Genomic DNA, 52,390 nt, shown 5'->3' with positions numbered 1-52,390 from the left:
AGCTAGAGATGTCAATCATCAGCACATGATACATTGCTCATTTAGTGAGATGTTAGAGGGGACGGGAAGGCCCAGATGGTTTTGTCCAGACATGCCGGTTTACACACCCAATACAGAGATTTTATTTTATAAGTATAGTGGGGGTGGACTATTAGCACTGTGCTTATGGTTGTAGCTTGATGTCAAATTTTACAGGATCTTACCTATGACCCACTATAGTTTGTGTGTGTCTTGAGGAGCTGGGGAGAATGTCACTTTTTTATGCTTTTGATTTTTAGGTTTTATTGCTAGTGCATTTATAGAAAAACTGAGTAAATGTTTGCTTCTTAAACACATTTTTGCAGTGTTAATTTGGGCAAAATTTTCTTAGATCTGGCTGTGATCTAAATTCCAAGAACTCAAGAGAATCCAGATCATGTCAGCTTGTGTGAGAAAAGTGCCTAACATGGTAGGGCCTATTAGTACTACTGTAAAATACATGTTAATATGTAAGAGGAGAATTTTCACCTTTATCTAAACTTCATGGGTAATACAACTTTGTTAAACTACAGAAAGCTGAGATCATATTCTAGTGAACAAGACCCCCCAGCTGGCAAGGAGTTAGCCACTTGATTTTTTGGGACCTGGAGCACCAGCAGTCTCACATAACAGCAGTCAAACAAAAATTCATGACAAATTGATTAATCTCATTCCAAAATTTTTTTTGTGGAGAAAGGAAGGACGATCCAAGTGGAAGAGAGCTGTGTCATATCAGAAAGGTAGTACCCCCTTTCCCCCCCCCCCCCCAGACACAGATTAAGTACTGAAGGAATACTCGCTCTCTTTCAACATCTCAAGTACAATGAACACTAAAAGGATCGAGGGACTAAGCAAACATAGCAAAAATCTCAAAATTTGTGTTTTTCAAATTCTGTATTGTATTTGCACATGAATACGATGTTCTAGTATCAAACTTACATTTGTCTACGTGATTTATCACTAACTCATTTTGTGTCACTAGGCAAATGGTCTGTTTCAGGATAGCTAGTGTTAGTTTGGATTTTTTGTTGTTGTTAAAGAGACATCTTTGAGATTTAACAAACTTATTAAGCATGTTCAATCCATATATAAAAAGGGTTGGTTTATTGTAGTTCAAATACATAAACTAAACAATCCCAACATTTCAAAATTAAACTTTAGAAACACAAGTTTAACATTCATAACAGGAGTATAGTTTACAAGAATTACCCAGAAGGGAAATTCATGGTCTAATCCAGAAGTCAGTAAAGATCACTTTATGGTAAATAAAAATATGTTTATACAACCGTCCTGTTCTGGGAACCATTGTTATTTACTGTGTTTCCAATTTTGAGCAAAAAATCATCAGACAAATCTTCACTTGGGCAAAAGAAACCTGATTTTGCCTGTACTTCAAAGTGGGTGGGGAGAGGGGGGAGAAATAAAGCAGACGCGTGAACAAATTCAGAATGGTGTTTAATTTGGTCTCTGTGGGCCTAATTCTTCACTCACATCACTGTCACTCTATAGACTTAATAGACTTAATTCTGATTTACAAGGGTGAAAGCAAATAGAGAATCAGACCCTTTGTTTTCAGATTTAAGAATTTTTTTTTTTTTACTGTTGCCTTCAGCACTCAATAGTTTAACTTGAGACAGTGTTTTGTCTGTTAAAACAGCTGAATTTGGGTAACCATTAGGAGGAAATTTGTGGTACTTGTGTAGTTTAGTTCAAACCACAAATGTCAATCATTCTTAAGACTTGCATATATAACACTGCTGAAAAGAATGCCTCCAAATATCACTGACATCCACACCTCATATACAGATATTCCATTGTTCTGAGATCTAAAATTACTAGAGACAGCCTGCATGGTTGGGATTTTTGTCAGTCATGCCACACAAATAAAAGCATAAATATCTTAAGTGTTCTCTTTGCACAGAGACCATTTTATGTTCACAAATGCTGCTGCTTCTTCTGCTCCTCAGGTCGTTTTCAATAGGTTCACAGTAATGTAGATGTAAAAACCGGACAGATGGCTCATGCAAGCTTTTGAATTAACAGACACCCCATTGTGAGAATATTTTATAATTATTTTGTTGTTCGTCTTGTAGGCTCTGAAGCTGTGGGAGGTGGAGGGGGACCTCGACGGTCCAGGTCATCTACATAGGATACGATGAGCTTGCGCCTCTCCTCTGGCACACAGTCAAGTACCAGATAACGCTTGTCATTCTGTAAAATCTTTTCTACATCTTTCAGGTGCTGGTCGGATTCTTGGATCAACTTTTTGGATCTGAAATGAAGTATAACAGTTACCATCTGGGCAGCTGTCTGGGAGCCTACATAAAATGCATTGGGAATCTTAGTCCAGTTACTGGTGATAAATGTCCAAATTACAAAAACTACCCGCACCATTAGAACCTCTCTCGACAGTGTCAGTAGATAGGCCAAGCGCTGAAAGGGCATAGAGACTGAGCTATCCTCTCACCTATACAGATGCCCCATCAGGTCAGGGGTGAGGCACATTGGCAGGAATGCGTGTGTAAAAAATCTTGCACTGCCACTGCCTGTGCTGTATCTGTTCTGTGGATAAACAGAAGACTTCAGTCTTAATGGCCGCCAGAACCATTTATCAGCATTAAATGAACCACAAAAAATGTAAAAATAAGAAAAAAATAATCACAATTGAAATTAAGCACTCAAGAAGTAGCAAACTATTAAAACATGGACGTTAAACTCCCAGTTGCAGCCCAGTTTGATTGATGCATCTGGCTACCGCATCAATTTCAGACTGCAATTCAGCCCACTGAGAACAGCAGCAACTGACATAGAGCTCCAATACTTTATACACAGCACTAGCTGCAAAGGGAAACAAGAATCTGATTAGGATCTAATAAAACTAGTCAGCACCCTTCTACCTCGAGCTCTTTTGCTTCTGGAATGGGAATCTGCCTAGGACCGTAACAATTTGCAGTAGGCTCCAGACCAGACTAACTTCAACAATTAACTTACTTGTAAAGCTAATACTCAAAGCCCACTGAAGTCAATGGGAGATTTGTTTTTATTTTAATGGGGGTAGGGTTTCACCCTCTGTCTTGTCTCCAAACTCTCACTAACATCACTGGATATTAAGCAGAGTATTCAGCCCTAATTTTTAGGCCTGAACCAAGGATCCTAATTAAACGGTAATTTGGCTTCACTACAGAATGAGCTGAATCGCTTGACAATGTATTCAAAATACCCAAAACAGTGCTCTCAAGCAAAACAAAAATCCAAAAAGCCCCTGCTATAGAACAGTTGCCAACACTTGATAGTAATCAGTGCAGAAGCCAACATACAGTGATGGACCTCTCACTACTACGCAACTTCATAGGCAGCCTAGTAATCTTCAATTTTTGCACTAAAGCTCCTCAGACACTGGTCTATAAATGTTAAATGGGAGGAGAAAGTGAAATTCAGTTCATCAACACACTTAAGGTACAGTAAAGAAAAGTCTTTGCTCTTCTAACACTATGACACACACCTGTACGTTATAAATTTGGTCTCTTTCAATAGCGTCCTGAAGTCAGCTTTGGCAGTAATGTATTTGTCTCTGATGTACTCTTCAAACTCCCTTTGTTTTTTCTGCATGAAGAAAAAGAGCAATACCATAGAAAATGTGACAGATTATAAAGTACTTCATATTAATTTACAGTGTGTAAGAAATAATTTTATTATAATTAGTTTAAAGATCACTACAGAAAAGTGTTTACGATTTTAAAAAAAGCAAATATCTGATTAACACAGTGATATAGTTATATTTACGTGAAAGGGAATCCATTTCAACAAGCATTCACTTGCTTTTGCTTTGGATATCGTGGGAAGGCTAGCAGCAATGGAGCAAGACTATTTCTTACCCTGTCACTGGAAGAGAACTTAATGCACCTGGGATCTTCTTTAATGATTTTTTTCACTTCTTTCCATGTTGATGTTAAAGTAATCTTTCAAAAGAGGCAAAAACAGTTCAATATTGCAAATTATATTTAGAGTCTAAGCATACAGTACATATGATCACTTTCCCGAGAGCCCTGAAATCCTCATGCATAAGGGGGCAAATTAAGGACATAGTCACAATTTTCCTTTTTGAACTCTTGTTTTCTGTAAGCTGGTGGATTTTAAGAGGAAAAAGTCCTCACAAAATTATGTCAGTTTCTTATAGTTTAAATTCAAACAGTTCTTCCTAATGCATATTTGAATAATTTCAACAGCATGTTTGTATGCGTAAAAACAGCTATGTATAGAAGCCCCAGCTCAAAGTGAGATATTCATCATTTTAATTTCAGTCTACCATATACGAAGTGATTAGAATATTAGATACTCGTCTAACCAATATTTAATAAGACTGCCTCCAAAGACTTGAAGAAAGTTATGATGAAGCCAGAATGAGATAAAAGGGAGGCAGGAAGTCACAAAACAACAAAAAGAAAGGAGAGAGAGAGGTGTAAATAGTATCGGTATGGAACTGAAAGTTAAGAATGAATTTTGCAGTTAAGATAAAAAAGACAAGGTGAAGGATAGCATCCCAGAGGCTTGCCCACCGCTATTCATTAAGACAAGTTATTGGGTAGGTAGGAACAAAGACAGAAGATTAAAATGCCCAAGATACTAAGGGACTGTGTCATAATAGAAGGTGTCAAATAATGCAACATTGCAGAGATGTGGAAAAGCCAATGGAAAATGAATGACGATCACTGACTACAGAGACGAAACCAGGTTCAAGAGTGTGAAAAAAGACTGAATGTGAAAATGGACCACAACATTCAAGGTGGTTACTGTGGTATAACTGGTTAGGTGAGAAAAAGATTATTCTTTCCAGCATTCCCTTTTTTAGGGAAGTAAGGAAAGTTGGTGTGGGAGAAAAAGCCTAGGGAAGAATTATTATTGAGAACTTTAATTACAGAAGGTAAAGCTAGAGGATGCAAGTCAGTCATAGAGTTTAAGGCCACAAGGGACCACTAGATCATCTAGTCTGACCTCTAATACATTGTGACTGACCAGTGCACAAGGACCCCACAATAGCAAAGAAATAATTAAATGAGATATTATCCAGATAATCCTGGCATGGATCCTGTATCCACACACTGCAGAAGAAAGCAAAACCCCCTCAAGGTCACTGCTAGTGTGACCTGGGGGGAAATTCCTTCCCAACCCCACACATGATGACCAGTTAGACCCTGAGCACGTGAGCAAGAACCAACCAGCCAAGCACCTGAGAGACAGAATGCTTGGTGCCACCTCAGAGCCCTGGCCCATCCTGTCCAATATTCCATCTCCAGCCGTGATCATTCCTGCTGCTTCAGCGAAAGGAGATTAAAAACCCCTCCCAGAACACACTGGGGGACAAAAAAATCCCTTCTGGACCCTTGCCAGTGGCCAGCTGAAACCCTGAAACATGAGCTTTGGGAACATACCAATGTATCATCACGAGCAACCCTGTTATACAACTGCACTCATAAATTTCTCCAGCTCTCTCTCAAAACTTATTACCGTATATACTCATTCATAAGACAAATTTTTTTTTTTAGTAAAAAAGGGAAGTAGCAGAGAAGGGGGTCGGCTTATGAACAGATATAGAGAGGGAGAGGTGGGACACAGCCCCTCCCCCCAACATCGGGAGCAAGGAGAAGCAGCACAGCCAGAATGGTAGAGGCAGGGCAAGAGTCTCTCTGCTTCTGGCCATGCTACTCTCCCCCCAGCCTCCGAAGCAGCTGCAGCTCTGGGGCTGGCAGGCTGCAGCCATGCCGCTCGGCCCCACCCCCCAGAGCAGGCTGTGGCCGCACCACCCGGTCCGCCAGAGCATGCTGCAGCCATGCAATCCAGCCCATCTCACTGGAATGTGCTGCGGCCATGCCGCCTGGTCTGGCGCGTTGGCTTATAAACAACCCAACTTATGATCGAGTATATACGGTAAGTTGTTTGTCCCTACCACTCCTATTGGGAGGCTGTTCCAGAACCTCACCGTTTGGATTGTCAAAAACCTTCTAATTTCCAGCCTGAATTTGTTCACAGCCAGTTTATATCCATGTGTTCTTGTGTCAACATTGTCCTTTAGCTTTAACAGCTCTTCACTCTCCTTGGTATTTATCCCCCTAATGTATTTACAGAGAACAATCATATCCCCCCCTCAGCCTTCTTTTTGCAAGACTAAATAAGCCAAGCTCTGCCAATTTCCTCAGACAGGCCCTCCATTCCCTTGATCATCCTAGCAGCACTTCTCTGCACCTGTTCTAGTTGAAATTAATCTTTCTTGAACATGGGTGACCAAATAAGGTCTGACCAGGGCCTTGTATAATGGCATTAATACTTCGCTATCTTCAAATGCCTGGCCCAATACACCCTAGGATCGCATTTGCCTTTTTCAAAGCCACATCATATGTGTCTCTCATAGTCTGTGATCGACCCACACACCATGTTTCTCCTCCTCTGTCACTTCCAAATAATCAGCCCCCAGCTTGTAGTAGAAACTCTTATTATTAGACCTTGCACTTTGTACTACTGAATTTCATCCCATTTGTCACTCTAGTTTTCAAAGTCATCCAGATTTTCCTGTACAATATTCCAGCCATCCTCTGTTTCAGCAATTGACTCCCAACTTTGTATCATTGGCAAGTTTCATTAGCACTCCTACTTCCTGTGCCAAGGTCATTAATAAAAATATTGAATAAAACCAGTCCCAAGACCGATCCTTGAGGAACTCCACTGGAAGTTTTCCTCCAATCTGATCATTCACCTTACAGCACAATTCGTTGCCGCCGCCTTCTTTTAGCCAAATTCCTTATTCATCTTACAATACTTGTACTGATCTGCATCTTCCCTAATTTAACTAATCATTTCCCATGAGGTATGGTGCCAAATGCTTTACTGAAGTCCATGTATATCAGATCAGATGCGCTTCCCTTATCTACAAAATCAGTTATTCTCTCAGAAGAAGGAAATCTAGTTAGGCTGGTATGCTGTACCTTTGGTAAACCAATATTGCATTACATCCCAGTTACCATTTACCTCTATAAATTTAATTACTCTTCTCTTCACAATTTGCTCTAAAACCTTGTATACTACGGAGGTCAGACTAACAGGCCTGTAATTGCCCAGATTCCTTTCTTTCCTTTTTTAAAATACACTATTCTCCAGTATTATGGTACTTCCCCCCGCCCCCAGGGATTTATTACAAATTCTTGCTACTTGACTAGCAATCTCATGGTGCCCCCAATTTGAGGGCATTACGCTCTTATCAGAGAGAAGCACCATATCAGATAGAAACGCTTTGAAGTTTTTCTTCCACCTCATAAGTGGTCATTTCCATTTCTAGACACTCGTTTTCATCAGCTATACTGGGCATTCATGCACAAGTCTCTTACCGCTGAAGTTTCATCCAGAAGTTGCCGAAAATGCTCCCTCTTCTTTTTGGTAAGTGCTTCAATGTGTTCATTAAAAAGCTTCTCTTTCTCTTCTCTTTCTAGCAGAGAGCCAGATTCCCACCGATGATCTTTTCGGAGTGTCCTCCGAGTATCGGACCATGACACATCTGAAGATCTCACCTGATACAAAAATTTACATTTTACAAAAACTATGTTCTTTCTCTGTTTTATTATCAGACAATGCTTCAAACGCTTAGCTTATACTTCATCAACAACTTTTATCTGAATTAAAACTGCATTTGGTAAGAGGGGTAAGAGACAATGACAGCTTTCATGCAATTAGCTACTGTCAAATGCCAACCTCATGCTGCAGAGTCTCACTGTGCATCAGTTCAGATGGAGATAGATACATCCTATCTGGACTGCTCTGCCATTCTGTATAGAAAAATCAGGATCCTCCACTCTGAATAATGTACTGTATTAACCATATATGATCTAGAAGAGCAGCCTCTGAGATGCATCATAATCAATTCCTACCAGCCACTGGGCACTTTAATTAGTGCAATGTTTACTCTCTGGAACCAGAAACAACCTCCAAGGAGCTCCTGCCAAATCTATATTACCTGCATTATGTCACTAGCAAAGATATTGGGTCAACAGAAACCTAATTTATATATTTGCCCCCCCCCAAAAAAAACAGGACTGGAATCTGTGCTCAACCACCACCCACCTTTCAGGTATGCGCACATCTTAGATCAGCAGGCAAGAGGTTCCCCTCACATACCACGAGATTCTCATCTCACCAAGCCTGCCCTCTTAGGAAGTGCTGTTTCAAGGGTTGGATCAACTAGTGCAATAAAGTGCTCTCTAACTGAAGTGAAAAGCGCTGGGTCAGATGCTATGTTGGGGGCATGAGTTGGGCAGACAAACGAGGTGAGGAAAATGTTCTTGAATCAATAAATCTCCATTTCCAACATATGCATTAGAGTTTCTAGTACAAAGTATTTACAATTTTAATTGCCTTTTTTGGTAATATTGTAAGAATGCACTTGTTGGATGAAACCTCAGACACCAACTGTAAGGCTGAAGCATTTTTTCCCAGCAAGACAAAAATCCTGAAAAAATAAATGCATCGTGGAAACAGAAGTTTAACCACTACAAGTGCTAATGTGCTACTGTGTAATCAGGGAACTTATTTCTATATTAGTGTAACAATTAGATGAACTGTTCTGGCAAAGAAAGTCCTACAGTAATCAAATGAGAGAGAGAAATGTTCAAGCCTCACCATATCAGATAGAAGCGCTTTGAAATTCTGGATAGCCTCTTCTCGTTTGTGCTGTTCACGTTCTCTATCGATTTCCTTGGTCTGCTCAGAACGAGCTTTCTGAACCTCCCTTTCTCGTTCACGCAAACTTGCCTCAATGCGAGCCTGCCTTTCCAACTCCTTTTCCTTTTCAGAGTCTAAATTCTGAATCAGAAGCAAGCATAATATTTCCCCATTAACAACATATAAAGAGGTAGCATCTTTCATATTTTGATTAGCCAGTCAAACAATTTAAAGGTTTAACAGTTAATGGAAACAAGAGGATGAGTATCATTAAACAGACCATCATTTATGAAATAGGTAAAAATGAAATACACCACTTCTGAACTACCAAGGTTTGTCTGCACTTAGGGCATTTTTGAAAGAATTCCTTCTGTTGCTAACACTGACTTACCGGCAACGTTAGCAATGTTGAGAGCCATCGTGTAGACAGGGTGCTGGCTGGCAACACTAAAAACTATTCTTGCTAAAGATTTTATCTTGTGAACTTAAAGTGGAGGAAAAGCTCAACAGCAGTATTAAAAATGCTGTGCTTTAAAATGTCAAAGACAATTCAACCATTTGTATGTGGCTATTGTAACAGCCTTAAAGAGACATGCCTCAACCCATACCACGGAGGAGAAATCAAACCTCAAAATGATTGTCTGAATGATGAGGCTATTCAGTTCAAGTATGACAGATAAATCTTGTGTCCATCCCACCTATTTGGGACAGATGTTCCCCTCCTCCATTCAAGCACATGAAAGCAAAGGAGTGAGCTGAACTGTATACTGCTTTTCAGCCCCCCAAAATATCATCTTGTAAAAATAAATATTTAAAACTAATACAACTGAAAGAGAGGGGAAAGTGATGTTGTCTGATGGACTGTGCACTGGACTGCTGTGACACCTTGAACAAGTCACTTCACCTTTTTGCTCTTTATGTAAAATGGAGGAATCCTTCCTTTATAAAAAGTGTTTTGAGATCTACGTATTAAAACCTCTATATAATAACTAAGTGCTATTAAGTGACCATTGCAGGTTTGGATCTTCACTGGATGGGAGTTGGGGAAGGAAACAGATCAGAGAGCAGCCACTCTACGAAGCATGCTCCCCCCCTGTAGCGACAAACTCAACTGCAAACTGCTGTGGAAATTAATGCTAGTTAGACTATTTTTAAACTTTTCATTCATGGCATTAGCTCCTTGAATAGGCAGGTAGGAACATGAAACAGAAGTGGAAGAAGCGATGGAGGCACTGCATATGAGACAACTGGAGTTCAGTTGAAAGGAAACCACATGAAAGAAGGAAACCTCTGCTGGTCTGGTTGCATTCCATGTGTATCACTACAAAAGTGACAGCATTACAAGTCTCTCAAACTGCTTAAATATATTAACAACAGTGTAGATAACAGTGAAACTATTACACACATACCTTAGCTATTTTTTCAATGTATTGTTTAAAAAGGTCTTCCCTCTGTGAAGAGCTATCCACTGCTTTGTAACGGGGATCAGTCTCTACTTTGTCCTTCACTTTGCTCCAGCGAGACTGACTGTCCAAGTGGTGATTAGACAGTAGTTCAAAGAAGTCCATTTTAATCTATATTTTAGATAGAAGAAAAACAATTAATGAGTAACAGGATTCCTCAATGTTTGCTAATAGAAAGAGGCAGACTTACCTCAACGAAGCGAACTATATGAATTTTACATACTAGAACATCAAAATCTCTAAAAGTATATTGAATTTTAGGGTTAATTATCTCTAAAATCCACTTCCACTTTGGGTATAATTTTTGTGAAATATATTAAAACTGAAACACTAGGAAGACTATCAAAGTCTAAGATGAGCTGTATATCAAAGAAATATTCATCCGCACACTTAGTTTTCTTGCTCTACTCTAATTTAAGCTTTCTTGTTGAACTTTTAAAATATAATCCCTCCAACTTCTGTACTGCACAAACCAGTATTTCAGGGCATCCATCATATAGAAGCTAGTTAGATTTTAAGCAGAGCCCTAATTAGGTAGCACAAATACCCATGGGTTCATGCCTCAAGTATACAGTGGATGGAGGTATATACTGTATCTGCGATTAACCAACAAACAGTACAAAGACCTCCTGTTTAAGATCAATAGTGGGATTTCTTACATTTCATTAAACCTTTTTTAACTGAACAAAGATATACAGAACTTATGTATATAATGATTAAGTCTATAGTCTTAAGAAGACAGATATATTCAAAAGTGGTGCCCAAATGCTGTAATTCAGCAGTTAAATTTAAAATAAATTATTCAAGCATAAACAAATATTTGTAGCTACTTATTTAAAAAAATGGAAATGGCATGTTACATATAATAAACCCCTCAACACTGTACATAGCTAGAACATTATGGAGGACTAATACATCTGGTCCGATGCTAACTTTGGACCTCAGGACAGAAGAACCAAACTAGCGATACAACATCGCATCAGCAGTTGCAAGGGCAGCTACCGTACAGTTAGTAAAGATTTTTATCCCTGGGGTGGATGTTCCTCCATGTCCCTTTTGGGATTTTAGGATTTTTTCTTTAATTCCGACCACTTCAAACCCTCAAGGCCCTGGCATTCAAGCCACCATCTTTCTCAATCAAGAGAACAAGCCGTTCCTTGAGAGGCCAGTTGACATCACTTGTTGAAGGGCTAGAGCCCACTGAATAGCTCAAAGCACTCTCTACCCAGGGTTAAGCATGCTGCCTTCACAGCACTACCAACCCCTGGTGGCATAGGAACAAGACCATAAGTAGTTCCTTTGCTGCAGTATAATACTACTACCTAGCTTGGGCCGGCTTGGCTATATATTTTGAATTCCCCCAAAAGTCTCAGCTCCCACATACAGAGGTTAACAATGGGAGCTGAAGACTAATGTAAGGCTATCAAAGTGTGTGCCTTATCAGCTAACTGAAACCTTCTAGGTCTCTTAAAATGACATATATAGTTATTACCACATATTAGGGTAAAATGAAGATCAGAGCCAATATTCTGCAGGCTTCCCCACTGATGAACTTGGCTCTTGACAGTGTTTTTATTGCTTAAGTTTGTAAGAAACTTTATGGACTTTTCCTGTGCTGTCTCAAGACAGGAGACAAGTACAACAGAGATTAGGAAACAACTCCTTAGTGTTACAGTGAAGAAGTTTGGAACTCTTCACCTACAGTACTGTAACTCTACCTTAGGGTGTTGAACAAGATGCAAAGCAAAACCTTTTACTTATTTTATAAAATGCTGTATATTGTTCCAGAATTGATCTTAAATAAAACATGCAAGCAGTATCAAGATACGAAGCTTTCTAAGCCATGAGCATTAGGAACTTACATTTAAAACGTAAAACAAGGTGTTTTAAGATGTTACTACAGAAATCTATAAAAGTAAGGGTATCTTATTGGTCAAAGTGTAAACAGGAACACTCTTTTGTAATATATATCTACACAGAGACAGAGACAGTATTTCTGCTTCCTTTTTACACTGGTCACTGGCTATTCATTAATCCATCCTGAGAGCCTGGTGAGAGTCCACAATATGCAGTGGTTCCTCTTACATGGAGAAAGAAGACTAAAACACTGCACAACCAAAGCACAACTGCAAATAGTAATACACTGGCACTAGCTCCAGCTCAAGAATCAAAACAACATTTTTCCATGTTACTACAGAAACAGTTAGCTGTCTTCCCTCCTCTCCTTCTTTAAAGCCAGCATGATCTCACAACCTAGTACTTTTTCTTAAGCCAGGAACAGACATGGTCTTAGCTGACTGTTACTTTACTACTGGCCTGTTCAGTAGTAAATGTGATCATGTAGCCAGTAGCTTTCTTCCTCAGAAAGTGCAATGCCATTTTCAGTCTTAACACAGAGGACAGTATAAGACTGTTTCAGCACCCAAAAACATCCTTGGTTATATGCACATGGCACAAGGCAGTGCACTAAGACAGGCCGCCTCAAGTCAATAGGTGGGGCAGGATATTAACAAGCCATTAATTAAAACAATAACCTGACAAAATGTTGTCATCTTGCTATGTAAGGGCTTAAGATATTGCCAACTTAAGTGTCCTGAACTGAGAAAGAACAGAGCGCAATGCCTAAACTAGAGCAGAATGGCAGGTAGGAAGCTATTAAGGGTTAGAGGGAACAAAGTTAATGCACTAACCTTATAATCTTGGCAAAGTGAGTATACATATGGCTGAGACTTCAGCTTAGACTGAGTTTGTTGGCCTTTTATGCTACTTTTCTTGCAATGTCTATTTTGAGGAGAGGCCAGAGGAAGACAGGAAGTGTTCTGGGTCAGTATGACGACAGCTTGCAGAAAAGCTTCCATGTTACCAGCCCATATTACACTTGATTCCTTCAAGTATCAGAGGGGTAGCCGTGTTAGTCTGGTTCTGTAAAAGCAGCAAAGAATACTGTGGCACCTTATAGACTAACAGACGTTTTGCAGCATGAGCTTTCGTGGGTGAATACCCACTTCTTCGGATGCAAGTGGGTATTCACCCACGAAAGCTCATGCTGCAAAACGTCTGTTAGTCTATAAGGTGCCACAGGATTCTTTGCTGCTTTTGATTCCTTCAATAAGCAGTTGTGCTTCTTCACCATGAAAATTCACACACTGAGCCAAACCTCACTCACTTGAATAGTACCTATGGAGTTCCACTTACTCATATGAGTAAAGGTGGGCCAGATTTGACTCATTACAGTGATAAAAAGGACTATATGACCATCTGAAAGAGAGGCTCCCATGGCACTGTTTAGTATAATAAATCTCAACTGAGGAAATCAAAACAATATTTCAAACTCTTACTTTAAAGATTTCTGTGAAGAGCTTACCTTCTTTATAGAAAATCTTTGGATTTTTAATACTGGCTGAGAAAGCTTCACTTTACAATTTAGCTGCCTTATTTTATTTTATTTTACATTTTTTTTTAAAAGCAAACAAAAATAAGGCTGAAAATACTGCAGGTGTATTTAGATTTTTTTTTTTTTTTCAGTCAACACATTCTGGGCACAACTCTCATCACTTCACAAGGAAAAAGCTAAAAAAATGTAAAGTACCGGAACTGCGGGAGGCTAAAGTCACCACACAGAGATACCAATTCTTTCCTCACTAGGGAATCCCATAATACTTTGCGTGTCAGTGATTGACAGCTGTCAGACTGAACTGATTGACAGGCCGCACAGCACATAACTGTAAAGTCTATCCACTTGTTATAAAACAGAATACATAAAATGGTTACAAAAGGCTTTTGGAGAAAGAACATTAGTTTCAAGTACAAAAAGAAATACAGTCTTTCTTCTTTTAACTTGTCTAATTCAGAATAATCATGCAATATTAAAACTAAAAGCATTTACATCTCTTTAAACTTTCAACTAGACTATTGCTATGGTGCAAAAACAGTGTTTTAAAATTCCACATTTGTGGTTCAAATACAGTATGTAAAAGTTTAGGTATAGTTTTCAATTAGATTTCATTCCTTTTCTCTGAAAGCATAATCATTTATTGAAAACATCAGCAATAGAATAAATGTAATTTAAAAACCAATAATGCATTTAATTAGAAGAATCAGATTCTTGACTTTGGAAATATTTATCCAAAATTGCTATTTCAATTATTAAAGTATTCCAATTCTTGTATGCCACAGCATTTTATCTTCTACAAGTATCATGCTACTCTCTCACCACTGCTTCCTAATAAGTGGAATTTACACTAGCTCTGTTTTACACAATAAATGTTGGAGATTTTAAATGTCAAAAATGATTAGGCTTCAGAGGTTATTTTTCTCCATTCACACAACACACAGGGACATTTAGGAAAGTGGCTGCATATTCTGATAGTAACACTATTGATGCCACCTCCGTAGCAGTCTGTTTTCCCAGTGGTGAGCGCTTGCTCCTGAGTATTGACATCACAACCAAATGACATTTGGAATTCATTAATCTTTAATAGTCGACCTTTAATTCTGATAAGCAGTAATTTATACTTAAGGTATGTTTACTGAAAGATTAGAAAGTCACTAAAGTGCTACCTTTTAGGTAGAAAAGGAGATAAAGCAGCTTTTTAAAATTTAAATGGACTAGTCTACAAAGAATTCTGAAATCTTATTGCCACCACTGAGAGAAGAGGAAGGTAATGGCCAGTTCTGGATTTTCTACCCAAAGAGGACAAGCATCCTTTTCATCCTCCAGGATGTCACCTTTTTTAAAAAAAAAGACAAGTATCATTCCAGTTAAAAACAGCATGATGTGGCTTGTGGGTTTATTTATTTAATTTATTTTAAATATAATGAATTATCAGTGTATTTGCATTGCCTAGAAGTTGATATACCTGAAAAATTAATATGATTAATTTAAAAGGCCATAAAACAAGGAGTAGTCAAATATTTGTATTTTAAAAGCTGTAAGGCTAGGGAACAAAAATCTTAGTGAAAGAACACTGGAAACCAAATACTGGCTTTGTCCCATCCCATTCAAGCGACCACCACTCATGCCACTGGAACTAAAACCACCTTACCTTCTCACCTCTGGTCTTCGAATCTTCTTTCTCCTTCTTTCTTGCCGCTGTGACAAACTCGTTAAACAAGGCCTCTCGATCTTTCATCTTTTCAATTGCCTTGAATCTCGAGTCTTTAGCATGCTTGGCTGCAAATTCACTAAAAGTAGCTCTGTAACAAAATGGCAAGTGAACTGATTTGTTCGAGCTATCTTTGCTGTGAAGTAGGTTCAGCAGAAAAAGCATCTCTTCTGCTAGATCACGTGCCAAAATACAATTAAAAAAAAAAAAACCCTCTCTTCTCACTATGCAGATAATTGATCAATAAACTACAGAGAGGAGTTGGGTTAAGCAGACACAAAGAAGAATATTGCTCAAGACTTATACTTAAATTATCCATGCAAGTGTGCAGGTTTAGGGAAAAAAGATTACAATGCAACCAAAGAAAATAAATGTGCTTAATTCAACTGTCTAGAACACCTTAACTTCTTGGGATTAACACTGTAGTGCAGCCTATCCAGATATTTCACGACTGTGCGATCTAAAATTTACATGCACTCACTTGCAGCCAAACTGTGCTAAGAGTGACACTGGGAAATTCAACATTTGGTGTTAGTCAATGTAGAACACTGGATAAATTAATTTTCCTGCAATGAACATTATATAGTTTAACCTTATGACACAAGGAGTTGGGATATTTTTAACATTGAGCAGGTGCAGTAGTGCAGGGCTTTCCACCCATTATCTGTGTAGCATTCTCTTTACAGTTCTCTCACCTTCAGGGCCAGATTCCAATCTCAGATGTGCAGTAAATATAGTACTGCCACTTACCTCGAAAAAAAACACTACTGTGCTTTTTCCAAGATCTGATGCAAATCTGGCCCCAAGAATACGTGAGACACTTATAATCATACGAATGTGTTCATCACAGCATGGAAATAATTAGACTTGGAAAATCCCGCCTACTGTTGCTGTAGGGTAAATTAAAAAAAGAAGAAAATTTGATAGCTTGTTCAAAAAGATTAGAAAGTGAATGTACAGCTATACTGAAGAACACGAGCTGTATAAAAAAAGTGGTATACAAACTTGAGCATGTTAGACTGGGATAGATTATTTTTTTAAAGTAATTGACACACATGGAAGTGCAGCAATGCCTTAGACAAACAACTGACACTAGAAGATGAAGGATAGGGTAAAACAAAATATGAAGTCCCTCATCTGGAGATTATATTCTTCTCTCCCATTTTTATATTTTTTCTGTGCGAAAACAGCTTTTGTCTTGGTATACATAAACACTCAGAGAGAGAAGAGTTTTAGTTTTTCTTGGATTGCAAAGTACTAAAGTCAATCCTTCTGAAGGACATATTTAGCACACCCATTCATGTATTTTAAATACTCAAACTCCCACAGCTGCCAAAAAGTGTAATCTTCCTGACAACTTCTCTTACTGGATGTCTAAAAACACTGCTGATTGATGATTGTTTTTACAGATGTAAAGTCAATTATGCTGGTTAGCCTAAAGCCTGCACATGCTGGCTTCCAGCACATTTCAATGTATGTCGCTGAATCCATGAAGTTGAAGTGAATCAAATGAACCGTTGTTTTAACATAAAAGAATTCCTGTCTGATCCAGGTTAGAAGTGACACTGAAATACATCTAATGTAAAATATAATGCTTATAAGCTATTAAGTGACATAAGGATGGTTATGAGTTGTTTGGGCGAGAACTATGAACATGAACAATTCAGGCATCTTGGAACCATAATCTAGAATATCTAGTACCCATGCTAAAAACACCAAAACACTTACTGTGATTGATACCCCTGGATGGCATAGACTCATTGTGATTTTTATACTGCAGAATTAGTATTTTCTGTAATACTGTGTAGGATATCTACACATCCACAAATACACGATATACACTTTTTCATTGAAGGTAAAAAAACAAACAAACAAACCCAAACACGTACACAGTGATTTTCTGTTACAAGGAAAACTTCTCACAGGCCAGTACGATCCGCAAAGGCTACAAGTGCTGCATGAGAACACTCATTGGGGGGAAAAAAAAAAAAAATAAAGAGCCCTTTCTCACCATCCAGCCATGTACTGGGGATTTTTTCACATTCTGAACCAGTGAATTATAATATATCAAACCCCCCAAATTCCAGCACTCTGTTGGTTAGGGAGCCTATAATCATGCAGAAGAAAATAATACATTTCAACAGGCCCAAGATTTTCTTAGAGTTCATTTCCCCCTTCTTTTACAGTTTTGAAAGGAGCAAAAGGGGGGTTAAATTACCCACTGAAAAATAAAGTGTATTTTGACCTGGCAAAAGCTTTCACATGTGAATGTGAAATAAGCCACCTACCTTGGATTAAACTTTGCTTCTTCCATCATTTTCTTGAAATCCTCCTTGGCCTGCATTATTTTGTTTTTCTTTTCCTTACGCTCTTCTTCTGCTCTGGTCTTCACATACTGGTCAAATACCTAGAGAAATACCAATAAGACATAAGATGTACAAATTTGGAGTCATATTATCCCCTATGAGGGAAAGGCAGGTGAAGAGAAAGAAAACTTCATGTGTTTCAACTTGCAGAGTTTTCCCAACTAGTCTGTGGAAGGGTATGCCTGCTTTGGCCTAGCAAACGTGTGAATCTGACCTCATATTAGTGAAGAAATCTCACACTCACGGGTGGTCTCTGTATGACCCCCTGGGGCCCGGGCCCAACATTTAGTTCTCCAATTGCAGAACAATTCCAAATGAAGCCATTTTACCATACCTTCCCAGTTCTGCTAGTAGCTGTACCCTGGCAGTACTCAAATATCCAAAATAACCAATACCATTTCCCTTTCATTCATTCTTATATATTTATACACACACCCCATTATTTTGGAAGGAATTACTAATCCACCCTTGTTAGATACCTCTTTACAAGAGAACAGAACTTCTCCTTTCCCCTAACAACTGATACACTTCATATTAGCATGGGCATCTTGCATAATCCTGAATACTTACACTAAGGGATTAAATTACCATTATAACAGAGACCATCCATTTATGCAACACTCACATATTTGCATATCAACAGTAATGTAGAGATTGGAATAACTTCTGTAATACACTCAGAATCCATTCCCACTGCATGTATGGGAAGTGGTGTAATACAGTAGTATTTGTCGTCATATGAACATTTCCTCCCATAACTTGTTTGTTAACCTGAGACTTACTTGGAGGATTTAAATATACTAATACAAAAATAAAGTTGAAACATTTCTGGGTAATATGTTAAGAAAAAGGGGCTTATTCCTCTCCTAAGCTTTTCAATTTTTTTCACTTTTCTTCCTTCATCTGGAGAAAGGATTCCTGAACTGAGTCTGCCTTTATAATAAAGCCTGTGCTTGAATTTTTCAATGCTCAGATTTTTAATGTGTTCGTTATTCATTCTATTAATATTTTGGTGTGACAATGAAGATGCTCTCTGCTGCACCTGTTTTTTGGCAGCCTCCTGGCTATCTATCTATCTATATAATTGCAGCAAGAAATGAATCTTATCACCAGAGAAGTAACAGCTCCTGCTCTCTTTGTTGAAAATAAAGCATAAAACAAACAAACAAAAAACCATTTGCAATACAGGTCCCCAAAGGACTATACTTCCACTCAAAGATTATTTTTAATGATATGTATGTCTTGAAGTTAATTAACCTTTTCTATTACCTGTTTCCTTTCTTTAGGATTGAGAAGCAAGTACCGAGGATCGAAAACTATCTTGTGCAGCTCCTTCTCCCAGGTTGAAAAGGCAGAAACCTTTAAAAAGTAAAAAATAGACTGGATTTTGCCTGGTAATTAAGTTCCCCCAAAGATACAAAGGTTGTGTATTTTGCTTGAAATCTACAGGACATCTGTTAAAAAGACGACATAACTGAAATCCATCCTGAAGTTTTCATCACTAATAGATGACAAGCGGTGGGAGGTTAGCATGGCAAATTTCCACACTAATTGGCTCTGAAAACGTCTACATAATTACACAGAAGTAACACACATCTAATTACTCATTAAAATAACCACTACTGTGTGGCATTTAAAAATCACTACATCAGAAGAGAACCTTCAAGCTTTGCATTTTGATTTCCCATGACTGCTCTGTTCCTTTGCTAAATGTTCTGAGTTTTTAAATTGAAAGTTTCTCATACACAAATGGATCTTTGTATTGAAAAAATGCCTATCCTGTAAGCTGATCTCAACTGAGCTTTTTTGGAATAACCCTAAAATGGCACTGCTGTGGATCAAAACAAAAGATGTACAGGCATCACTTCAAATTTGGAACCTCTTTTCTTTTGCATATAAACATTGCTACCATTCTAGGAAGCCAGTGCATCTATAAAAGTCAACAGGTATTGATCAAGCCTCAAACTCAGTTTAATTAAAAAAGAAATGGCTAGTTTTCAATGTTAGCAGAATAGTTCAAGGAAAGATGAGGTGAAAGTTTTTCTCCTTTCATGTTGTGATCATGGGAAGATTTTAAAAGAACAAATAGGAATGAGGTGCTCAACTCCCACTGATTTTCAATGGGTACTGGGTGCCTGATATGACCTCTGTGCCTCTGAAAAATCTCCACCTCCCTACCTATGTTTTGACATGTCAATATACTACATACTTTTTTAAAAGAAAAGTCTTCGGGACAGGGATTTATCCCCTTCTCTTTCCTGTACATCAGCAGCACACTGTTGAAACTTGAAAACTAACATTGGAAAATTAAATATATAAACAAAATCATGCTAATTCACACTGATTGTGGCTTAAAGAATCAGGAGATATGAAAGGAAAAGATAATGCATCACAGAATATTTGGTTCACTTATTTTGACAACGTAGTTCAGTTTTAATTATTTAGGATAACTGTGATGATTTTAGTAATCACAGCCCCAACTCGTGTTCAATCTTTCCTCAGAAGTGGGATGAGACTGCTTTTGTGTGTATGAGAATTATTAGGCTTGCAAATTAGCAAAGTAAGAATTAACAAGGTTCTACTTTATTGTCAAAAGGATAGTTCCTCTGACCCCTCTCTCTAGCAGCATATCCTTGAACTGTTTCATTCGAGCCTCCAGCGGGACAATGGCCCTCTCACGTGCAGCTTTAATTTCAGCTTCCATGGCAGCCTCCTTGTCTGAATCAATGTCTTTGTTGTCATCTTTCCTGTAAAAATCAAACATACAGTATCCTCTTAGAAGTGATGTTAACACTGCAGTTAAGATATCTAACTGCATCACAAATAGAACATAAATTTTAGATCATTCCAGCAATATAGGCTTGTACAAACCACTGCATGACATTTGTCAAAGACTGAAACATCAGAGTGAATAAACACAAACAAGGCATTCAGATTTTAAGTATTATCAAGCGAATCAAAAGAAAATGTAAAATCACTAAAAAGAAAAGTAGGTTTAATCCATCTTTTGTTTTATACTATTTTACATTCTAACTCTTTGTTAAAAACACCAGGCTCCGTTTATTGAGTTAAAAAGGACATGATTGAGCAAGTTTATAACATTTATAATGTAGAGCAAATTAAGTTTAAGGGGGGGAACTGCCAAAAAAACCACACCAAATAATTCACTTTAAGACATTTTTAAAAAATACACTGCTCATCTAGGGATATTTACTGAGACATTCTTGGTTCCCAGAAGTATTATTCTAAATTCTCACAGTCATAACCAGGATCTAATTCATGATTACATCAAATGACACAAAATACCAAGATGGGAGTAGTTATACTTCTAGCAAGGCATATAGCTGTAGGAGCAATAACATTTGCCCTGATTTTCTGCAAACCAAACAAAGCAAAAACAATCACTCTTGATGTTATAGCACAGTCAAAACAGCCTTTTTATAGAAAATCAAAGAAGCTCAAAAATCGATACTACTGTCTTTTTGGGGCAACAAAAACTTGTGCAAATAGAGTGAACACAAGCTGGGCAAATGAGTGGCATATGCTAATACCACAGAACTGTATAATGTAAAGACAGCTCAAAATGCTCCTGAGGGAGATCAGGCTATCACAGATAGCTTCTATCACAAACACACATTTATTATTTATGACTTCCACAGAAGATGGAATTCTCTCTCAACATGAATTCTATCCAGCTCTAAAACCCTCAAATTAAGTAACATTAGCAAGAAAGGTAGCAGAAATCTAAAGTAATCCTGTTCACTTATACCCAGGCAATGCCATTGCCTTCAACAGGGTTGCATGAGTGCCGCTGAGACCAGAACAGAGCCTTCTATATCTAGACTAAGTCCATATAAGTGTTTTCAAGATTAACTTACTTTCGCTTCTTTGTTTTAATAGGCTCATCATCATTTGTTTCCTCTGCTGATTCATGATCTTCTTTAACTGTAAGATAAGTGTCATTAACAGTCTTCTAGATGAAGTAAAGAAAAGTTCACAACTTATGCCTGAAGCCTCTTGCATACCATATAAATCTGCCTGATCACAATTTTAACCCATTATTTTGAAGGAAATTAGATGCAATTCTTCATTCAGTTTTAGAGAAATATCATCGGAGCTTGACAATTTTTGTCACTATGGCATTATGCTTAAGTCTCCATCTTTAATTGTCCCTATAAATCAGATTGTTATAGCAAGTGCCAACACCCTGGTTTTGTATTAGCCACAAAACAATTCTCTTCCATATTCTATTTTCCATTCATTCAACAGAAGGGATTAGTTCTTATGAAATCTGCTCTCTAATTACATTTAAAATCCTTTTCCCATAACAAGATTTAAGAACTCTCTTTTCATTTGTGTTTTATACACTTGCATGCAGAAAATAGAACAGAACCATAAATATACAAACTCAAACTGCTGAGCTCATTCATTTCAGTAAAATTAAGTAATCAAACTATCATCCCTAAACCCAGCGCGAAGCCCAGCGGACTGTGTAGGTGGCCCACTTTCCTCACCACCCCCCTCCCCATGGATCTGACTGTAAGACTGGGACGCAATTTAGTATAAGTTAGAAGAAAACACAACATTAGCAGTTATCAAACAGTGGGTCACCATTCCACTTCACTGGGTTCACCAGGGCAGAAAGCTGCAAGCAGGAACTCCCCAAGGGGTGCTGGAGCCCCAAGCCCTCTGCCCTGAGTGGGGCTGAAGGTAGAAGGTCGCAATTTTTTTCTAGTGGGGAGGGGGGTTAGTGATTTTTTTCTTTTAAGTCCAAATGGGTCGTCTGCATAAAAAGTTTGAGAAACACTACATTACATGATTTGTGGTCAGTTTTGTATTTTAAAGGAATTAAACATCTAACTCACATTTCCAAAAAAAAAATTGAGGCTAAAATGTGCCTTTGTAAATGCTTCATTGAGACCATTTATATCTTCTAATTGCAAAGTAATATTTTGCACTACTGTCTTTAGAATTAAATCTCCCTTATATTTCCCCACCCAAAAAAAGCCTTTTCCTCTTAAATGCTCAAGTCTATCATTCTTGGATGATTTATTAGAAATTATGCCCAAAATAGTCTTACTTCAGTAGCTTCTTAATGAAAATAATGCTGCCCAACCCCCAGAAATAAACACAATTTCTGATCACTGCAGAATTTTATTTCAGTCAACATTAATTTAATTCCCTTCTTTCAATGCTCCAGTATTTTACGGTCTTATCTTTGTGATTAGATCTTTGTCTGCTTTTTGTTGGCCTGAAAATCTATTCCTGTTCCCTATAATTTTTTTTAACCATTTCTCCCTTTCTTCTCAATAAAGAATGTCTGTTCCTTTAAGTTTGTTTTCATACATATTTTCTTTTATCTAACATAACATTTCTCCTGTCATTAACATCCCCTTTATTCTCTTGGACCTTTTTTTTTTTAAGCACTTCATATATCTGCAATTTATTATCCCAGTCAGCTTTTTAACTTAGTTGTCTCAGTTTTCATAATTACACCTCATTTTTCAAAGTCAGCTTGCAGTTCTATCAATCACTTATTTTTTATGCTCGTTTTGAAAATAAGCACAAAATGGAGCTTGGGCAAAAAGTTGTTCGTTGCCTCTCTATTAATCCTATAAAGGTGGTGATGGGGAGAATGGGGACTGATAATGATGATTTTCCTCTTACTTTGTTTCTTTCCTTCTTCCATTCCTTTTTTGTGAGGAGGTTCCTGAATAATTTTGTCCACATCAGCTCTTCCAATTAAGTCCTCTGGCCGGTCCCACATAGAGAGACGAGTGGTTGGGTTGTAGAAAAAAACCCGCTCATCACCAGTCCATACCACACACCTAAGAATTTTGAAACAGAATGCACATGCACCAAGTTTAGTTTTATCTATATTCATTTTATATACCTGCTTTATATCACCCATGAGAATTGAAAATATTAAGTCACTCAGAAAAAAAGACAATGCCTTCTAATGTTGTCCTGCAAAGAATTTAGATTTCTAATCTCTTCCAGCTATTCACTATCCGCTTTACAGAAACAGAGGAAAACGAACAGATGCTAAATGAATGATACTGCAGTTCAACAGGTTAAAAAAAACCCACACTCTCACCAATCATCAGTAGAAAACTTTCTCTGGCAAGTGGCCTAAAACTTTCAGTTTCTGTGGAATATAAGCTTTTGTTAAAAAAAAAAAAACAGCTTTATAATGTTGCAAAGCTAACCTCCCAAATGAGAAACAACAGAGTACCATCCTACTCACTCAGCAATAGAGCTGTGATTCTGCATTTGATACTGCTGCTTTCTCAACCAGCAAAGAGTAAAACTGAAAATATTAAAGTGTCACTGCTACTGATCAGAACCCTGTGGGGGAAGTAAAACTGACTGGATCCTAATCAATTTTCATTCTGCAGCTGCTGCTTCTTAAAACTGTATGCAGCATTAGAGAAGCATGAGGAAATATCCACAGGAGAAGACATTCAAAAAACCCACACACCAACAGATTGGAAGAGTTGAGTTCTGTGGGAGAGAATGGGAGCCACTTCTGAGTTCATCTGTCCTCTAACTAACCTGCTTTTGTTGTTTCCACCAAATGTGTAAAAGTCTAGCCTGAACTACATCTCTATTTAGGAAATAATGTGCCTCGTATTATTTTGGTCTAGCTCCCATTCATGTGATTGATTTTTCTGTTCTGGTGAGCTCACCGGCTACTACTCTACAGGATACCAGAATGTAGGTCATAGTCATGTCTAGGTTATATTTAACACATAACTACAAGATATATCTATTTTCCCAGAACAGAACTGAAGAACTGGTTTTTCCCTGGTAGTTTACGTAATAGGCTTCAAAGCTCAAAAATACAATTTTACCAATATTTTTACCAAAAGACATAGAAAATCCAATACCACTCTAGAAAAGTATTCGCTCTAGATGTCTGAATCAGATATTAGTACTAAGGAACCTTCTATCTCTGCTACCTTGATAAAAAGTCATCAGATGGGAAAATTCAATCCTAACACCGCTGTTTAAGATTTACAGACCATGCTCTGATGTTAAAACTTCTGCTTTACTCTGTTAGTGGTTACAGAGGTAGCCTTAGATAGAGACTTGACTTTAATTGTTCTAAGACCCAGGTATTAAAGAGACATCAATGGTTAAACTGGACTTGCAAAGAAATGACATCATTATTAGGCTCCTTTATATAGACACAAAGAATGGTTACTTAACTAACAGTAACTGTGGATCTTCAAGAGGTTATCTAGATCAGAGGTTCTCAAACTGTGGTCCATGGACCACCAGTGGTCCGCAAGCTCCATTCAGGTGGTCCGCGGATAGCTCCCTCTAAGGTGCGCGCCTAGGCAGCCCCACACAAGAGAATGAAGGGCCACCCACCTAATTAGTGGAGCCGTGCAGGTGTGACTTCACTAATTAGGTGCCTGGACCCTGGAGAAGACGCACATGGAAGGTGAGGTGGTGGTCTTGGGGGGGGGGGGGGAATATGGTGTAGGTGAAAGGGGGCAGTGGAGTGAGAAGAGGGCATGGAGGGAATTTGGGATGTGCAGGGCTGCAGCAGCCAGAGAAAGAGGCGACTTTACTCAGCCCCAGGGCTGCAGCTGCCGGAGAGAGACGGCCCTCCTGCCCAGCCTCAGATCTATGGCGGGGGAGACCCCCCGCTCCTTCCCAGCCCCAGTTAGGGGGCTGCTGAGGAGGGGGAGAGAGGGAGAGACCCCCTCTTTCCCAGCCCCAGCTCAGGGGCTGCAGCAGCAGGGTAGAGAGGGCACATGCATTGCATTAGAAAGGTAAGACTACTGATATTAAAATGTGAGTTGTGTGCTTTTATTTGTAGAACAAAAAAAGTTTATCATCATCAAGGTTTTTTTTTTTAATATAGCACTTTTACCCAAAGCGTTTTACAACAGTTAGCTAATGGTACAAACAACATTTGGAAAGATCATTAAGTGGTCCGCCGAGACCCTAAGCAATTTTCAAGTGGTCCACAAAAAAAAAAGTTTGAGAACCACTGATCCAGATGGATTCCATTCTAGGTGCACGTGCACCCAATGCTCATGGGATCAGATTATTTTGCCAGCAGTATCCTTTAAGGCCATATCCGAGCTCTAGATGGATTCACATCCCCATACTTGAGAACATAAATGGCGGTGCAGGCCCAACCAACTCTAAGTTCCTTTGCCAATACAGAATGCCAGAGGAGTAGTACTCTGTAGAAGCGGGGTCAGGAGGGTGAATCATGGAATCCAGGTGGATAACACATCTCGAAAAAATCACAGTTCCACTCTTGGTGACTAACCAGCAGTTGTCTGTCTGCTTGGAGGTAGGTACTAGAAGTCCTACTTAAAGAACGACTGTAGGACAGCGCTACCAAAATGGGCATTATTTTTGGAACCATCTACCAAAGAATAGTTTCTTGTAAATGCGTGGACTGAGTTCCACACGGCTGCTCTATACATTTCAGAAATAGGTACATTCTTCAGACAGGCAGAAAAGGTTGCCTGGGCTCTAGTGAAATGAACTCTCATGTGGCTAGATGGATCTCACTTGGCTAGCTTGTAAGAAATTCTTAAACAACTGCTGGAGACCCATTTTGATAATCTCATTGCGTATACTGCCTGGCCCTTAAACCTATCAGCAAAGTCACGAACAATCTAGGTGTGTTCCTAAATGTTTCCGTCCTGTTAAGGTAATAGGGCAATGCCCTTACTATATCAAGAATATGACATCCCCTGGGGTTGATGAGGCTTGGGGAAGAAGACTAGGAGAAGAATACACTGGTTCATATGGAACTCTGAAGCAACTCTGGCTAGGAATTTGGAATGAGGCCTGAAAGTAAACCTGTCCTTATGAAACACTATATAAGGGGGACCTTCCATGCACGCCTGAATCTTCTCTCCCTTTGAGTCAGTGTAAGATCTTCTAAAAAAGAAGGCTTCACTGATAGGTGGTATAGGGAGCAGGTTGCAATTGGCTCACATGGGGGACCCATCAACACTGTTAGTATTATACTTATGTCTCACAAACTGGGTGAAAAACATGAATAAGGCCCTTAAGAAATATACCCACTCTAGGGTGTGAAAATACAGTGCAGTCCTAGATAGGAGGGTGATGTGCATATATTGCTGCTAGATGAACACTTTATGGAACTACCTGAAAAAAAATCAAGATGGTTTCAGAGATAGTAAATAGTCCAATTTTGCTGAAATGGGTGTTGCTGAAGGAGACATAACTGATGCTGAGATGTCCAAATAGGAAACCTCTTCCATTTAGCTTTTAAGTCAATCTTGTTGAGACTTTCCTGCAGAATGTTCTGAACTTCAGTTGAACTGCTCCTTTCAGTAGATGTCAAAATGCCTTAAAGTTATCTGTTGGACAAGGTGTAGATGACTGCCTCATCAGGGGAAGATGACAAAATTGCTTGCGAGATCAACTGGTCCTCCACCTTTGCCTGTTGATCTTCCTCTCTCTTAAGGGAAAAGGATCTAACTAACCCCTTGAAATGGGGACAGAGGATGTTGTCTTGTGGGAATATGGTTGCATACTCCAGGATGCCTGTACATATGGATACAACACTGGTGGACACAAGAGGAGGATAATGAGGGCCTTGACCCTGTGGGCATACCTACACTGCAATTAGATACCTGTGGCTGACTGACTCACAGGGCTCAGCTTAAGAATCTGTTTATTTGCAGTGTAGACATCCAGTCAGGCTGCAGCCCAAGCTCTGGGACCCTCCAACCTCAGTGTATACATATCCTCTAAGACCCATGCCTTCTGCTCAAAAAGTCGTTTCTGAAGGAATAGCTCCTGGTAGCTCTGAGCCTACTATCAATGAAAAAAGTTAGTAAAAAATACAAAAACAATAATAGTCAAACAAAGTTAACAATGTAACAACTACACTAACTCACCACTAACTGTCTACAACAAAGTCGTACAGTTCTCTCTTGCTGCCACAGGCAATAAGAAGGAACTGAGACATGCTTGGGCCTACTCTTCTCTTTATCTCCTTGGACACCTGGGGGGTAGGTGCGGCCTCAAAAGCCACCAAAGAATCTGATCTCCCATGCACTAGGTGCATGTGGACCAAAAATGGAATCCTGTGGACAACCATTTGAAAAAGAAAATGTTTTTAAAAAAAATTAAAAAACCACCAAGCAGAGGTACAGAGGTTTTCCCACCATATTTTCTAATCTGTATTGTGTATATCCGCCATATATTTTTATCACATCAGGAAGCCCCTTTGGAATTCTTGTGTATACATTTCTTGTAAATGGCAGACAGATCCTTCCAAGTACCCATGATTTTCTTTCTTGCAGTAGGTTCAATGATCTACTATTTCACAGCATGATTACTTTCATATTAGCACACTGAACAGCAACAATTCCAAACTGAAGGGCTCCAATGTGGTTGACAGATATACATCCAAATGTCAAACAATATTCCCAGAATTCCTATTAACATTAAGATCTACAGAGATTTGTCCTTCACAGTCCTATTTTTGCTTCCAGAGATTCGGCGTCATTTCCCTCAATTTAGAGATCTTGCAATAATACTGTTAATATTACTTTGAAGTTTGAAGTATATTTCATTTTAGGATTTCAAACAACTTTACAAATCTTAAGCTCCATTCCCCTTGTAAGGCAGGTACAGTGTTGGACCATTTAACAGACAGTTAAGAGGCAAAGCAAATTATCTAATTGGCTCTAGGAAACAGGGTCAGTGAAGGAGCCAGGAAAGAATTCATGAGTCCTGACTCCCAGTCTCCTGTTCCAACAATGGAGCAACACTCCTCACCAACAAGATGTCTGCTGCAACATACTACAGGGAAAGGAACTGGAATACCAAAGGTGTGCACTGGGAGCTAACTACATACCATGGGGTTCCAGGAATAGGAGTAGTTGCAACTGGTTTTGCTTTCTGAGCTGCTTTTTCTTCTTCAGTCATTTCTTCCTCTTTTGGCTCCTAGAAGGGAAAAAAAATAAAGGTTGTAAGAGTCCGCCATGTTCTCTGTTCAGCTAATTTCATTTATATCCAATTGACAGTAATGTGGAATCATATTTATTTAAAATAATGTTAATCAACAGCCTCAATTACATTCACAGAGTTTAAGGCAGGAAGAATCTATTAGATCACTTAGTCTGACCTCCTCTCTCTCTCTCTCACAGGCCACTAATTTTCACCCAGTTCCCCATATATTGAGCCCAATAACTTGTCTTTGACTAACATAACTTTTGTTTTGCTAAAACGTGTCTTACAGAAAGACATCCAGTCTTGATTTGAAGACTTCAAGAGATGGAGAATCCACCATTTCCCTTGGTAGTTTGTTCCAATGGTTAATCACTCTTACTATTAAAAATTTGTGCCTAATTTCAAATGTCAATTTGTCTGGCTGCAGCTTCCAGCCACCAGTTCTTTATCTGCTAGATTAAAGAGCACTTTAGTACCTGGTACTTTCTTCCCGTGAAGGTACTTAAACAGTAACCAAGTCATCTCTTAATCTCAATAAGCTAAAAAGGATAGCGCTCTAAAGTCTCTCACTGTAAGGCATTTTCTCCAGCCCGTGAATCATTTTTGTGGCTGTTCTGCATCCTCTCCAGTTTTTCAATATCCTTTTTAAGATGTGGACACCAGAATCATAAACAGTAATCCTCTATCATTCTCAATAATGCTATAGGTTGATATAAATATCATCTCCCTACTCCCCTGTCTATACAACCAAGGATCGCATTAGCCCTTTTTGCCATAGCATCACACTGGGAGCTAGCTACACTGAGTTATTGTCCACTATGACCCTTAAATCCTTTTCAGAGTCACCCCTTCAAAGGATAGTCCACCGTTCTGTAGATATGGCCTAAGTCCTTATTCCTAGATGAGTAAGTTTGCATTTGACTGTATTAAAACATATTTTGTTTGGATTTCTTGGTGACCTGGGCCCATTCAGATTGGTCCATATGATCATTATCTACTATTCTGCCTATCTGTGTCATCTGCAAATTTTAGCAGCAGTGATTTTATATTTGCTTCCAGATCACTGATTAAAATGCTAAGTAGTGTCAGGCAAAGTACCAAGCACTTTGGAACCTTATTAGAATTACCACAATTGACTGATGATTCCCCACTGATGACTACTTTTTGAGATCTGTCAGCTAGTTCTTAATCCATTTAATATGCTCCACTGATATATTGTGCTAATTATAAATGTAATGCAGTACTAAAGACACAATGTGGGTGAAGCAATATCTTTTATTGGACTAACTTCTCTTGGTGAAAGAGAGAAGCTTTCATGTTCCTCAGGCCTCTCTAATGTCCTGGGACCAAAACAGCTACAATAAGGCAGTACTAAGTCAAATATCTTACAAAAGTAAGTACACTACTTCTTTGAAATTTATCAATCAAACTTGTAATACCTCAGAGAATGAAATCAGGTTTGATTGGCATTAATTATATTCCTGTCCTTTAATTCTTTATTGTGTTCCCTATCAGTTTTTCCATTATTTTGCTTGGGACTGATGTCAGGCTAACTGACCTGTTTCCCAGGTCATCCCACTTGCCCTTTTGGAATAATGGCACAACAGCAGTACTCTTTTAGAATCGACTAGAATTTCCACAGTATTTCAAGATTTATTAATAATTAACACAAGCGGGTGAGAGATTTCCCCAGCCAACTCTTTTACGAGTCTTTGGAGTAAATTATCCAGGCCTGCTGATTTAAGAATGTTTATTCCTAAGAAGTCATCTAACATCCTCTTCAATTACTAATGGACTGGAAAACACTTCACCCTCAATTGATATGACTACATCTTGCTACTTTCAAAATAAAGAACAGAAATATTTATTGAACACATCTGCCTTTCCTGAATCATTAACAATTTTACCATCTCCATGTAGTAATGGGCCTATAACATTGCTAGATTTTCTTTTGTGCCTGTAGGTTTAAAAAACCCTCCTTCTTAGTATCTTATTAATTTTCATCTGTCTTCTCAAATGTAACAATGTTTTGATTATTATGCTACAGGCTTTAGTTTCTATTTAAGTCAAGACCCAGATTCAGGAAAGCCCTTAAGCCACATGTTAACACTGACTTCAATGGAATTTAAATATACTTAAACACTTGCCTGAATTGGGACGTTTCCCCGAATCAGGGCCTAAATGAAGAGATTATGGTGAGATATCTACCACAAAGAGAAATTTCAATAAATGTTGTCTATTCTGAAAGCTCAGTGACTTGAAAGACAAGATTTGGCTTACATAAAGTGCTGAACATAAAATATAATTGCCTTTACAGTAGGAAAAAGCAAACAAGCTAGCAAAAAAGTATTAATGACTACTTCAAAAATAAGCATGACAAATTGGATGTGTAGCCTTTCCAATACTATAAACTGCTGTATGTATATTATGACTTGCTTTAATGTTATTGCCAGAAAAATACAGAGCAGATTAGTAAGCAAACAGTACAGAAAGTGTTATTTTTGGTCAGGCAGCTTAGTGTTTTTAAACATTGTACCTTACTTACATAACAAAAAAACTGTACACAAGAAAAAGTTTTAGTTTGGTTACGGTAATTTAAGGGAAACAAATGTACTTTACTTCTGCAGAGGTTCTCTATGATACGACTTTCTGACAAACTAAACTTATTGGTTGTATTGTATACAGGAAGTTTTGCCTTTGTCTCAAAATTACAAAAATAAAGAAAATATGCAAACATGCTTCTCTTTCAATATTTCAGACATCCTGATATCCAGAGCAAACTGAGTTGCTGAATACTTCGAGCTTAATGAGAGAAATGATTTTTTATAAATCAGAATGTATTTAGAGGTAAGACTGTTTTCATTTTCAAGTTCTTACTAACTTACAACCTAATTCATCTCTCTATATTTTTCTTTTTAAAGTTTTTTTAAATAAAAAAATCACTAAATGTCATGAGAAAAAAATACTGTTTTCGAATCACCCCCAATAATCTAAGAACTCAAATTACTAACCATAATCTCTTATCAATATGTCTGCATCCACATATATACACAAAAAGAAGATTTTATTTGGTTGAAAGGTCTTTTACCTCTTTTATCAGCAATTTTATAGGTTCTTCTTTGGGTTCCTCTTCTTCTGTTTCCATTGGCAAAGGCTCCTCTGTAGGTTCTTTAATAGGTTCTTTAATCTTCTCTTCTACTTTTTCTATAAGAAAAAGGATTTTATTTTTTTTAAAGTTTGCCTACGGTAACTTAAAATTTTTACTGAACTCATCAGATTCAGTTTATCAATGTGGTTTTTCAAGTTGTACTTTTCTTTATTTTATTCATTTATTTAGCACTATTCTCTCTCCAGAGAATTAAGTGTCATCCTCAAAGGGCCAGATTCTCTCCTGTGCCAGGATCTGCTCAACATGGGGAAAAGGGGAGGCAGTTAGGGCTCCTAATCTCACAGTATCCCAGCCCCAATGTCTTCTCTAACTTATGGCAGTTGGTGTATGAATTGCTGTAGTGGACCCTACTCTTCCCTCTCCTCCCGCCATGCCCTCTGCCCCCAGGGCAGAAGAGAATTATCAACTTTGCAGCTGAAGTCAAATTCTGGTTGCTCTCTGTTGTTTAGATGTTGTGTAGGAACTGGAATGGGGAGAGAATCAAAACAGGCATCCTGGCCATTCACTGTAAAAAATAATTTAAATGGAATCCCTCTTACTAACACTTTGCTACCCATATAACGGTCCTAACAGGATTCAAGTGACACAGTCAACTTTAATTTTGGAAACTGGCTCATTTCTAAAAATGTAAGTTTCTGATCGAATACTCTTTAAGGCGTATGCCCTGAATTAAAAAATAATAATAATTCTGGCCTTTTCAGCAAACAGGAACCTCACAGACAATACAGGGGAAACTGACCAAATACAAAGTAATGTTAAACACACAAAGTAAACAACCTGTAAGAGAATATTCCCCCTATCCCCCCAACTTTTCTTTTATAGCAACTGTAAGTGCTGCATGTAAATACAGTAGAGAGACGTGATTTTCAGGGTATGTTCCTGTGACAAGAGCTCCAAATTCAGTCCAGTTTCCTGAAGTGCTCATGCACATTCCTTGTTTAGCAGAATAAATTATAACTCAGATTCTACATATTTCTTAAAGCAGGTTCCACGCAAGGATTTCACAATTGTAATTAAAACTGCCCTTTAGCAGCCTACATGTCTGTTGTTATACTTAGCCCCAATGCCAGTAGGAAATATTAGAAGTCAAAAATAAGACAAGGAGGTTACATCAATAGAAACAAGTCACTTGGGAAGAATAGTCAGCTAGGGATGTTAACCATCAAATATTATGCTTGAAGTTGCTCTAAATTTTAATAAAAGAATATTGTGTGTAATAGAAAGAGTTCTCTCTCTAACCCCAACATTTCTCCACCTAAAATCCAATCAATAAATATTGGGGAGGGGGAAGAGGAAGTTATTTGAATGCTTTGACTTGCACTGCAGGCTGCTCTAGTGGGTCTTATATGATGCAGAAGGGTTGCTATCAGCAGCACACCATCCTGGCATAGACTTCCTTTGCTATTTGTTAAAGACTGTTGCTTTTTTAACAAACAGCTTGTTGTTTATATACTGCTCAGGTGCCTTTACTTTCTGGATTAGTTTTTTGTTTGCTTTTGATACTATGTCTGGTGACAATAGGTCTCAGAAAGGAGTCTCCTGCAAGATCAGCTGCTGTCTATCTCCTTCCCTTCCATGACATTAAAATTTGGTTAGGGAGTCCATGGATTTGGGAAGGGAGATGACAAGTCTGCAATTTCTTTGGATGCATTAAGAGCTACGAAATAAACTAGGGTGAGCTAGTTACTTTTGCTCCAAAAAAACCCTTGCAGTTTGTTGAACTTCTCTAGAATAAACTACACATTTATCAAGATTCAAGAGATATTAAAAATTGAGAATGAAAGTTTTAAAATGCACTTTGGAACTTTAAAGAACATTACAGGAGAGGTTGAAATACAAGAAAGCAATTTTAAGCAGACACACATTTGGACACCGAGCATTCTGCATGAGTTCCCGAACCACTAGAGAACATCTGATACATTAAGTTTGGATGGAATACTCAAGTGAATGGTGCAGTCCAGTTTCCGGAATGGACAGCTCTTGCCTAAAAAAGACTGTACAATGCAACTACAAAGAGACAGCCTTCTGAGCATTGTTCTGCACCTATTACTTTCCTTTAAAATACATTTTATATATTATGAGGATCTAGAAAATGCTTCTTTATTCAGGGAACCTAATTCAGACGTTCTCTGTCTTAAGGACCTCTCAATTCAAGAGAAGTAAGCTGAGTTAGTGAAAACTGAATTGTCAACTAGGTCATGGGCAGCAGTCTTAACTAGCATGGTTGAGAGCTATTTTAAGCAGGTTTGTGTATGTATATATAAAAAAAAAAATTCAACCAAGAGGGAAAAGGAAGAACTACTTGTGCCTGACTAGACCAGTGAAGACTAGCAAAAATTTTGTAGATACTAGAAACAGAACGTTTGAGGGGATTTTCACTCTCTAGTCTTCTTTTTGGCATTATATTTGGATCACCGGGTTGGGGGTGGGGGGAGAAGAGGACTCCCTCATGGATGTAATTTGGGTTAAATGAATTTGGGGTTATGGAAAATAACCTTTTCTTTTTGCTAATTTAATTTTGTCCTATTCATCCCCTCCCTTTCTCTCCATCCCAAACTCTAAACTTTGTGCTTTCACAAATTTCCATTCTTTAATTAGTTTATCACTAGGATGTAAAATTACATATAAACATTTTAAAAACTAAAAAATTCTTTCCACTTTTTGTCCTTTCACAGAGATGTTTTCAAGCATTCTAGTATGAGAATATAACTTCTTTCTACTAGAAAATAAATGCATCGTTCATCTAAATGTTCCATGGTTTGACAGCAATGAACAGCTATTAAGATAGCAGAAAACAAATATGCTTTAACTCTAAGACCTATACCCAAGTCAAAGTTAGCACTAGAAACACATTTTGGAAATCCTAATTAAGGGAGAAGAGGATTAAAGTAATTCTCGTTCACATTTTCCAACAATGTTTATAATGTTAAGTCGTAAAAGTGATCATACCTAGTTGTGGCTGGACTCTAAAATCGAATGCTGTACCTTTCTCTTTTAGTTCTTGGGGTCTTTCCCATGTTGATTCCAAAGTCCTATTGTTATAATAGTAAGTCTTCCCATCTGCTGTTTTGTACTCTGTCCATTCAGAGACTGCTGTTGCTCCAGCCAAAGTAGCAGGTGAAGCGGCAATAGCAACCTGAGGATGGATCATAGGTACAATAGGAGGGGCCATTCCTGGCAAGACACCTACATAAAGGAACAGGAAAAAACAAAACAAAAGAGTGAGTGACAATGAAGTATCATTTTGTGACACAAAAAGCACCAAAATACTGTTTTACGATAATCAACTAAGCATATAGTTTAACGTAAACTACTTCAAAATAAGTTTTTTTCCCCAAAAAACTGGAAGCTGATGTTACTAATTGTACTACCATGTTTCTAAATCACAAATGTCTATATTCAACTGGGCAAAGGACAATTATGTAAAATGCAGTGATCTAAAGAGTAATAGCCAATTCTGCATAGTACAAAAGTTGTTAGCATTTTAGGCATTCAATTTCAGTGTTTCAAGAGCAAAATCCCTGCTATTTCAGTTCAAGATGAAGTCTGATGACTTAATGCTTTTAAAAGAGTAATACTGAACTATGCTATGATGGTTCTGTGGAGTACTTGAGACAGACTACCAAATCCATTTTGCTCATGTCCTAAGGCAAAATGGCAAGCAAGTACCCAGAGATGAAGAGCCAGTACAGTATATTACTATACCATTTGCCTGGTATACCAGGTTTTTTGGAAAGTGAAAGCAAATTTGCTTTCAAGAAAGAAAATAGGACCAACACAATGTGGCCATGATTTAGAGCAGTTTAATAATAAAGGTTTCAGAGTAGCAGCCGTGTTAGTCTGTATCCGCAAAAAGAACAGGAGTACTTGTGGCACCTTAAAGACTAACAAATTTATTTTAGCATGAGCTTTCGTGAGCTACAGCTCACTTCTTCAGATGCATAGAATGGAACACACAGACAGGAGATATTTATACATACAGAGAACATAACTGGATACAATTAACACTGGCCTAAACAGAGACTGGGAATGGTTGGGTCATTACACTAATTGAATCTATTTCCCTATGTTAAGTTCTCCTCACACCTTCTATGGGCCATCTTAATTATCACTTCAAAAAGTTTTTTTTTCCTCCTGCTGATGATCGCTCATCTCAATTGATTAGACTTTTCCTGTTGTTATGCATACTTCCACCTTTTCATGTTCTCTGTATGTATAAATATCTCCTGTCTGTGTGTTCCATTCTATGCATCCGAAGAAGTGAGCTGTAGCTCACGAAAGCTCATGCTAAAATAAATTTGTTAGTCTTTAAGGTGCCACAAGTACTCCTGTTCTTTTTAATAATAAAGTGCTAGTTGTAATGTCTTTTAACCTGAGACAAAAAAAACACCAAACCAAAACAGTACATTATTGAAGAAACAAGTAACTGTTTGTGTATGAAAACATATTTGTTCCTGAAAATGGCTTATTTTCAAACAATGTACAACCTTAAAATGAAGATTTATGCTAAGACACGCATACACCACATACATACTAACATGCAAGCAGTCATGTAACTGTACAAATGGAAGTAGAACACACACAAATATCCCACACACAAAAAATAGAACTAAGAAGTATGGGCATGAGGAGGTTCACATTTATCGCAGAAATCAATGATTAAAATAATGTGAGTTTGTGTAGCTTTTTTGTACTAAATAGGCTAACACTAACAACTCATTAGGAAAGTTATTTGCTGGCCAATATATTTTCATTTAGACATTTTTTTAAAAATAAAAATATATAGATCCACTCATTTGGGGAAAGCAAATAAATAAATAAAAGATAAACAACAACATTCACTACCATGCCAACTTACAGACAAAATGAACTAAGATGGTTTTAAAAATTACCCGTCTTGGTGGTAGCGACTGTCTTTACATACGGGCAGCTGACTATTTGCATCATTGCTACACCTGTAAAATGGATAAGCAAGCATGTTGGAAAGCTGCCATTGTATGTTGGCTATTACTGGGAGTCTGAATAATACGAATTTTCCTGTTACAATTTAAAATGCCATTTTCCAATAGAAAAGACAGATCCCAGGCAGGAAAATGTAAATTCTTCTTTGTTCCAATATATTATGAAAAGTGGTGCCAGATCAACTATAAAACTAGTTCTAAGTTACAGCAACATTTACTGTTTTACATTGAACTAGCAGTTTAAAGTGTAACATATATTAGGACTTTATAAAAACATTTGAGAGAGGATTCAAGGGTTTAAATTCAGTGTGGGGTAGAATCTCACCCCTCTCTGTGGAACAATGTGTTGAGGGTAGTTTTGCTCATAGCATTTGCCCAGAAGAGGCCAATAGAAGCAGCTACAGAAACTCATGCAGTCCCTGTCAGTTTCATTCTGCTCCTACCCCAGCTGGAAAGAAGGCGCCAGCAACAGTGGAGGTACAATTTTAATCAATTAAGACAAGGGTGAAAGTGATGGTGGCAGCGGCAGCAGTGAAAGCACAATTTCAACCAGAAAGGAAAGAGGAGGTGATGGTCATTAGGGAAAGGCATTGAAGCTGAAAGAGAAGAGGCAAAAAGACAAGGCTGTGAAGGGGTGAAGAAATATACACAAACAAAAGAAGCTGCATTGGTGGGTCAGTGGTAGGAAGTATTAGCTCTTGTCAGTCTGTGGAGAGCATGGGTTAGGAATGCTGTGAAGGCAGCACACTTAGCCTCTAGGAGAGGTAGCACCATGGACTGCTTTCTAGCTCACTGAAGAAATGATACTGAAAGGTATGGAAACTGTGACATCTAATTCCCTTCAATGAGATGAAAAATCACTAGGAAAGATGTGAGAATAAAAAGGGAGGAAAAAAGGGATTCCAGAAGACAGTTCATTTTAAGGCGAAGGGGTCATGACTGTATAATATTTCTGAGTATCAATCCAGTACTTTCAGACTGCTAACTGAAAAACTCAGAAATATACCCCCAGATCCTAAAATGCTTCAATTCCCACCATATGAAAGAGGTAAGAGGTGGGAATTCCCACAACACAAAATGAAATTAAACCCTTGTATTTATAACCAAAATAAATTTTATCAAAAATTTAATATAGAAAATACACTAAATATACTGCCAATTTATTTAAAAAAATCTTTTAGAAAAGACCTAATCTCAGTGCTCTTTAGTTTTAAGTTCTTTTATTAAAATTTTTAATAGCTCTATGTAGTATGGATGGATCAGGATACCGAAGCATTGAATCAAATGGTACTGAATGAAGTGTTTGTCTAGTTGTGTTGGGTTTTTTTATGATACAGCCTTTGAATGAATGTAAAAATTTGTTTTGTTAAGGAAGTTACAGTATGTTCTAAAACTAAATCAGGATAAATAATGTCATCTGTCCAATCACTGAAATTGGTTCTACTGCAGTGCAGACTTCTTAGCAACTACAGAAAAAAAAGAAAAAAAAAAGCTGTTTCCTCTGACAAATTTCACATTTTTAAATGTATAGATAGCTTTTCACATATGAATTAAGAGTAAGCAGACCGACTTTAAAATTTAGTATCGTAAGATATTAACACAATGGAAGAGTTAATTTAGTGTCATGCCACAATATGCTGCAGAACTTTAAATGTCAAGATCACTTGTCAATTGCATTGCCCAGCTCTTTTTTAATATGAAGTGATCTCTCTGGATGGCTTCATGCTCATCACTGCCTAACACAAAAGAGCTACACACTTATGCTCAATATGTCTTTTCAAATTCTGCTAATATTTTAATGGGATCATTTTAGCTTGTTTCTTAAAAACTCATCTCTTCAGGCATTTTATAGTTATGGTGGGAATATTCCAAGGCTTTCTAGAAACATCACAAAAAAAGTACAACCAAGTCAAACCAAATTTAGCTGAATTAAAAAAAAACAAAACAAAACATAGTTTTGGTCCGTAATCAAAGAGATTGATTGTTCTAAATACACAAAGAAAACATATTCAAAATGGCATGGAGTCCTCACAGTTCAATCCAATGTGTTATTTCCCAGGGAAAACGGGTCAGGTATAAGTCTTCCAGAACTTCAGAAACTATACTCATGTTCTGAGAGAATTTGAGGAAAATGTTCCATCAGATAACCATGGTTTTTTGTTTGTTTACACTTCTCTCTTCTTTTCCAGTGTAGTGTTCAGGGTGGGAGTTTCTGCACTGGAAACTTACAAAATATACAAGTGTCCATTGTTCATGGGCAGTTTCTTGGATATTGAAATTGTTTCCTTATTGTATTGATCATTCAAATTTTGCCTGCCAGTTTACACTTAAGAATAGCTGAATATGCATTTTACATGAAGAATACTGGATCCTTCATCTTACACTGATCGTTTGCTGGCGGAGGCAGGAATTGAAGTTAAGAGTAGTCAAACTTTCTTCATCCTGATTTAAGCATTTTCAAACTTAATAATTAGTTATTCTTTTCCCTTAATTCCCCAAAATATGTAAGAATCTACTCCTGAGGGTATTCTGCACCAAAAAAATAAAAATTCTGTGCCAAAAAAAATAAAAATTCTGTGCATTTTATCTGTCAAATAAATGTGGAGTCTCCAGCATGGCATTGGGGAGCACAGACACGGGTTGCACAGAGGTGGGAGATCACTGAGCTGCTACCCCCTGGGACAGAGACTCAGTGGTGAGGCTGCATCTAACCCCGACAGAGCGCAAGGACCGGGCCTGTTCCAGAAACACCCCAGGGCCCTGCCCCTCCATGCCAGGTGCAGCAGGTGTGGGCAGGCAGGCTCAGCAAGGAAGGATCCAAGTGTGGAGGAGCTTAGTGTGGGGGGATCCAAGTGTGGGTTGAGAGGGTTCTGTGTGGGGCAATCTGGGTGCGGGTGGCTCAGTGGGGGATCCAAGTGCAGGGGAATCTGGATGCACAGAGACTTGTTGGGGGGTTCTGGGTGTAACGGTAATGGGACTCTGCAGGGGGGTCCAGGTGAAGGTGGTTGGGGCTCAGCAGGGGTGAAGGGGTCTGAGGTGGGGTCCAGATGCTGGGGGAGTGGGGCTCAGTGGGGTGAGGATCCAGGTGCAGATGGTTGGGGCTCAGTGGGGTGGGGGATCCAGGTGCGGGGGGTTTGTTGGGGCTACAGGAGAGTGGGGTTCATCAAGGGGGGTTTGGCTGAACAGGAGGGTCTGGGTATGAGGAGGTCTGGATAAATGGGGGTTGGGCGGATGGGAGAGCAGCTCCCTGTACAGGGATCCCTCCCCCTGCAGCTGAGGAGTGATGGGTGAAGGAGCCAGGGGGTATGGTGGGGGGTTGCAGAGCTTCCTGCAGCTGGGGGAGAAATCTGGCTGTGGGTCTGACCCGGACCCAGATGCCGTGCAGGGAAAGAGGAAGTCCCGTCAAACAGCTGAGCCTGGCACGGGGCAGGAGCCACCAGTCAGTCTTCCTCAGTCCTGTCCCCTGTCTCACAGTGATTTCTCTCTCTGCCAGCTGTCCTGGACACACAAAACATACTGCTGGAGAGGGCCCCATGAATGCTCTTGTGGCTTCCCTTTGCTTCCCCATCAGAAAGTCAGTTTTCTGCAGGGAAGCAAAGAAACTTGGGGGAGGGGGGGGAGAAGAAAGACAAATTCTGCACATGCGCAGCGGCGCAGAATTCCCCCAGGAGTAAAGAATCAGACCTCTAAATTACTTACCTAACATTCAGTATCAACCAGAGTACTGTCCTCAACCTGGTATAATTTTGTCTTGTTTAAGCTGATGACTTCCCTATAATTTCCTTTTTAAAACAAAATTGTGGTGTTGTATCACTCCTACAAAGTTGATTTTTTCTAATCACGACTCTGAAAAAGATTGGTCAGTTATGGTGGATAATCAGCTGAACATTAGCTCCCAGTGTAATGCTGTGACCAAAAGTGCTAATGTGATCCTGGGATGCATAAACAGGGGAATCTTGAGTAGGAGTAGAGAGGTTATTTTACCTCTTCATTTGACACTGAGTTGCTGGAATACTGTGTCCAGTTCTAGTGCTCACAATTCAAGAATGTTGATAAATTGGAAAGGGTTCAGAAAAGAGCTATGAGAATGATTAAAGGATTAGAAAACATGCCCTGCAGTGATAGACTCAAGGAGCTCAATCTATTTAAGCTTAAGAAAGAGAAAATTAAGGGGTGACTTAATTAGAGTCTATAAGTATGTACACAGGGAACAAGTATTTAATAATGGGCTCATCAGTCTGGTTGATATAAGTATAACACAATCCAATGGCTGGAAGTTGAAGCTAGACAAATTCAGACTGGAAATAAGGTGTAAATTTTTAACCGTGACAGTAATTAGCCATTGCAACAATTTGCCAAGGGTTGTGGATTCTCCATCATGGACAATTTTGAAGTCACGATTGGATGTTTTTCTAGAAGATATACTCTAGGAATTATTTTGGGAAAGTTCTATGGCATGTGTTATAGAGCAGTCAGACTCACTAGATCACAATGGTCCCTTCTGCACTTAGAATCTATGAACGTGGACTAAGCTTCAACATGAGCCCCTACAGCTCATGTCTTTTTGCTCATTTTCCGACACTATGCCTGGTGGCTGCAAGTGATCAGGCTTGGGAACACTTGATGTCAGTGCTGAATTGTAATACTTTCTGCTCCTGAATACGTATGCAGTGTAGTTGTAGCCGTGACGGTCCCCGGATAGCAGAGAGACTCTAGAATATGTAATTCACTTTTAGTCTCCTCTCTAGTTTTATTTCATTTCCTAATGCATGTTTGTGCATAAGACTGAAGCTCTAAATCCAAGTAATGAAGGGACAGCAATGATTACATACCAACCATGAATTCTGCCATATGAAAAAAAATGTAGTGCTAGAACATCCTGGCAATAAACTATTTTTACAGTTGATTAACAGTCTCAGAGTCACTTAGAGAATTAAGCCAGCTCTTCATTACTTTGTATGGGACTGGAGTATAGACATGATCCCTTTAAAAAAATCCATTTATAAAATGCAATTTTCAGTGCATGCTAATTCTAATTTATTTGTATTAGCCAAAACAAGTATTTTACATGTTTAAATAACTACTTTATAATAATTGTATCAGAACATTAAATATGTAAAAAAAAGAGTTTCAAGTGACTATTACTTAAAAAGTCTGTTCACTAAACCTGAATTATTTCAGAAAACATTCTAAATGGAGAGGATTTAGGCAATTCCATACACAGTAGACACATGAGTGCAAACAAACTGACAACATGGACACATAGTTGACAAGACAACTCAGTCTACCAATTTACCTGGAAGTGGAATAGGCATGCCAGGAAGGGGAACACGAAATGGAGGTACCATTACAGGTGGAAAAGCAGGAATTGTTGCTGTTGGCTGAGGTACTGCATGAGGAACTGCAGGAGGCAACGTCTGTGGGACTTGCTGGGGTACAGTCTGCACAGGTGTAGCAGAAGGAGTGGAGGTTGAAACACTAACTGAAGATGTAGCAACTGAAACACCTGAACTTGTGGTCTGATCTTGTGTTGTCGGTGCTGATAAAAAAAAAAAAGAAAAGAAAAAGAAAAAGAAAAAAAAAACTTGTAGTTTTCTTAAATGATACAACGTGTGAACTGTAAATACGTGAGCACTTACTAATATTGCCCTACACATACTATACAGTATTTCATCTCTTACTGACACACACATAAGGAAAGGACGCTTGCTGGAAAGAAAAATCCCTCCCTCCACCCTGTGACATTACACCATTCCAAAAAAAGGTCAATTTCTATTTCTTATTTCCCTTGCCCCCTTGTTTGTATAATATAACTAACAAATCTCACGGGCAGTAGCAAAAGTTTCTTTGCTTTGTTTACCAGAGAACTAGTATAACCTGTTTGGGTGATAAGTGAAATTTGAACCTCGGTTCAGATTGAGACAACTAGGAGGGGAAAGTTGTACAAAACCTTGAATGAAGGAACTAATGCGCAAAGAATATTGTTGTTTAAACAATATAAAGGCAGCAATTCTGCATGTGCATGTACATGACAACAGTGTGATATTCTTAGATTGTGGCCATGCAACTGTGCTTCAAGCATGGAGAAATATCTGCACAAAATTTGTATAATCAAGGAAAAGTTTAGGAAAATGCTCTTAGTCATGGGCTGGAAGAATTCTAGTGGCCCTCAGTGCCTCCTAGTGGGTAAATGAATATTAAACATTCAGTTCAACATTTCTTGCAGGATGATTCGAATTATCCTTCAACAGGATGTTAATGTTGCATATGAATGTGTGGGGTAAAAGGAGGAAAAGTGGCAGCCAATGCGTTTCAAGAATTAAACTTATACTAGGCATCATTTTGATTTATTTTACCCTGGAAAGCAATGTTATAAATTTACAAGATGATACAGTGCAATGATGGAGAAATATCACTTTTCTTGTACTAAGTGATTATGTTTAGATATTAAATTTATGTCATAAAAACAGATTGCAAGGAAATTATTTTCTCCAGTATTTAATAAAGTGATTAACTCACTTTTTCAATAATATAAAGATATTAAATATATACTAAATATTAAGTAACATTCATCTGCAGTTCTCAAAGGGTAAGAGAATTATTCCTGCTTTAAAGAGAGGGAAACTGAGGCATGCAGCAATTAAATGATTTGCTCAAGGTCACACAATAAATCAATGGCACAGTCAGAATTAGAACCCAGTTCTTCTGACCCCCAATACTTTACAGACTGATTCTGAATGCTGAGAAAATTGATCTTTTAAAACACAAGCTTTAGCATCTGGCCACAAGCATCAACATTAACAGACCTTCCTTAAGAATAAAGGCAAAATTCATTAGTGCTTGGTGTCAGGAAATTACATTTCTGGCAGCCAAGAGTCAAGTCAACTTCTACATTATTCTATTAAGTTACATAAAAGGGGTCTCAGTATAAACATATGCCTCAAAAGCAGAGAAAACTACAGTGAGTAAACTACGGATCTCAAAGCCGATATGGAATGGAACCTAAACATTTGTCTGATTCTTGTCCAATGTTACATATTTAACAAACGGCTACACAGCCGATAAAATAATGCCCTACACACTACACTTAAATATATCAAGAGAACGGGCTAGGTAGTCACTTTCCAGCTTTCCAGATCTAGTGAAATAATGGCATATGACTCAAGATGAAGAGTCAACTGTAAGATTATTTGCTATGGCTACAATCTAAATATATACATTCCACAAGGTCAGTCCCTTATTCCCTTGGGCTGTTGTGAGCTGGAAACATTGTAGTGGCTCAGTACATGTGAACAAAGGAACTGAAGCACTGGGATGCTCTGCAGAATGAAAAAGCAGAAGTTCTGCTCTACAACAATCAACTCTGCTTGTTCCAGAGGCAGCACTGACATGTCCACTTCCTCAACCAGAAGGGCAGGCTGGATCCTGGAGACAGGTAAGATGGGAAACCTTGGTGGAACAACCCCTTCCTCCAAAATAATGTCTGCCCTTTTCTTAATAAAGCATTTCCAAGTTTTGTTGGAAGTATATCGATAACCAAACATACACTTAATAGTTACTTGAGAACATATGGGTAACAGCAGCAGAACAACAAATACCTGGCAAAGAAGAGGGGCCACATGTCACATTCAGACTTTACTACAGTATTTCCTCTAAGGTAGCATGTTTCCCACTCTCACAAAGCCTAAGAAACCCACAGTAACTCACTGGAGATGGTCTGTGAAATTGAAGTGGCTGTGGTTGTAGTAGAGGTCATGGAGGACTGAGTACTTGATGATGTTGATGGAGACACTGAAGATGCAGGACTACTGGTTGCTGGTGTGGAGACACCTTGGGCTTGTGCCTGCGCTTGGGCTTGTGCCTGTGCCTGTGCCTGCGCTTGGGCTTGTGCCTGTGCCTGGGCTTGGGCAGCAAGCATTGGTGTCAGTTCTGATTGCTGAATAACCTTTACCCCATCTGGCTTGGTCCATGCAGACTCACGCGTTCGTGCATTATAGAAATAGACCTATAGAGTAGAAAAGCCATTATCAAACAATAGTATGTTTTCACAATGAATGGCCTAGTCCCCCTTTCTTAAATTAGAAGGGCAAAAATTAATATCTATATGAATATGTATTAATAAAAGGAAATTGCTCTGTTTTGCCTATCTATTCAGCATGACAAAAACAAAGACTCAATCTGCAGCCTCGGTGGCCAAGATCAACACAACACCACCACCAATGCAAACAAGATCATGTGTGGTAACAGTCACTCACTGTTCCTGACAGCTCCTTGCTGTATTTGGTTCCAGTCTTACCTTGCCATCTGGAGTCTTGTTTTCTACCCATATCTCTTCAGTGGGTGGCATAGTTGGAGTTCCAGGGGCAGTGACAGGTGGCATCCCCGGAGGAAACATCATACCAGGAGGCGGTGGCATGCTACCCATTGGAGGAGGCATGAATGGTGGCCTCTGTGTAAATTCATATAACAGTAACAATGTCACAGGACTGCCATATACAGTTTGTGTTCATATTCAGTATCACTTGACTGCACAGCCTCAGCAAGAAAACAGTAGCAACAGTGTTCAGTGCTGTTCTAATACAGTCCACTGAAACAACGTTGCAATCTCTGGCCTGTTCTACACTTAACATTTAGATTTCCATTGCATACTCAGGGGGTATGAAAAATCCTCAGCCTTGTGGAAGAACGCTTCCATCCACCTAGCTCCGTTGCTTAGAGAAGTGGAATGCCTCCAGTGACAGAAAATCCCCTTCCATTGCTGCAGTCTGCATCTGCAATACAGGGTTAACAGTGGCAGAGCTACAGCACTGCAGCTATGCCACTGTAGTGCCCATAGGGTAGCCATGGTCTCAAATAGCAATACCAAGGCAAGGGCCACACCTTATGACAAGTCAAACCATAGCACAGAGAACAGCTCTAACAAATACTTCAAGCCTTGAGGTATAAACTAAATGCAAAGCAGCAAAGAAGTGGCTGTATAAAGAGAAGAGGCATGGGGTGGAATAAATGATTCCCCCCTCATTGAAGAGAGAAATATAAAACATCCCTACAGGAGATGCAAGAGAAAGAAAATAGGAGGGAGAACATGCTGAAAAAACTGTCTTCCAGGCATCAATAGCTAGAAATCATTTGAATTCAATGTAAAGCCACAAGACAATTATACAATGAGATATACAAAGTGGGGTATGAGCTGGTGTACCACTGCAGAAGCAGACAATTTCATTACAATCCATTATACCTTTTAATTATCTACCTGCTAATGTTTTACTACTAAGACATTAAGGGGAAGTGTACAAATTCAACAAAGTAGAGATATCAGCTGTAAATTTTTTTTGTAAAGCACTTAACAGATGATGCAGCAGAGGATCAGTTCAACTTAAAGTAGTTATTACTAAATGTCCAAAAGTAGCAAAAAAAAAATCTTAATTTTAAAATGCTTAATACTAATTTGATACACCCCAATATAATTCTAAATTCTTAGTTCATGCATGCCCCCCATAGTACGTGAACTTTTAACATAGTGATACTCAGACTTCAGTGGTTCAGGAGCCAAACTAGAGATCAACATTACCCAAAAGAGCCTCAGTAGTGTGAATTTGTTGCTTCATTTACTATACATTCATATTTAAACAGTAATGCAGGGGAAATATTTAATTCAGAGGTTCTCAAACTGGGGGTCGGGACCCCTCAGGGGGGTCGCGAGGTTATTACAGGGGGATCGTGAGCTGTCACCCTCCACCCCAAACCCTGCTTTGCCTCCAGCATTTATAATGGTGTTAAATATATTAAAAAGTGTTTTTAATGCATGGGGGGGGGGTCACACTCAGAGGCTTGCTCTCTGAAAGGGGTCACCAATACAAAAGTCTGAAAACTCCTGATTTAGTTTATATATTATTCTCACAGAAAAATGACTGACCAGGTATTATTTTTATCAATTACAATTGGCTAACAACATTATAAAAGCATCCTGATTGGTTAATAATTGAATCACAGTGCTTTAATATCATGTGTTGCAAAGAGCTGCAGGAGACACATTAAAGAGTCACTCATGGCTTGCGAGCCTCAGTCTGAGTATCACTGTTTTAGCCTAATAGCAAAGCAACAACTCTCCTGTTGGTAAGACTGAGCATTTCTGTTTAAAGGTTGACTATTCTAAGTATTCTAAAAAACATATGTATATTCTGATTGTTTTGAAATGTAAGCAGTTCAAATTTGGGGTCATTTGAGCCAGGGGCTCCCCAAAATACAGACCCCCTAAAACACAGCATTTTACAAAATCATCTGGTTTGTCTACTTTTTTTGTGCAAACTTGGACTCAATCTATGGCTCTGATCCATCTCAAACTGATCTTAGTCACTCAGGATTTATCTTAGCATGTGCCCCCTCCCCAGCCCTTTAAGGAAGTAATACTGAAAAAGTTATTGAGGGCAACGTTTGTAACTCTAGTTTGGCACAAGCATCATGGATGCATTTAAACATATATATGCTGCCAGACATGGGACTCTGTAAAAACAGGTCTGCAGGCAGCCTGCTGTGAGAGTGAACAGGTAGCTCAAGAGGACATACTGTCATCACTGGACCTTAGCTGCACCCAGGCACTGAGAGTTTAAGGCCTACCCTAGACAGTTTTCAGGAAATGCATTTTGTGCAAGTTCCTTGCTCTCTGCCTGCATTTTGCAGGGCTCTTTAGAACATTCCACCCCAAGGTCCAAATTTCTGGTTTAAAAGTGATATTTTAAAAATGCTGTGAAATCTACATGTAAACTGTGCTTTTACTTTAAAAATAATGGCAAGAACTTAAAAATAAGAGAGTGAAGATGAAAGACAGTAAGTGGTTAGGGTAACGTAATCATGACTCGGCCTTCACCCTTTCTTGAACAATGGAACTTAATGCGATCAAAGGAAAGCATATCCTGTGTCATCTGGTCAAGGGTTCTTGATACACAGCTCCACTAGCATGAGCTGATCATAACTTCTTCTGATTCTTATAACTTTTTTGGTGGAGAGCAAGGGAATATGGAATGTGTGTGTATAAATCAGAGTAGTGCCATGGGGGGTTGGGAGGGAGTGGGATGAAGGCTCTGCCCCTCAGGGCTGTGCTCTGGCACAGTTACTGAGTGGCCAGAACACCCTAGATACCAACCCTTATTTGTGTAAGAGATCAAACACGATGTTTTTGAAAACCCAGTTGGATGACTTAAAGCTTTGATTAAAAAAAAAGGGGGGGGGGGTTCAAAAAAAGTATTTTTTCTAGAATTCCTCAACAAATAAGGGATCATCCTCTGAAATCTTTGCTCTCTGGCAGCTCAGAAGCACGAACAGAACATTACCATAAAGGGTGGGCAGCTGGGCACCTTCCCCTCCAGTGACATGCTTGGAGGGGAAAAAAGTGACATCATCTGTGCACAATCCTCCTCCATCCCTTACAAATACGCCTACAATTCCTTCCCATGACTCCTCCACCAGCCTGAGAATCCAGAACTTCCCACCTTCCCCATGCTACCTCCAGCAGTGGGAAAAGGTGCCAGGCTCACTCTCCTAAACACCAGGAAATATACAGTTAAGGTATATGCCATCACCACAGCACAATCTTAATTCCATTCTCTCCGAGCAATACCGCAACACACCCATAACACACATATAAGCATTCTATCCTTGGAAATGCTGCAGAACACTCAGGGAACTGCACCTACAAGCACTGTAGGACAAGTACACCTCTTTGCTAAGACAAAACTCTGGTTTAAGTCAGGCATAGCAAACAGGAGCTAACTACACAGACTGAGCCCACTGCAAAGCAAGCAACCCAAATTTGCTAAATATTACAATCCTTTCTCTAGACTGGTGACAATCCACATGACAAGACCACTGTGCACCACTACTGACACACCTCTACAGAACCAATGTTGAAATTAGGCTTGCTTGATCCCTCACACCTTGCACCTCTTTTCATATTACAGTAACAACTCTTCCAAACTGCTCCAACTAATCGATCCACCATTCAATACAACCACATCTAACTCAAGGAATGCAGCCGGAGTGCATGCAGATAAATGTTGGAATTAAAAACTGTTGATCACAACACAATGGGACAGTCTCCTTTTTATTCTTCATGTTTTATTATAGCACCACCTTACTAAACCATTTCAACTGGCTAAGGCCAGCTCCAAGGAGCAGTTATATTGCAGGGGTGGCATGTACCTTAACTTGCATGGTTTTCTGAGGTTTAAAGGTGTGTTAGTTCTACTCTTCATTACCTGGTTTTCAAATGTTAGAGTGTAGTTGAACTTGATGATCTGGAAGGACACAAGGCACTACCAGAGAATTTTACCTCTGCACTACTGGAGTTTTTTGTCACTGAACTCATCTTAACTGTGCACATGATTCCATTATGTTTGCCTTTAGGAACCATGTGAAGGATCTTCTATTATAGATATTTTTGAACATGCAGTGTGATAAAACTAATTGGGTTTTGATCTTATCCTTTTTTAACATTTACTTTTTTCTTTTCCTGCTGTAATCACTTCTGAATGCTGCTGACTTCTTACCACATCCATCCACATCAAAAACAGAAAACCAAACCGATACACTCTTTACCTGTAGATGTGGAGGCCCCATTGGTGGAGGAATCCCTCCTGGAGGTGGCATTGGAGGCATATTAGGATCAAATGGAGGACGTCCAAAGGGGGGACGAGGTGGTGGAGGTGGACCTCTCATCATGCCGAAAGGTGGAGGTGGGCGCATGAGAGGTGGTGGACCCCTCATGACAGCGTTTGGTGGGGGTGCTGGGCCACGAAATCTCAGTGCTTGCTGCTGAGCCATTCTGTGTGTAAAGCCAGAAGAAAACTATTTGTGTTTGCTGATTAGTTGCAGAATAGATTAATTTGTGTTACAAAAAGTGAAACTAGTAAAAGCAGAAGGACGTGACAAATATTGTCAAGTTTCAATAGATAAAATTAAAAGTACAAGTACTTTAATAGGTTTTTCTCCCCCTCACAATTTAAATTTATTAGAAGTCTGAATGTGATTTTTTTCACTCATGAAAATGAGTGACCTTTAGATTGAACCATCTTAGTACGGACAGGCACTGTGCAAGCTTCCCTCACACAGCTCTGCCAAAACACTTCAAACATGACCTGAATCACCGTGTCTATCTAGTCACATCTTAGGCCTCTCGAGCAATGGCTGCCGATTGTGCCAAGGTTTTTAGTTATTTCTTAATGTGAATGAGTGTCCACCAGGGACTTGGATGAGACCATCTGCATCCTTTTCACTTATGACCTAATGGAGGATTTGAACTCTGATCTGCAATGATGAAAGGCTAATATACTAAACCCAATGTGCCACCCAGCCCACTACACAGGCAGCTTAATAAGTGTATATATAGAAAAAAACGTTCACCTTTGCAACCAACAAACGCTCTTCTGATGCTCTCAGGAAAACAATTTTGCCCACCATTTAGTGCCAGTGCAATACCAATGTTGGCATGATGACTCAAAATTGAAAAAAACAAAGGTTATAAGGTGGTGAACGGCAAAACACATGCAACTCAGCACTCAGATTATAGAGACGTCTACTGATTTAAGTTTCATATAGCACCTACAGTTTTAGAAACCAGGTGCCGTTTTACATAGGTTTTAAAAAAGGAAATTGTAGGGGCCACCCACTATGTGGTACATAACTGACCATTGCTACCAACCCTGAAATGCCCAAGAGCAAAACAAAATTAATGTGCTTTGAATGATGGCCCAAAGATCACCAACCTCTAACAGTGATGGAGCACCAAAGGGAGCAAATTCTAAATATAGGGTCACTCTTTACTGAGAAGACTCTTCTGTCAGGCCTGGAAAACATCATCCTAGGAACTGACATAACAGCATCCCAGCTAATCTTAACGGTGATGAGACAGAAACAAGGCAAATGACAGTCAGAGAGCAAGGTCCCAAACAGCATAGGGCTTTATCAGCAAGACCATGAATTGTACTGTTAAGACAGAACTATAGTTTTTAGAACACCTATTGCCATAACACCAGGTTATGTGGTCCCAGGAGCCATGTTGTTTCCCTAGCCTCTGTTTGCCAGAAGCTGGGAATGGGCAACAGGGGATGGATCATTTGATGATTACTTGTTCTGTTCATTCCCTCTGAAGCACCTGGCATTGGCCACTGTCAAAAGACAGGATACTGGGCTAAATGGACCTTTGGTCTGAATGTATGGCAGGTTCTCATGTTCCAATTAAGTAAGGCCAGGAAAGCTATTTTACCACTCATGTGGGCATTAGTTCCTGTCTGTTGCACCGGGCATCAGAGAGCGTTACTTTCATTTCACCAGCGTGTTGGATGTTATGCACCCCCGCCCCCAAAGACACCACTCCTACCCCAAAGGGCGGAATGCTTTAGTTCTAGCTTTCTAGCTTTTATGCACTGACTAACACGGGGGGCAGCTCTGCCGCTCGGGACGCGTGGAAGGAGAGCACGACTCAGAGAACAATCGAACGTGACAGCCACCGCTGCACTGGCCCCTGGAGGCCCTGGACACCGTGCGTCTCTCCAGGGGACACAGAGCCGGCGGTGTGTGCTCAGCCTACAGGCAGCGCGCTGCAGGGGGCTCAAACGAGCCGCCGGGCCCGGCTCCGCGCGGCGCAGAGCCAAAGGGGGGAAGCCCGGAGGGGAGGATCCGCGGGCGGGGCGGGGGGGCACGGAGGGCTGGCGGGCCCGCGGGGGCAGAGAGGGAAGGCGCTGCCGGACCCAGGGCTCGCGGGGAATTGCCCGGCGCGCCGTGGAGGAGAAGCGGAAGACGCTGCGGAACCAGCGGGAGGGAAGGGTGGGTGCGCGGGACCACATGGCCCTGGGGGAGGAGCCTGCGGCTGCGGGGGTCGGTGGGGGAGGCCCGAGGGCCAGGCCGCAGCGCGGGGCGTGGGAAACCCCGCTCTTCCCTGCCCCTGGAGCCCCGCCGCGCTGCGCTACCTGAGCTCGTTATTGTACCGCTCCGCCGCCGCCGCCCCCGCGTCTCCCTCGCCGCCGCCGCCAGCCCCAGCGCCGCCGCCACCGCCTCCTCGGTCCGCCATCGCCGCCTCACCAGCCCCGCCGAAGCCGCCACCTCCGCCGCCAGGCCGCGCCCCACGTCATTGGCTGCCAGGACCGTCGCTCACTAGACGTATGGGCAGGACCTAACCAGCATTGGCCATCGCGCCCGCCGACTTTGAACGGGGGAAGTAAGACAAGCTGTGATTGGCTGCGAGAAGCCGTCCCGCGCCCCTTAGTGGCCCAGGCGACCCATGTCACGTGAGCTGTGACCCGAGGGGAGACCGGAACTGACCTCAAATAAGATGTCAGCCAATCATAAAAACGGAAAGAAAAATACAACCAATTCAAAGATAGGGCGAGTAGGATACTAGCCAATCAACGATCAGAATGAGCTATGTGCCGGCCAATCAAAAAATAAAATTACGTAGCATACAACCAATCATAAAAGGTGATAGGCTCCAACTCCAACCAATCGGAGACCCGCTGGCCGTGGCGAGCGTGCCAGCGAAGCAGGAAACAAAGTTAAGATATTCTAGCAAATCAGGGAACAGAGTTAGCACACTGCCAGCCAATCAGCGAGCGGCATTAGCATATTGTCTGATTTACAGGCTAAACGC

At 39.5% G+C, this 52,390-nt stretch overlaps 1 protein-coding gene across 11 annotated transcripts; it reads right to left on the bottom strand.

Annotated features, from left to right (window-relative positions):
• Nucleotides 1-1,103: 1,103 nt before the first annotated feature.
• On the bottom strand, nucleotides 1,104-52,019 carry TCERG1 (transcription elongation regulator 1). 11 transcript variants are annotated; one of them, XM_039484420.1, is made up of 24 exons: nucleotides 51,714-51,828; nucleotides 50,149-50,240; nucleotides 49,345-49,570; nucleotides 45,047-45,199; nucleotides 44,458-44,755; nucleotides 42,047-42,289; nucleotides 36,682-36,744; nucleotides 34,739-34,975; nucleotides 31,709-31,824; nucleotides 30,768-30,797; nucleotides 28,526-28,614; nucleotides 23,323-23,483; nucleotides 21,534-21,600; nucleotides 20,267-20,402; nucleotides 18,925-19,014; nucleotides 17,578-17,696; nucleotides 15,230-15,380; nucleotides 10,131-10,295; nucleotides 8,680-8,862; nucleotides 7,395-7,574; nucleotides 3,894-3,977; nucleotides 3,521-3,621; nucleotides 2,486-2,575; nucleotides 1,104-2,290 (listed from the first exon to the last, which is right to left on the bottom strand). In XM_039484420.1, exons 3-24 carry the CDS (start codon nucleotides 49,567-49,569, stop codon nucleotides 2,089-2,091), a joined length of 3,183 nt encoding a protein of 1,060 aa, XP_039340354.1. In that variant the 5' UTR covers nucleotide 49,570; nucleotides 50,149-50,240; nucleotides 51,714-51,828; the 3' UTR covers nucleotides 1,104-2,088. The 11 variants fall into 11 exon arrangements, with proteins under 11 accessions (XP_039340354.1, XP_039340350.1, XP_039340348.1 ...); XM_039484416.1 differs by lacking the exon at nucleotides 50,149-50,240 and having other exon boundaries at nucleotides 34,775-34,975; nucleotides 51,714-52,018; XM_039484414.1 differs by lacking the exon at nucleotides 50,149-50,240 and having other exon boundaries at nucleotides 51,714-51,814.
• Between the last annotated feature and the right edge of the window lie 371 nt (nucleotides 52,020-52,390).

The sequence above is a fragment of the Mauremys reevesii genome, linkage group 8 (assembly GCF_016161935.1).
Source record: "Mauremys reevesii isolate NIE-2019 linkage group 8, ASM1616193v1, whole genome shotgun sequence".
NCBI lineage: Eukaryota > Metazoa > Chordata > Testudines > Geoemydidae > Mauremys > Mauremys reevesii.
Note: the sequence above shows the minus strand (reverse complement) of the source record. Positions and strands in the feature narration are given on the sequence as shown.

Coding starts and splice junctions, on each gene's coding strand:
- TCERG1 (XM_039484414.1), bottom strand. CDS start 51,814: ATGGCGGACCGAGGAGGCGGTGGCGGCGGCGCTGGGGCTGGCGGCGGC. Junction 23,484..28,525: donor CCTATTCCTGGAACCCCATG/GTATGTAGTTAG, acceptor CAAAATTCTTAG/GTGTGTGGTATGGACTGGTG. Junction 2,291..2,485: donor CTGATGGGGCATCTGTATAG/GTGAGAGGATAG, acceptor ACTTCATTTCAG/ATCCAAAAAGTTGATCCAAG.